The 62578-nt window shown below is 42.0% G+C and overlaps 1 protein-coding gene across 1 annotated transcript; it reads right to left on the bottom strand.

Annotated features, from left to right (window-relative positions):
- Positions 1-4136: 4136 nt before the first annotated feature.
- LOC308282420 (myosin-7-like) lies at positions 4137-49011 on the bottom strand (the record flags this gene model as incomplete). Its single annotated transcript, XM_080722765.1, has 38 exons — positions 4137-4160; positions 4706-4837; positions 6908-7003; positions 13746-13850; positions 16089-16385; positions 17222-17425; positions 18084-18392; positions 19001-19125; positions 19611-19776; positions 20503-20686; positions 21912-22108; positions 22765-22883; positions 23473-23599; positions 24362-24568; positions 24995-25177; positions 26029-26119; positions 26840-26985; positions 28130-28306; positions 28925-29167; positions 30756-31011; positions 31879-32015; positions 33353-33476; positions 35000-35205; positions 35318-35385; positions 35879-36194; positions 37142-37312; positions 37795-37944; positions 38608-38726; positions 39813-39951; positions 41547-41650; positions 41743-41841; positions 42171-42234; positions 43395-43487; positions 44604-44709; positions 44836-44863; positions 47346-47502; positions 47921-48064; positions 48811-49011. The coding sequence occupies 38 exons, from the start codon at positions 49009-49011 to the stop codon at positions 4137-4139; spliced, it is 5814 nt and encodes a 1937-aa protein (XP_080578891.1).
- Positions 49012-62578: the final 13567 nt, after the last annotated feature.

Genomic DNA, 62578 nt, shown 5'->3' with positions numbered 1-62578 from the left:
GACGTTCGGCCGGGACCCAAACTAGTGAAAATAGCAGATCTACAATCAATCAATCAATCAATCAATCAATCAATCAATCAATCAATCAATCAATCAATCAATCAATCAATCAATCAATCAATCAACTTTTATTGAAAGACTTCAAGGTCCATTAAAAACAACCACATAAAAACACAATATAAGTACACAAAGTGCAAAAAGAAGAACACCCCTAGTATAAAACAACAGCTATAACAAAAGACTCATACCAGTGTTTCTAAAACAGAGAGTGATACCTGGTAGCACTGAGGCAGGGGTTAGTCAGCAGCTTGATAATAGAGTTTTGAGACTCATCCAATCGGCCCATAAATTATCAAGTGCATGAAAAGTATTAAAGGTATATTCAGTGATTGTATTTCATTCAAATAAAAATATAATTGGTACATTTTCCATTCATTCGCCTCACTAGAATGTGTGCTGACCATATAAGGACTTCCACCATGGCCTGTGTTGCGAGCATAGCTAAATTCGGTTTTCAGAGGTGGCCAGCCAGTCCTCGAAATAATAAAGTAAAGTACAAATACAAATGTACTTATTACACCACTCTGTTGGGGGGAACTATAGTCAGAGGAATAGGAACACAATGGCTATAATAGGCCTATTTCAGACAGATTTCAGCAAATAAAAGGGAATCTTGAACCAGTCTTTACAAAATCTTTAGAGGCATCTCACATCTAACAACTGAAATCTTTTAAAAATCATCATAAGTCTTTGGGGAGTCTTTTTCAAATCTTTTAGTGTGAGAGGGTAGTCTTTTAGAAATCTTTCCAAATCTTTCCAAAATCTTTTCAAAGTTGTTAGATGTAAGAGGGCCTTTAGGGACAAGATGACCCCCGGCCACTTTCATTATCACTGAATACACCTTTAACACCCATATTACAGAACAACTCACTTGCACTGCTCCACCTTTGTTTTCTCATTAAAATGTGCATGCCATCATTGTAAGCAACCTGCAGTTTATACAGTTTACAACATGTCGCAAATGTGGATCCACTATTTTCACTACTGACTAATTCTTACTTCTGTATTATATATTTTTTAATGGAAATAGTATTTTTGTATTTGTGATTTAGTATTTTTGATTTGTGAATATATATATATATATATATATATATATATATATATATATATATATATATATTTTTTTTTTTTTTATTTTTTTTTTTTTTTTTCTTCTTTTTTGATCCCTTCAGAATGTGACAACAGGGAACAATCCTGACAAATTAAACTCTGGGAAAATATTCTTAACTTAATTAAATTTATGAATGAAGCTGCGCCTGCGGCCGGCTGTATAAAATGTGTCCTCGGAATGCATTTGTCCACCGGGCCGCACTTTGGAGCTCATGTGCAGCAAACGCGCTGATCTGAAGTGTCCCTTGACAAACATGCAGGCTACATCTAAAGAACGGGGCTATTCTTCTAATACCCAAAATAACAATGCCCTCACTTAAAACAGAAACAAGACCTGTTTTTGCAGATCTACAAGGAAGTGACATGCTATGAGCTTGTATATCTGCGACTATTTTTGAATAGCCAAAGGGCACCTGTGGGGGTCCCCGGACCCCACTTTGAGAACCAATGTGCTCTTATAATATACAGAAGGCTATTAACTTTCCAACATCCCATCGTGCATTGCGCAGAAATTGGACAGAGCTTCCGGCGCCGCAGCCAAGTGTGATCTACAAGCTCACAACGGCTGCATCTGCGACGCGACGTGAGCTTGTATGTCTGCTGTTAACCGGAAGTGTGGTGCAGTGCAAAACATTCTCCAGTAAATTCCCACAGAAAGAGGTGGATAGGGTCTGCCAATTGTAGTCCTAGAGCGGTGTAGCCTGAACGCTAGATATGGACACGACAAATTCATAACTCATATTCAACCAAATGGACCCTTTGTGTTAGGACCGGTTGAATGTACCCTTCTTCCCCCAAAAAAGATATTGACTCTCTACTCCATGGTGTCACCCAACACCACATTCCAAAGTGCCAGTATAGTGTTTTATTACCCTGCCGATCAAGATAAGGGGCATCCTGCCAGGGTCTCTTCTCTTCATGTGCACACAGTATTGAGCCTCTCAGACCACATGTAGAAGATCATGAATCATGGAATGCGGCGAATTAAAGCTTAATGAAATAACATTCCATAACATGAACATATGTGTTGTATTCTAACACGATGTACATCAACTATGCATTGATTTTAACATGTACGAATATGTATTTCTTTGGTTATTTAACTTTTTAAACCATCTGCCCTCTGAACGATATAAAACAATGATGCTTGATACCTCTACATGTCTAAAATAATGATGATTACAAATATCTGGTCAAATGTAGGAAAATCTCGTTCCTTAGAAGTTAACAGGAAAAAGTTAATTTCACTCCATCTAAGAAAGGGGGTTTGCCGAAAAGACTGTGCCTCAACCCCACCCATTCCGGGGCTTAGGAACAAGCCCCGCCTACTCACTTTATAAGTGACTTCCTGGTTTTCCCTCACGCTCTTAAAAAAAATCACTGAACAGACAACTACAGAACAGTAGGGCTAAAGACCACTCACCCACCGGGGGCTGTCATGCCCCGGTGATCACAGCTCTCTCTCTCTTGCAAAAACATCACTGAACAGACAACAACAGGACAGTAGGGCTAAAGACTACTCAGCCACCAGGGGCTGCCACGCCCTGGTGACCACGACTTGGTCTCTCAACATAGAGTCCTGCCGGACTCATCATCAGGACTGCCAGTCCGTGGGATTGAGGCACGCTATCTCTCCCACTCCGACGACGACATCAACCAGATACCCAGACAGTGAGATTTGGAGCATGCGCGCTCTCTCCCCCTCCAGCGGTGAAGACAACAGACGTGGGTGAAGACCACTCAACAGCAGCAGGGTCTCCTGCTCCTGAGCAAGCGCCTCCTCCAGCCAGCGGGGGGTGCCTCTCCATCCTGCTCTGCACACGCTACTTCCTGTGGATCTCCAAGATGGCTGCCTCCATTCAGGCCGCATGTGCAGACCGCATGGCGACGACGCCCAGCCAACATGGCCGACCTAGCGCATGCTAGCAACCAGCTAGCTCTCTCTCTTTCTCCTCCTACTCCCACACACGTGACGCCGACGGACCCTCTAAAGTAAGGCAGTGAGTGTTTACAGTGTCAATGGCAACTAAGATAGAGTAGGGTTAGATATTGAATGTTTAAAGATCCTCTATTATTTCATTTCTTTCATTTCTTTTCTTTTGGTGATTGTTTTGATTTATATGTTTTTGGGGAAACGATATGCAACACTGGATAACATGTACAGTAGCCTGCCATCTATTTTGTACAGTTTGACAGGTTTTAAAATACTATGCCTACTACTTCCCTAGGAACCCATTTATCTATCTTTTGCTTGAAGAATCAGACATAGTTATGCTAGTCTGAATGTACATTTTATGATTTTTATAATAAATCACTTTTTCATATTTTAACCTTAAGTAACCAGTGTGGACAGTGACGTTCTTTCTGTGTGTTTTGAATCAATGTGATTGGTACTGAAATCTTAAATGCTTAGGCATTCTATTAAAAGGTAATTTGTCATTTTTAGTAAATATTCATATTTTACAGTATGTATGCACAGTAATGAACATTTATTGCAACTCTGCCAAGAACTCACGCTTGTAAACAATAGCGTGATAGAGAAATTATGTTTCATAATTATTTTATGAAATATTATTTTTAATATTACGATATATATTAATACTGTATCCATATTCAGTATTGTAAATCATTAGTTATATGCCAATCAAACAATTGAAACACCTGTGTTTGACCCAAAATATGGCCGCTCTAGAACTGCAATTGCGTCACCGTTGGCACGCCCTATAGCTCAAATCTAAAATGACACTGATGATTTCCTGGATTGAATGGGGTAATGGATTTGCTTTTTGGGAACAAGTTTATGTCAAGTTATAGACTCAATTATAACATCTTTTACATTACATGTACATCAGAGAAAGTAGGCACAGGACACACTCCAAACAGAATGCTTTTAGATTGCTTTATTCATTGTTCTGCTATGTTGCATAGAGAAACACAATCCCATTAGAACGCTCTGTCAGGGAGCCTCACTCCTCATCTGCTTTACCTTTCTGTAAAGAGGAGAGAAGATTGTTATTGTATTAAAATAATAGAGAATTCACTTTCACGTTTCACAACACCCATTATTAGGCCTGAACGCAAAGCTGTGTCACTTTAGATTTGCACCACTTAAACCATTATTTTATGCTTTAACTATTACAAAATAGCAGATCTACAAGCTCACAAGCTTGTAGATCTGCTATTTTCGAAAAGTCGTGAACATTTGTGCAAGTCTTTGAATATTTTTGACCAGATTCTATGTCTTATAAATCCTTCTTCTAAATAAGTGGTTCACAAATGTTTTCATGCCAAGGACCCCCAAAATTACTTGTATTTGGCCCGTGGACCTCCCATCTCAAAACATGTTGTTCCATGGACCACCCAGAAGCAAATATTTGAATTACAAATGTTTGATTTTAAAAAGATATATTCCAAGAACTCGTTGCCGCGCTGTGAGCTTGTATAGCTGCTATTTTTCAATAGTTAAAGTATTAAATAATTCTAGGCCTAACAATAATAAATGGTCAAATAGTGACGTTTGCCTCCAGATGCCTACCTTGCCCGTGTCGCGGCTCTTGGCTCTCATCTTGTTGACCTGAGACTCAGCGATGTCGGCCCTCTCGTCTGCCTCGTCCAGCTCATGCTGCAGTTTACGGAACTTCCCCAGACTGCTGTTGGCTTGTTCCTCCTGGAATGAATATGTGTGGGGGATTATTCAAGGTGGTTAGGCTTGTCTTCACATGTTATTAAGTTACCAGTAACTGCTAGTGTCAATGACTCAATATTAGCTGATAGACTCCACACACCTCTTCGCTGCATAGAAATCACTATTTATTTAAAATGTTATGTCATTAGCTGCGTTTACATGGACAGCTTTCTTTCAATCTGATTAAAATAAACCTGATGATTAGCTGCATTTAGATGGACACTTTTAATCAGATTAAAACAAGATTTAAAAAAGATCTGATTAAAATTATCCATGTATACACCTAAATATAAATAAACCCGATTAAACCCAACCTGATTTAAATTCTAATCAGGTGCAGAGGGGTGGTCTAGGCCTTTTTACAACCTGATCAAACAACAGATCAGATTGATCACATCTAATGTAAACACTTGATCCAAAACCTTCAATTGACAGAGTGTTGTCAAAACTAATCTCTCATGAACTCCCTGCTAGCCTAAGGCCTCGAACACACTGTAGGATTTTGCGTGGTCGGCAAGTCATCAGATCATTAGAGTATTTCACACTGCACGAGTGACTTTCTTGAAATCGTCTCGTTGTGGCTTTCGCCGACAAGATTGATCACAAGACAGATCACCGACAGGGGGTCACACACTGCCAGATATTTCACCAGGATGCATCCCCGATACATAGCCAATATTACATTTGTTTTTATTCTAATTGTGCACAAGAGCGGGCGCTAATGATTTTCCTCTCGCTGTGGGTGCACACATGCACGCATGCACGCACACACACACACACACACACACACACACACACACACACACACACACACACACACACACACACACACACACACACACACCGCACCTGTTCATGTTTTCATAATGCTGCTGCTGCTGCTGCGTGGTTTTATCACATATTGTGAGATGGTTTTATATTGCTATGAAACAGCATCCTATATAATTATGATGAAAGTCATGAAACAGACTATTAGGCCTATTTAACAGCAATATTAGCCTACTAGTGATCTGTCCGCTGGACCGCTGCGTAATAATGTCCTCTCCAGCTCTCCTCATGTTAAATTCTTCAACCCGCAGCCCTGCATCGGGCCCGGTAGGTTATTTAAATACATGGCTGCAGTACGGGCGGCTAAAATAATTAAAACAGCTGCGGGACTAGGAGGAGAACCACGTATCTGTCTGTCTGTTCCCCCCCCCCCCCCCCTCCCCCCTCTCTCTCTCCTTTTCTTTCTCTCCGCGTCTCCATTAGAAACAGAGAGAGAGAGAGAGAGAGAGAGCGAGAGCGCACTAGTTTATGGATGCGCTGTGCCTGTGACAGAGACAAATATCAAAGCTGCTTGATAGAAACGCTGGGGATTCGGGAAGCTGTGCGCTGGAATCGCGCGCAGATTTTCTCACAGAGGGTTTCACACACAGTGAGTAAAACCCCGGCGAGCAAAGCCCGATCTTGTGGCAGATCACCGTTTTTGTCGGCGAGCGCCAAAATTGGTCGTCGACAGCATAATCGGCTCAAAAATTCGGGCAGTGTATTCGAGCCTTAAGGAACAAAACAGCGGAGGGCGCTGTTTATCCTTTTTTCTTTCTTTTGACAATGTCTCCCCAGATTGTGTCAAAACAAACTTCCAAGAGGCTAGATGTGTGTGTACTAATAGTAGGTGTGCAGAATGCTATTTCTGAATATTCCTATTCACCTCGTCAAGGGCTTTCCAGTTTATCAGTGTTGCCGTGCCTGCTAATCATAAGCAGCTATTGTTGTTGTTTTTTTCCTGTCAAGGACCCCCAGATTAATATCTAGGCCTATTTGTCCACTGATCCCCATCTGAACATATTTTATGCCAGGGTCCCCCCTACAAAATGTGTGTTGTTAAAATGTTTCAAATATATTCAAAACATTTCCCCCGCCAATATATTACTGAATATAGCAAATCTACAAGCTCTGTGACTGTGAGCTTGTCGTTGAACTGAGCAGCAGAGAAAAGGGGAAATGGCGCCGCCCTGGAGGAGGGCCCAGGAACAAGGTGAACAGTGGTTGAAAGGCTGAAACACTCACAGCCTCCTCTGCAGTTCTCTTGTAGGACTTGACCTTCAGCTGCAGCTTATCCACCAGGTCCTGCAGGCGGCTCAGGTTCTTACGATCCTCCTCCGTCTGCATTAAGACATTAATTCAACATGTTCGTTGATATTTTAATATCAACAAAACTAAATAATCATTTTCTTTTTGACTGGGACCCCAGTTTAGACAGTTTACAGTTTAGGCATTTAGCAGACGCTTTTAATCCAAAGCGACTTACAAAAAGCAGATAATACATCACTATAATAAACAAGATAATATGTCAGAACATCAACAACAATATAACAAATGCATATGAATATCAATCTAGAAAAACAATATAGTCAGTAAAAAAAGTTTCTAAAACACTTTACAAAAAAAGCTTCATGTATGGTCAATGAGTGTTACAGTAGTGCTATGGGTTTAGGTGGAGTCTGAAAAGGTGAGTCTTCAGTCCACGGCGGAAGCTAGGGAGTGAGTCTGTTGTTCTAAGTGCGGCAGGGAGTTTATTCCACAGTTTGGGTGCCTGGGGGGCTTTTAGCGAGGCTTCTGTCAGCATCCCTGTGTTGGCTGATCTGAACGGGTGGGGTTGTAGGGGGTTGATCAGGTTTTTGAGGTATGGAGGAGCCCCCCACCCTGACGAGCACTAAGAGTTGAGGCATTACATTTTGTATAACCTGGTTCTATTTTGAAAATAGCCGATTTACATGCTCACAACGCTCACAATGTAGATCGGCTATTTTCACAATTTCTGCCTCTATTATTTGACAATTTGGCCAATGTTTAATTTGGAATTTTAGAGGTATTAAAAAGTCCTTAAATTGTCACTTTAGCAGATACCCTCTACACATTTAAACGTTATGTTGGTTTGTTTACTGTTGAGAGAGAAAACAATGTTGCATGTTAAGCTAATCATCTGTGGGGACCCCCCAATATAATGTGGGGACCCCCCCTGGGGGTCCCGACCCACAGGTCGAGAAGCACTGCTCTACAGTACATCTCCTGTAAGGACTGTACCTGGTAGGTGAGCTCCTTGATGGGTTAGGGTTAGGGTTAGGGTTAGGGTTAGGGTTAGGGTTAGGGTTAAGGACTGTACCTGGTAGGTGAGCTCCTTGATGGGTTAGGGTTAGGGTTAGGATTTATAATGGACTGGTTGTATTTCATGCGACAGAGGACTGTTCATTTGCTCTGGCCTATGAGGGGTTTCTGTCATCCGACATCACTGCTTCAAACTAGACCCATAATATTGTTATTACTAATAATAGTCATGCTAATAATGATGATAATAATACTAATGGTAATACTAATAATAATAATAGAAGAATAAATCCTAAAGTCCCACTGATGAGTATGAGTGGTGATTCTGTGTGACTACACCTGAACCTAAGAGACTGTGCAAGGCAGGGACGTCAAACCCCCTGAGTCCACTTAACACTAGACCGCATACCCAGCAGTCATCAACCATCCCAGTAGGAAGAACAACAATTATTCTAGGAAACTAAACTTAAGTTTTTTGTCTCTCGGACTGGTTCTTTAGACCATAGTCCAGGGTCCCAACATTCCAGGAATCTGGCCCATCAAGAACCTCTACAACTGCCCTGATAAAAAGATGAACAATGTTCATAAAAAGACATTATATATATTTATATTTATGTCTCTCAGACCAGCCCTCAAGATTTAACAGAAGTCCTTTTATGTCAAGATGAGTATGTGTTAATGGCCCAACATTCCATATCCCATACTGACACTTATTCAATACGACAAATCCAACGTACCCGATCCTAAAACCAGGCACTTCATGCTTTACAGTAACTACCAGACTTGAATAGGCCCCTTCGTTAGGATTTGTAGCTGATCTTAAAATCAGACACTCCATGCTTTACAGTAACCAGCAGACTTGAGTAGACCCCTTCAAAAAGCGTCAGGATGCAAGATATCGTCTGGGCATAATGCCTTTTATAAACATCAACTCACTGCCATAAAAGGAGTAAAGGAACCCCCAAATAGTAACCAGAATAAAATACATTCTTAAAAATGCAAGCCCTCTACTCATGAAACCCCCACACTATGAGAATTACTGGTTACAATTAAAACCTTTTTAAAGGAAGGGGGCATCCCTGGGTCATACAATGGTATACCATCTTAAAAAGAACATGAAAGGAAGCCAACAAACCAAATTATAGTTTTATTAACAAATATTTTTTTTTTTTTTTTTTTTACAAAAGGCATAAGAGAATACCGGGATGGTGGATGCTACTATAGTCATGTATATTATATTTATAAAATAGAAATAGGACTAGGTTTATCCTCCATAGTGTGCACATACCTAAAAGCCAAAACATATACAGTATATCACAAATCTCTCACTATGGTTTCTCATTCAACCCATTGGGTACCACTGTTTTAAGTAGCTATCCATCTGTGCTCAAAAAGCTTTCGCTGCCCGCTGGTCCATCGAACTCCACACTCTAAACCTGTGATGATTAAATGGGAAATAGAATGCAAGCGAAAATGTGTATACAATGTTGTTTGGGCCGTTGTACCCTTGATTTGTCCCAGATGCTGCCTCAGTCGTACCTGTAAGGGATGTTTAGTTTCTCCAATATAGTGTTTTTGACACCGTGTACAGGTAATAATATAGACTATGTTTGGAGTATTAAGGGAAAGAGAATCCAAAATGGGAGCTGATGTTTGACTATATGGATTCCTAATAAATTTCCTGGCTCTAAAGTGCTCTCTCTGCAATGACCCTAAAGCCTGGACAGGAAGGGAGGAAAAAGCAGACCGTACCAAAAGGTCCCCAAGATTCTTGTTCTTTCTAAGTGCTGATATGATTCTATAAGTACCCAGTGCAGGATATGTTTGTTGTGTATTTGTAAAGTTCTGTTTAAATGCATGATGTAAAGGCTGTAGCCTATGGGAGAATGTAGTTATAAAAGGAATGAGACTAGCATTATTTGGGGATTGAGTGACTGAAGAGGAAAAGGATGCATCAGCAGCCACCTGTTGAACACTGGGAGATACAAGCAGATCGATCTCAACAGCAGGGCCAGAGAAAGGTCTCTGGTGACCTCTTGTGGACATCGAAGGACTTACAAAGGTAGGTGCCACCCGAGCCAGAGCCAAATCCTGCTGAGATGCAACATCTACCTGGCCATCAAGGGACATTTCCATAGGCCTTAAGCGAGTGGGAGAGAGAACCGCCAACGTACTATTCTTTATGGTCCGAAGGAACCTCTTACTATATCCTCTCTTACGAAGGGCTATAAATAATATGTGTACTGCCTCATTAAAGTGCTGTGTAGATGAAGATATTCTATAGAAACGAATAATCTGAGATTTAACTATACCAGGAAATGTATGCTTGGGATGATAACTATGTTTGTGTAGTAATGCATGTGTATCGGTATCCTTAAAGTACACCTTAGTATGCAATTGCTTTTGTGTCGAGTCAATGTGATTGAAGAATACTGTAGTATCCAAAAAATTGACTTCTGTTGGATGGATAACGTATTTAATCGTTATAGAAGCATGATGTGTGTTAAGAATCCGAATGAAGTTATCAAAGTGCTGTAGGCTGTATGGCCAAAGTCCAATGATATCATCCAGGTATCTATAATACATCACCGGTTTCAAGGGGCATTTTGCCAAAGCGTCTCTCTCCCATTCGCTCATGTAAATTTTGCATAGGCCGGTGCAAACTTTTTGCCCATAGCCGTGCCCTGTATCTGTAAGTAATGTTTATCGTTAAAAATGAAATCATTACAATTCAAGCTAAGCTCCAGAAGTTTCAATAAGGCTTGGTCAGGTCTAGTGTTATCCGGATGTGCCTGAAACAATCTATTAACTGTCTGCAATCCGGTGGCCGTATCTATGTTGGTATATAAACTATCAATATCAATGGTAAAAATATAGGTACAGGAGGGCACTACTATGGGTTTGATCTTAGCCAGAAAGTCATATGTATCCCTAAGATAACTAGGATGTAACATAGAAAGGGGATTAAGGAAATGATCTATAAACTGTGCTATGTTATACGACTCGCTACTACAATCCGAGACTATGGGTCTGCCCGGAGGAACTCTAGAGGGGACTGTCCAGGTCAAGGGGTCCTTATGGATCTTTGGAAGTAAATAAAATATCCTAGGTCTGGGGTCATCTGGTCCAAATAAAAAGTTTCTCTGTCGTGAGGTTATATGTTTACTCTGATAAAGTGTTGTAATGATCTCCCTTAATTTCTCCTGTGTCTGTTTCTGTATACTATCTGCAATGGGTCTATAATATCTAGCATCCGAAAGTTGTCTGTTTGCTTCAAAAACATACTGGAAAGTATCCAGTATGACAATCTTTGAACCTTTATCGGCTGATTTAATCACTATGTTTTTGTTGTTCCTCAATTCCCTAAGACTATTCCTTTCTAATGCAGTCAAGTTATCCTTTCTGTCAGATGGGCAATCATAGTTGTTAAGTACATGATTGTCCAAATGTATAAGTCGCTTTATTCTAGCATCCAGCTGGGAGCTCTGAGGTTCCCAGCTGGATGGGAGAACAAACGGCATCTGACCATCAGTTTCTGTATCCTGAAAATAATCAATTAATTTAAGTCTTCTATGATATTTATAAGTGTCCCGTCTGAGTTCCTCCCAGTCCTGTTTCTCTGGGCGCGGAACAAAAGTGAGACCTCTCTCTAATACTTGAGTCTGCATGGCCGTTAGCCGGAAAGACCTAGATAAATTCATTATGTTAGAGTGGGAATTAAACATCTCAGCAGGAGAAGGAGATAATGGAACCACAGGTTGAACAGGCTGAGAAACACCAGGAGAATTCCCCACTTCTAAAAGAGGAGGTGATACTGCATCAACAGGCTGCGTCAAATGGGACAGAACAGTGGAGGTCAAAGGCACAGAATCCGACAATACATTAGGTCGCTGATCCCGTGAAGGGGATTCGAGCAAACTAGAAGGGGCCATACCTGTGTGTCTATACAATGTAGAGTCCAAGTTATGGTGCGACTCTATTGAAAATTTAGCTGTGTGCACCAACTGTCAAATATGAACTTTCCTGTGCCCTGTGTCCAGTGCACCGAATCCCTTGTACAATTGAACTGATCAGGATGAACAGTCTTAAGATGTTTAAAATGTGCTTTAATGTAGCTGTTAATGTGATTCAAATTAGTCTTCTGCTTAGTCGTAAGAAATCTGGAAAAATTAATCAAAGGCAAAAAAATAGATGCATTCGGAAACACTTTTTGTGCCTCCCGATGCATCATGCTGAGTTGTTTGAGTGCAGTCTGAAAAACATCCAAGTCTTTACAGTTTATCCCCACCGAAATAATAACTATTTCCACCTCAGCGTGGACCTCCGACATCTCAAAGAGCTTCGACATATGATAGAAGCCCGCTCCAGGGTAGCTATCAATTTGTATGCCTTTACGATTAGATGAGGGAATACGTGCCAAATTACTGTCCCCCAGAACTACCACACGTTCCCTGATTTCGAGTTTCCAGTCCAGCAGTTTTTTGCCCTGTCTGGCCCTGTGATAAGCTGGTATACAAGAGAATGAAGGTGTTACAGTAGATCCAATGGAGGCCCCCATAGTAGGTTCTGGTGTTGGCCGAGCAGGACTAGTATGAGAGGGTTCAGAGGATAGTTTTTGATCAAGGATCAACCCTTGTAAGGATGTTACATTCATCATAACCCTAGACCGTTTCGCACCAGACCTCCCGTGGGCGCCTCCTGTTGGAGAAAGAGAAGTCAATAGAACTTTATTAAAACTCTCCAATGTTGTGGATGCATGCACATGAAGAGATGAATTAGACTGGGACTGACTAGATGTAGCCAAGGAGGACATTTGAGAATAACTTAAAGGGCCAGTAGCAGTGGACTCCTCAGTAACTTCAAACCCCAATTTCAACTGCTCAGGAAACAAAGGTGAAGTGCCCTTATGGCCCTTATGGCTTAATACTCCCGCTATCGGTGTTGATGATGAAGATGGAGGAGGAGGAGAGTAAAGCAAGTCGTCGATCTCTAACTCCTCACTAAGATCATCTCTGACCCTCGTTCCCCCCTCCGTCTGCTCCTCTGGAACAGACGGAAGAGACGGAACCAGAGGGCGAGGGGCCATTCTATTTGACAGTGGTCTCTGTTCCCGGGGGGTCAAGGGTTAGGGTTAGGGTTAGGGTTAGGGTTAAGGACTGTACCTGGTAGGTGAGCTCCTTTAGGGTTAGGGTTAGGGTTAGGGTTAAGGACTGTACCTGGTAGGTGAGCTCCTTGATGGGTTAGGGTTAGGGTTAGGGTTAGGGTTAGGGTTAGGGTTAAGGACTGTACCTGGTAGGTGAGCTCCTTTATGGTTAAGGTTAGGGTTAAGGACTGTACCTGGTAGGTGAGCTCCTTTAGGGTTAAGGTTAGGGTTAAGGACTGTACCTGGTAGGTGAGCTCCTTTAGGGTTAAGGTTAGGGTTAAGGACTGTACCTGGTAGGTGAGCTCCTTTAGGGTTAAGGTTAGGGTTAAGGACTGTACCTGGTAGGTGAGCTCCTTTAGGGTTAAGGTTAGGGTTAAGGACTGTACCTGGTAGGTGAGCTCCTTTAGGGTTAGGGTTAGGGTTAAGGACTGTACCTGGTAGGTGAGCTCCTTGATGGGTTAGGGTTAGGGTTAGGGTTAGGGTTAGGGTTAGGGTTAGGGTTAAGGACTGTACCTGGTAGGTGAGCTCCTTTAGGGTTAGGGTTAGGGTTAAGGACTGTACCTGGTAGGTGAGCTCCTTTAGGGTTAGGGTTAGGGTTAAGGACTGTACCTGGTAGGTGAGCTCCTTTAGGGTTAGGGTTAGGGTTAAGGACTGTACCTGGTAGGTGAGCTCCTTGATGCGTCTCTCGTACTTACGAACTCCCTTCACAGAATCACCGGCTTTTCTTTGCTCTGCTTCCACCTCCACTTCCAGCTCCCTCACCTGAATAGGAAAGCATTATGTCTGAGTATACAGTTTGAATAAAACTAAAACATTATGTCTGAGTATACAGTTTGAATAAAACTAAAACATTATTATCTGAATATACCGTTTGAACTAAAGGTAAGCATTATGTCTGAGTATACAGTATGATTAAACTAAAACATTATGTCTGAGTATACAGTATGATTAAACTAAAACATTATGTCTGAGTATACAGTATGATTAAACTAAAACATTATGTCTGAGTATACAGTATGATTAAACTAAAACATTATGTCTGAGTATACAGTATGAATAAAATGTAAGCATTATGCCTGAGTATACAGTATGAATAAAATGTAAGCATTATGCCTGAGTATACAGTATGAATAAAATGTAAGCATTATGCCTGAGTATACAGTATGAATAAAATGTAAGCATTATGCCTGAGTACTGTATGTAGCGTGCGTTTAGGGAAAAGAGAGTGAGTCGAATATTAAGGCAGAGATCACACTGCAAGAATGAAGCCTATAAATAGCAACACATACTGTACCACTGCAGTTGGAGGCACGTCACTTTGTGACGTGTTGTCACAGCTTGCAGATCAGCTATTTCCGATATTAGATATATATGTTTGGAAAGTATAACATGATTAAATGTGTCAGTAATTTGTATATTTAAGTTGTCATTATTTCTGCCTAAAATCTAAACAGAAATTTAAATACAACTAGAAAGATGCAATGCTAGGAAATTGTAACCTCGCCTACCAGGCTTTGATTTGGTTCCCTCTGTTTGTTTTCTCCAATCCTTATTAAAATGCTCCAGTAGCCTAGTGTAGTCTTGCCAGTCGCTAACAGTTGGACTAAAATATGCATCTACCAAACAAATTTGCATTTTCTTATTCAAGTCAATGGGTTTACTCTATGAAGTTTTTAGTTAGTTTTTATTACTTTACAGTACCTTACATTTGTGTCAAATCTTTCCCCTTAAAATACAGTATGTCACGGGGAAAGTACATTGCAGTGCAACTCAGAGGTCTGTTCTACTAAGTTTAACTGGTTAAACTGAAGTGATATTGATCGATTCCAAATATTATCAAATCCGTGGCACCCCTGGACGGCACCCACTTTGGGAAACCCTGCTATAGTGTGTTGCCCTTTATGCAACCACACTAACAATACAGTATATGAAGTAGTATTTAGAAACCCAGTGTGTGTGTGTGTGTGTGGTCAGTCCGCTCTCACCCTGGTCTCATTACTATACAGTACACCATGCAGTAAGACTCCCTAATCGGGAGATATGCGACCGTCAGGTCGCATGTATGTTGTCAGCAAAAAGCAACCTCATGGTGGCGCTAGAAGAGGTGCATGTGAGAAATCAGGGGCGGAGGTTGTGGTTTGCCAGCCAAGGAGTGTGTGTGCAAAGTTTGGCATGGATAGGGGCAACGGTGCCGGAGATAAAAGTCTGCAAAAAGCAACCTGATGGTGGCGCTAGAAGAGGGTCATGTAGGAAATCAGGGGCGGAGGTTGTGGTCTGCCAGCCAAGGAGTGTGTGTGCTCACCCTGGTCTCCAGCTTCTGGACCTGCTCCTTGCCTCCCTTCATTAACTATACAGTACATTATTCTTACATGGGGCGTCACAAGGGGTAGGAAAGTGGGACTGAGTTACCAGGGCCCAAGGTGGAGGGACCCTAGTAACTTTAGCTATTGAAAAATAGCAGATATACAAGCTCACAGCGCGGCACCGAGTGCCGCGCTGCGAGCTTGTAGATCTGCTATTTTTTTTTCTTCTTGTAGATCTGCTATATGTATTTTCAAAGCGAACGTTTGTAACTAAAATTTTGCTTCTGGGGATCCCTGGAACTAGATATTTTGAAATGGGGGTCCGTGGCCAAATAAATACAATTATCACATGAAAAGGTTTGAGAACCACTGACTCTCTCAAGAACAGACTAACTGAGCTCCAGTTAAGTGAAAAGGACCTTTTCTTTGACGATGGCTGGACAGATTGCTGACATAGAAACATAGGGTTTTTTTCAAAAATCTCAGAAGGATTCAAAAGACACTTATAGAATCGGGTCAAAATTCAAATTTTCACGATTTTTCAAAAATAGCAGATCTACAAGCTCGCACCGCGGCACTCGGTGCCGCGCTGTGAGCTTGTATATCTGCTATTTTTCAATAGTTAAAGCATAAAATAATGATACACAAAATGTGTACCCGTTCTAAATGGGTTAACTATACAGTACACTACTCTCACCCTGGTCTCCAGTTTCTGGACCTGCTTCTTGCCTCCCTTCATGGCGATCTGCTCGGCCTCGTCCAGGCGGTGCTGCAGGTCCTTGATGGTCTGCTCCATGTTCTTCTTCATGCGCTCCAGGTGGGCGCTGGTGTCCTGCTCCTTCTTCAGCTCCTCGGCCATCATGGCGGCGTCCGTGATGGCCTTCTTGGCCTTCTCCTCGGCGTTGCGGCACTCCTGCACCGCCTCGTCCACCTCGCCCTGGAGCCCCGACGTGTCTCCCTCCAGCTTCTTCTTCTGGTTCAGCAGGCTGGTGTTCTGGAAAGACATGAACATGAAAAAACATAAATGCTTGTCGATATAACATGGCAGCGTTTTATGAGAATAAATTCCTCTTAGGTTTTCTATTGAACGGTGCTAACCGCTCCTACATTTGGCTTTGTGTTTAGGTCCCTTTATGAGTGTCAATATGAGCAGGAACTCCATGTATGGAGATAACTAACGTCACGGCCAGAACGGCCCGCACAAGGACATAAGGTCCAGTAAGTGATTATTTTGGTTATGTAGCCTATTAATCCATTTAGAACATGAACCCCTTTCTTTCAATCCGGGAACATTTTCGGAGTAGTTGTTGCTATGTACAGTATATACAGTAGCAACATAATTGTTGTCATTGTAAAAAAAAATATATATAAATAAATAAATATATGATACGTAGTTTTTTCAGAAAACCTAGATTTAGAAGACATTTTTAGAATCTAAACTTATGCCTCATTCACACTACAGATATATAGTTGAACGTTTTGCTTGGTAATTCAATGTAATCTCAATGGAAACCAGCTTTAAAGATGCAGGAGATGCTCCAAACAAAGCTTTGAAAGCTTTAAAGCTGGTTTCCATTGAGATTACATTGAATTACCAAGCTAAACGTTCAACTATATATCTGTAGTGTGAATGAGGCATAAGGCTGAGAAATGGGAACTCTCTGAAATAGCCGACCAACCTGAAAATGTAAATTTCTGTTTATATCTATGGTTCTTACAGAGCTTTTCTTTTTAAACAAGAAATCGTTTGTTTTATCCAACACGTATAGTATTACCCTACCTTTAATGTTGACTAATTTGTGTTTATTCCATTGATGACTGATGGCCTACCTGTGAGTGCAGCAGCTGGACTCTCTCGCTGACGTCCAGCAGTTCCTGCTCGGCCAGCTTGCGTCCCCTCTCCGTCTGCTCCACCATGGAGCGCAGCTCGTCCAGCTCCGCCTGCATCAGGTTGTTGCGTCTCTCCACGATGGCCGTGTTCTCCTTCAGGTCGTCGATGGCACGCAGAGCGTCGTCCAGCTGCAGCTGGGAGTCCTGATAAAACATGAAACCATTCAAGAAACGTCATCTATTTATCTATCTGAGCTTGTCTATCCTGGGATCAGTACCATTTAGTAGGGGGGCGCAGAGGCGTCAGTTCAGAAAAAGCTAAGGTATGGCAACATGACTGGTGTCTTCGCGCGCGTGCAAGACACCAGTCATGTTGCCATACCTTAGCAACGGGCATGATACAGTACATTTATTTTAAGAAGTACATAAAGTTTTCCCCCCTTTCTACGGTTTCTTGGGCTGGATATGGCAGCGTGTGTGGTTCTATATGGGCTGTGTCAATAATTCTGACAAATAATAGCTTGCAGCAATGTCTAAAAAAAATACATTTAAATAGCCAAAAGTATAAAGATATTATGGTTAAAAAAAGAACGAAAAAGAACTAATTATAATTCTGACAAATAATAGCTTGCAGCAATGTCTAAAAAATACACTTGAATAGCCAAAAGTATAAAAATATTATGGTTAAAAAAATAACGAAAAAAAACTAAGTTAGTTCATTTTGGGGAACCATGAACTTTAGTTCAAAATGTATAATTATGAACTATGAAATGAACTAGTTAATTTTAGAAGTTTTGAACTTGAACTTGAACTAGTTCATTTTGAAAGTGAACTTTCCCAACACTGAACATACTAACTATACCTTCATGTGGGAGTGGACCCCCTTCAGCTGCTTCTGGGCCTCGGCCGCCTGCCTGTTGGCTTGGCTGAGCTGGATCTCCATCTCGTTGAGGTCTCCCTCCATCTTCTTCTTCAGCCTCAGGGCCTCGTTCCTGCTGCGGGTCTCTGACTCCAGGGAGCTCTGCAAGGTGTCCACCACGCGCTGCTGGTTCCTCTTGGCCATCTCCATCTCCTCGTCCTTCTCCACCAGCTTGCGCTCGATGTCTGCCTTCACCTGGTTGAACTCCAGCTGAGCCCGGAGGATCTTCCCCTCCTCGTGCTCCAGGGAGCCCTGTGGGGAGCGGACACCACCGCACGACATCGTGACAAATGTGTCTGAACGTTGCGCCGATGAACTCTGATATCTTGGTAGCAGTGTTCATTTTGTCGACTGAAACCATGACGAAACATGTTCGTTGACAGCCTTTTTTTTTTTTTTCACTGACAAAAACGTAATAAAAAGTAAGCCATATTGACAATTTCGTTAAACAAATAAAAACTGGACTAAGATGTTTTAGAGGGAATTGTGGAGAAGAGATCCAGTAGTCATTTTATGCTTGGCTGCGCTCTGGTGTTATACGCTCTGAAAATAGCAGATCTATACGCTTACAACGCGTCGTGCTGTGGCGTGTTGTGAGCTTGTAGATCAGCTATTTTCAGCATGGAACCAAGTGTAAAATCAGGCATTAAGAGGCCATCAAGGCCTGCCAAAATACATTTTAGTCGACCAAATCAACTGTAGATTTAGTTGACCAAAACCTTACTAAAACAAAAACATTTCAAATGACAAAAATATGACTCAAACTAAATGGAATTGAGTTCAAAAGACTAAGATTAAAACTAAATCAAAATTTGCTGTCAAAACAACTCTGCTTTGGAGCGTATTGTTACAGTTCTCACCTCGGCTTCCTCCAGAGCAGCCTGTATCTCAGCCTTCTCTTGCTCCAGTGTCTTTCGGGCCTTCTCCAACTCATGGATGGCCTTCCCTCCCTCACCGAGTTGCTCGGTCAGGTCAGAAATCTCCTCTGTTTTCAAAAGTATGGGATTATTATTAAGAAACACAATTTATTATGTGAAAGATTTTGTAGATATATAGAGTAGTATACAGAGTAGGCTGTTCCACATTTGTCTGCTAACGTGTGATTTCAAGTGGGGAAATGGTGGGGTTATGTGCTGATCCGTTTTCACGCACATTTGCTCATTAATAACAGGTGCAACCCTCAAGATGACTCATTTTGCCTAATCTGGCCGTGAGTGACCTGAAATGGGGTTGACGCCCCCTGCTCTATGCTCTAGGTAGATAATAGGACGATGATTTTCAGGACGGCAACACCAGGCGGAGTATGGCTGCTATGACGTTGTAGCCACTACATGGAAAGGGAGCTTCTGCCGTTGTAGGGACAGCTGCGACAGTGAGCAGGTTTATCTATCGAGCGCTGATCCATTAACCCGTTGCCGTAGCGGTCGTTGCTTAAAGTCGCTAATGTATAGATGAATGAAACCTCATTACCTTGGAGGTTCTTGTTCTCTCTCTTCATGGTCTCCAGATGGTCCAGAGACTCCTCATAAGAGTTCTTCAGCTTGAAGAGCTCAGTGCTCAGAGACCTGGCCTCCTTCTGGGTGCTCTCCAGCTCCGTCTGAGACTCCTCGTACTTCTGCTTCCACTCAGCCAGGACCTGGTTAGATAACACGTCAGGTTGGATCAGGCAATTCAACATATTGTATTGGTTCGTGTACAGAGCTGGAATCGAACGCCGGTCTCCAACTCAGCAGACTGGCAGGTAACAGGCAACACCAAGGGAGCTAGCTTGTTCTATACCGGTATACTGTATGTTTTAAGTCACTAAACCACAGTAAGCTACTTTTCACTTGATAGTTTCAGCATAGAATTTCCCCCAGGTCATATGTTTATGACATGGCTCTGTGCCATCTATAAGAGGTCTGTGTTTGTATGCACACTGCCAGTAAGCAAGTTACAGCCGGGTCTTTTGCTGGGTCGCTACACTATTGAGAAGCAACTATATGTCCTATATTGTCTTTCTAAAGTTGTACCCATAGAGTATATATATATATATAAATAGAGAGCTGACAGCCCCAGCTATTCATTTCAATGAAGTTGCTCAGTGGCATTTTGAAGCATGTGGAAGAAGCTAATCCAGGTGCATTCTGGGGGAAATTGGCACATAAGTATGTGCCAAAAATGTTGACGTCGGCGAACGTCTGACGTCACGACCGTCACGAACGTCACAAACGTCAAATGACGTCCATTGAACCCCATAGCAGACCCCAGCGGCGCGCTCTTTTGCTTGTGCATGTATTTTTCACCCCGCCTACAGTTCCAGCTTTGGCCACCATCGCTTGCGCTTCAAGTATAGCCCTGGGTTCTGGGGGCTTGGTTGTACCTTGTCAAAGTTTCTTTGCTTCTTGTCCAGAGCTGCGGCGGCAGCGTTGGATCTCTCCACGTCGGCCATGAGATCTTCGATCTCGTTCTGCAGCCGGTGCTTGGTCTTCTCCAGGGAGGAGCACTTAGCGTTGACGGCCTCCACCGCCTCCTCTGCGTCCTGCAGACGCTGGGCCAACTTCTTCCTGTTTGACAGGGTTCACACAAAAACAATACATCAGGTGTCTCTCCAGTCATCTCAGAACAATGACTTTCAGCTAAGCCGCGGTGGTTCTCCAAGTGGGGTCCAGGGACCCCCAGGGGACCCCCAGGGGGTCCCCAGCGAAAGTAATTGATACAGCATCACTATCATTTTAACCACATAATCCATTTATCTGTTGGCTATTTAAAAAATGCAGATATACAAGCTCATTGCGTGTCACTTCGTGCCGCACTGCGAGTTTGTACATCTGCTATTGTCAAACATTTTTAAACATTCAAATTATAATAATACATTTGATTTTTGACACAAATCTTCCGTTTTGGGGGTCCCTGGCACAACAAGGACCCCTAGAATTATATGTATTCGACCGCAGACCCCAATCTCAAAATATTTTTGTTCCCTAGGGACCGCGAGAAAGAAAGATTTGAGTTACAAACGTTCACTTTAAAATATGTATTCAAAGATTTCAACGCATTTTCATGATTTTTCAAAACAATAGCAGATATACAAGCTCATGGGACTATATGAGCTTGTATATCGGCTATGTTTTGAATTGACAAAGTATACATTAATGGTTAAAGTGGTTCATGTCTAACAGGGACGTATACTGGCCATTGGGAAAAGCGGGACAACTCCCGAATGGCCGGTTCATTCCCGGGCCGCTCCAGGCCGGCCATTAGGAAAAAGAAAAAAAAAAAATGTCTGGGCGGACAACAAAGTAAATCGTCACTGTCGGGCAGAAACCTTGTATCTCCAAGTTTCAAATTTGTACATTTTTTCGCAAAGCAAAGCCCTGCTTCATCATACAAGGCCGTTGCACAAAAGTAGTGAAAACAGCAGATCTACAAGCACAAAACGCCTCGCACAGCGAGGCGTTGTGTGCTTGTAGATTGGCTGTTTCCACTAGTTTAAATCATTTTTTAAAATGATAAACACAAAACAAATGGTTTTGGACATACAAGGTTTCCACCCGACAACAACGAAATATAACTCATGTACAATAATTGGCCCACTGGCTTGTCACTAACCCTAACCCTGAAATTGCAAATCTTTCAGTAGCAGCAGCGCTATAGAGAGAGATCGCTCTCTATAGCGTGCAATGAGGGCCTCTCCAACTCTTTTTCCCGGGCTGAATCAGGGGCCCAGCACGTCCCTGAAGTCTAAGGTGAAACAGATGCCAGGGATGAATGAGAAGTAGATGTTCTTACTTGGCCTCCTCCAGCTCCTCGGTCCTCTGGATGGCATCAGTCTCGTACTTGGTCCTCCACTGAGCCACCTCCCCGTTGGCCTTGGACATGCCGCGCTGCAGCTCCGCCTTGGCCTCCTGCTCCTCCTCATACTGTTCTCTCAGCAGGTCAGCATCATGGCGGGCAGACTGCACCGCGTGGGCCAGGGCGTTCTTCGCCTTTTGTGAGGGGAAAGGGTTTAGTTCACTGTTTCCCAAACAGTGGGTCCCAATTTTGGGGGGTTTGTAAGTAAGTTTTCTTTTATTAATAAAAAAAAAAACTATCTAAAGACAAATAAAAAAAAACTGAAGAAATCTCACATTTTCATCAAATAAAAACTACAACAACATTCAAAAGTATTTCACGAATAAAATAACTTCCATAGAAGTAGTGAAACTAGTAGATCCACAAGCTTGCATGCGTGGTGCGAAGTGACGTGTTGCAAGCTTGTACATCTGCTATTTTCACTAGTTTGGGCCAACGTCTAATTTATCTTTTGGGTTAGGGTTAGGGTTTAGTTAGTAGCAGAAGAATCCACACCTTATGAACTTTTATCTAAAGAAAATACATACAAAAAGGATGTGTTATCTTTTAGCCTAAAGGGTTTTACTGTACTTCCGTGCAGTATAATTTTTTGGACTAATGAAGTATTCAATCATTCAATCATTTTATGAATGATTTTATGGTAATGATGAAGCCCTACTAGGACAAAGCGCTGTTCACTTTCGGTTAAAATAAATTAAAAAAAAGACAGGAGAGTGCAGTTGTGTGCTGACTTTCCTCTAGTGTTCCCATTGTTTAACTAATACCAGGTTATTGAAGCATATGATTCTACCTTGACTTCCTCCTCCAGCTGTCTCTTGAGGTCTTCAACCTGCTGGGTGTACGACTGCTTCCCTCTGGTCAGCTGAGAGACCAGAGAGTCCTTCTCCTCCATCTGCCTGATCAGCTCACCTGTACAGAACAGTACAGTACAGTACAGTACAGTACAGTACAGTACAGTACAGTACAGTACAGTACAGTACAGTCATCAAACTTCAATTAGTTTAACTTATACAACAACATGACCTGCATTGTGTCGTACTATTCTCAGTTGCACGCTTTTCTATTACAGTGGGCCTATATGAGTTTACTGTACACCACTGCCCACTTGTGGTCAAGCTACAAAGAGGCAAGTTTCCAGAAACTGATGATGCTAGATAGTGCAGTGTGAGTGATATGTTTTTTGGCAGCAAGAAACACTTTGCCGGCTGTTCTTCTGAATGCATAGATTCATGTGTGGTTTGGGTCTGTGAAAAGATGCACTAAATATTCCTCTAGCCTTAGGGGGCATTGGCTTGAAAGCCTGAATTTACGACTGTCACAAATGCCAGGCTTTATTTAATTGTATTTATTTATTATTATTTATGTCTATTGTTGTATGTAATGTAGACTAATTGTGTTTTTCTATGGACCTTGAGTGTACAATAAGACATTCATTCATTCATTGAGTCCTACTATTCTCAGTCATGTTGAGGTCATTATGAACGGCGTCATACTGTACCATTCTCAGTCTGAAGCTTTGCTTTCTGCATGGTGAAGTCATTGATGGATCGTTGACCTTCCTCAGATTTGGTTCTGTATTCAGTCATCTGGTCCTCCAGGGTGCGACACATCTTCTCCAAGTTTGTCTGGAAAACATTTTGTTTTCTTAACATCAATGTATTATGAATCAACATGATCGTTCTTACTTGATTCTACATACTGTAATTAGCACGTTTGGCTCACTTTGGTCTCGTTGATTTGCTCCACGTTGGAGACTTTTGAATCACCTTGGTATTAAAGCGGTGGTGCCTTGTTCTGTTGTGTATGTGTCTGTGCAGTTAGCATTACTCTTATAGACCTCTGGGTGTGGTTATAATAACATGCAAATATGTCTTCCCTGTGTATTTTGAGTCAAAATGTGAGTCAAAAGGCCCAATCGAAATACACCACTTTAGTGACACACTAAAATCATCCCCTCCCCAACAGCTGTGCTGTCGTGGCTACCTTCAGGTACAGGTGAAAACCAAGTGTACTTAGGGTGCGTTCGGATATGCACACCGGGAGCACACTCACGTAGACTATTAGTTTGTATTGGCTCAGTGCTGTATGGCCAAAATAACTTTTTTTCTATTGATTACTCATCATTGATTAATCATGCAACTTCAATAATATGTTTTTTGTATTTCTCGCATTCCTAAGACAAAATTTGGATTATAGTACATTTACCCCCATTGATTCCGGATGCAATGGGGGTATACGTTTATCGTAATCAAAATATTGATTATCATTTTTGGGGGTGAACTACTCCTTTAACGATCTGCAGAATTGCCACATCTTGCTATCGCCATCTTGGGTTTGACTCACTTTGGTCTTGACGATCTGCTCCATGTTGGAGACCTCTGACTCACCTTGGTCTTGACGATCTGCTCCATGTTGGAGACCACGTCGTCCAGCTCCAGCCTCAGCTCGCTCTTCTCCTTCTCCAGCTTCTGCTTGACGCGCTGCAGGTTGTCGATCTGCTCGCCCAGGTCCGCCACGCTGTCCGCGTTCTTCTTCCTCAGCGTGGCCGTGGTGGCCTCGTGCTGCAGCGTGGACTCCTCCAGGTCCCGACGCACCTTACAATTCACAATTTATTTACAATTTAGGCATTTAGTAGATGCTCTTAAATCCCGAGCAATTTACAATAAGCAAGGTAAAACATCAAATGCATAGAAATATCAATCTAGAAAAAATTACTTGAGTAGACCAAGCACGTAATCAGTAAAAAACGTTATATACCGGTACAAAAAGACCTAAGAATGCTATCTATCTTTCATATATTGGTCATTGAGGGTAGGCGAGTGCTACGGTAAGTACTCTGGAGTCTGAAGAGGTGGGTCTTCAGACCACGGTGGAAGCTAGGGAGTGACGAGTGAGTCTGTAGTTCTAATGGAAGCTAGGGAGTCTGTTGTTTTAAGTGCGACAGGGAGTTTATTCCACAGTTTGGGGGCCAGGAGGGAGAAGAGTCTAGGATGAGAGGATTATTGTCCTGGGGTTTTTACCTTCTGGAACTCGGCCTCTCTCTTCTTGTTCATCTCGATCTGAGCAGCCGTGGCTCCGCCGGCCTCCTCCAGCCTCTCGCTGATCTCCTCCAGTTCTCTGGACAGGTCGGCTCTCTGCTTCTCCACCTTGGCCCGGGCCGCGCGCTCTGCCTCCAGCTCCTCCTCCAACTCCTCAATACGGGCCTGAAGAATGCAATTAAACGTACATTACTGTTGCTGTTGGGGCAGAAACAACACAAAGTCAAGTCTACTTGATCATTCTGCAGCGTCACACAAAAGTAGCAGATCCACAAGCTTGAAACTGATCTGCTATTTTTGAATTTGAAGTCTGAAAAGTAACTACAGTGTGAGGTTTCCACCCGACTGAGATGATTTTTAACCCAGCACTTTGCTATTACCTCTGCCATGGAGGCAACGTTTTCACCCACATCTGTCTGTCTGTCTGTCTGTCTGTCTGTCTGTCTGTCTGTCTGTCTGTCTGTCTGTCAGTTAGCAGTAACTCAAGGAGGCATGAACAGATTTGCACAAACCAGTTTTGGGGGCTTTTTCTTCCTTTTTTGATAGTCCACATTATGGAAAGAGTCATGTCATCAGGGACATGCAGCAATTGTCTAATTGATCTACAGTAACCCAGGGCTCGCTGTCAGAAACCAGAGCCTATGGTATGAGCCTTAACCATGAATAGACCTTTTGGTTACCACCGCGCTCTGACTTGACTGGTGCGGTGTCCCTTTAGATCAACATGTATTCATTGGAGGATGGATCGCACACAGTGGCAAGAGTTGCTTTTTCTTTCTTTATTATCAGTGTATCACAGAGATACACTGAAAAAGGCTGATAGCCGAAACGTTTGTTTCTCACCCATGTAATAATAAAGAAAGAAAAAGCAACTCTTGCCACTGTGTGCGATCCATCCTCCAATTAATACATGAGCCTTAACCACTCACATTTTCCCTGGTGGAGATCTGTGCTTGAATTAACAATTTTATAGCGGTGCATGCATAATTACATGTTATATTACATTCATAGTTTACCTGCAACTCCTTCAGTTTCTTCTGGAGTTGGGCACCCATAGCCTGTTCATCCTCAATCTTACTGCTTAGCTGGCTGATCTCAAAGTCCTTCCTGTTAAATTAAATATGATTATATTTTTGTACAGTACAATTAAAGAGCCTCTCCACCAAACACACACACACACACACACACACACACACATATATATATATATATATATATATATATATATTTTGTGGTGGATATGTTTTCAAAGCTTAAGTAGTAGCTTAAAGAGTAGTTCACCCCCAAAATGACTTATTTTTTGTTAACTCATGCCATGGAGACTTGAGTATTTGTCGCATTCCTAAGACAGAAAATGTATTATAGTAAATTAACCCTCATCATCAATGGGGGTATTTTTTTGTAATCAAATTATTGTCTTAGGAATGCGACAAAAAACTGAAAATATTATTGAACTTAAGTCTTCATGGCGTGAGTAATAATTAATTTTGGGGGTGAACTACTCCTTTAATAATGAAACTCCTTGGGTGTTTCTTTTTTGCACTCTTCATATACCTAAACCTATTGTATGGACTATGGTTCTTTACTATGATCTTTACTATGAAAACTACCACTAAAATCTGGCTTTCAGATTTCTACTTCCAGAAAACTGCTGTGCTGTGCATACAATTCAGACACTGTTACATTACAAATGCACTCGCCAATCAGGGCCTCAAAAATGCAGCATTATTCAATGAGCAAGTATGCAAGGACGAGTGAACTTCTGAGTATTACACACATTTAGGGCCTCTTATGTATTTCTAAAATGATTGTTTTAGATGTGTTTACTTCTTCAGCCTGTCCTCCAGTTGCTGCTTGTCATTCTCCAGGTCCATTAGGTTCTCCTGGGTCAGCTTCAGATCTCCCTCCAGCTTCCTCTTTGCTCTCTCCAGATCCATCCTGACTTTCTTCTCTTGTTCCAGAGATCCTTCAAGCTAACAAATGAAACAGCGTCAGTAAGAATACAATATGGGCCCAATCGGTGTTGATGACGAAAAATGTCTGTAACCTTTTTCTCTGAAGAAAACTAAATAAAAGCTAAGTTTATATTGACTAAAACTATGACTAAATATAATGTCTATTTCGTCAACAACATGTAAGGAAGGGACTAGTGGAGAAGAGATCCAGCAATACTTGGCACTGTAATCTATCAAACATCACACATCACACATGCTATCACACGTTTTCTGCCACATAAGACACACATACGAAATTGTCTAATCATTTCAGCTGAACAATGATGAATGAAATGCTTCTAACACGAATGGATTATTATTATCGTCCATCGGTTAATACTCTTGCTCCACATACTAGTAACTCTATGACAATAATATTGTCATAGAGTTGATATATCATCTGTTTTTTACGTTCAATCAGGCGCACCTCCTGAGGAGACTTGGCTCAGATCTGAACCCACTTGATTTGGAGTTGGGACGCCCTGGCTGGAAGGGTTTGGACCCACGACCTGGCTGACGTAGACCCCAGGCAGGGTTTGAACCCACAACCTTCCACATGAAAGGTGTACTGCAGGGTTCCCCGATAAGTTTTCCCCAAGGGCCGAATTATGTCTAGAGTACCAAGCCGAGGGCCACAACATTGCAGGGGGCGACGGTGGCGTTCCCGCTACTCCAGTGACAGGTCAGATATCGTCGTTGTCGGGTGAAAATCTTGTATGTCCAAAACCGTTTGTTTTGCATTTATCATTTTAAAAACGATTTAAACTAGTGAAAACAGACGATCTACAAGCACACAACGCCTCGCGGTGCGAGGCGTTGTGTGCTTGTAGATCTGCTGTTTTCACTACTTTTGTGCGACGGCCTCGTATGATGAAGCAGGGCTTTACTTTGTGAAAGAACGTACACATTTTGAGATATGAGGTTTCCACCCAACAATGACGATATACTAGTGTTGTTGCTGCTCTTATACCATCATTATTACTGGGGTTGGTGGGGGCCAGACAGTAGCCCCCTGCGGGCCGCAAATAGCCCGCGGGCCGCCTATTGGTGTACTGTGTGCTCTGACCGGTCCCCTAGCGTAGGGGACAGCGCTATGACAAAGAAAGTGCTTCAGAATACTCACGTCGTCGACCTGCTGTTCCAGCTTGGTCTTGGCCTTGGTCAGAGTGTTGACCTTGTCCTCCTCAGACTGCAGGTCATCCAGGGTCTGCTGGTGGGCCTCCTGCAGAGCCTTCTTCTCCTTGGTCAGCTTGGAGATGTTCTCGTCCAGGGCTGCCATCTCCTCCGTCATGTTTTTCACCTGGAATGAGGTATCCAGTCAGTGGATTCATTCACATGCTTGAGAAAATATCCGATCTACAGGCAATGTGTTGTGAGCTTGTAGATCTGATATTTTCACTACTTATTTAAAAGTTTTTTTTTTTCTCTCTAATTGCGTTTTTCTTTTATGGAATTCTTTTGAAAAAAATGTTTTTTTCTTTTTCTTTTTTTTTAACCTTTAACCTTAAATTTGGAATCATTTTGAAAATCTTTTGAAAATCTTTTGAAATAATAATAATTTAAGGGAACAAAAATAAAGGGGGTATTCACTTGCAACCCATAAAAATGTATCTGCAACCCACAGGTGCAGTATGGGCCCTAACTCACATAGGGGCTTTTTCTCACAACAGTGGTTCTCAAACTTTTTCATGTCAAGGACCCCCACTTTGACATTCGTAGGCTACTGATCCCCCCATTTAATGGCATTTCTATCTCTGGGACCCCCATTTATATTGTCAAGTCAATGTTAATTTACATCTGTGTGCAAATGGAACCAAGTGGAACTGTTAGGGTCCATTTGGTTCCTAACTACCATTTAGCCGAGGACCCCCTGGAACTCCCCCAGGACCCCACTTTGATAACCAATGTCTTACAACACCTTGTTCTCTGTGGCATGTTTCTCCTTCTCCACTTTGGCCAGGGTGAGCTCCAGGTCATCGATGTCCTTCTTCAGCTCAGAGCATTCGTCCTCCAGCTTCCTCTTCTTGGCGGTCAGCTCAGCGTTCATCTCCTCCTCGTCCTCCAGCCTCTCCGTCAGCTCCTTGGACTTGGCCTCCAGCTGGATCTTGCTCTTGATCAGACCCTCACAGCGCTCTTCTGCGTCTGAGAGGGCGTCTTGTTCCTGTTTGGAAACAACCATATCGTTGATTGGTTCACTGAATAGTTTGCAACAAAAAAATTTAATAAAAATCACACCTAGTGTGAAGTGAGCTATTTATGAGTTAATTTCATCAAGCATCCCGCTAGCCAATCACAGCGCGTACTGCAAAGCTTGGCCAATGGGACCCTGGATGTACAACAAAGTTTGAGCCCCAGAATTTGTTTTAACATGTTTTTGCCCCCGGTTGTGCCAAACGTTGTGCCATTTGTTTCAGGATGTAGGCCATATCTAGGCCTGATGTAGCCGCGGTTCAGTTTATTTTTCCCTTAGATTTTTGACCGGACAAAGTATAGCTCCTGTTCCAGGAACGCACAGGGAATTCAGTTCAATCTAAGGTCTGATGATTTTAAACCCAAGAAAGCCTATGGTGTCATTTGTACTTGATTGATCGAAACACAGACATGTTTCTTTTTGTAAATTAACGCACTAGGCTACTTGAATACACTACACCCCCACACAAAAGTATCTAAAGTAGTAGACTACTTGTGAATTTACTTTTGAACATATTTGCATATGAGATTTCCAACCGACAGAGATTATTGCGACCGTAGGTCGCATTTACTACCAAAACCTCCACCGGCTGTCCGTCCGTCCGTGAGTGAGTCAGTCACACGTCACACGTCACACTTTTGCCCTGCTCATATCTCCACAACCGTTGCCCCCATCCATGCCAAATTTTGCACACACACTCCTTACCTGCCAAACTACAACCTCCAAGGACCCCCGGAGCTCCAGGGACCCCCAGGTCCCTGGGGGACCCCCAAGTGTAAAAAAATGTCCCTCCGTGAGTCACACGTCACACGTCACACTTTTGCCCTGCTCATATCTCCACAACCGTTGCCCCCATCCATGCCACATTTTGCACACACACTCCTTACCTGGCAAACTACAACCTCCAAGGACCCCCGGAGCCCCAGGGACCCCCAGGTGTAAAAAATGACCAAATGTGCAAAAATGACCAAATGACCACCCCAACGGGGCTGCTCACGGGGAATTCCTGGGGACCACCCACTCCTGGTGCTCCAGAACGGATGCAAAAGTTGTGGCTCCCCCAGTGGAGGACCCCCTCCACTGCAGCTCACATAAAATGCCGTAACTCGGGCTAGGAGCGTCCGGGAGAGCCGGGGCCGGTACCTATTCGTCCGCCAAGGCAACACAGAGACCCCACCCCTCATTTCTCACATGGCCCTCTTCTAGCGCCACCTTCAGGCCGATTTTTAAAACACATTTTTGGACACTGCTCCTACAGTTTTTCCCCTACAATCACGCAAATCGCTACACAGTATGTCTACACTCATCCCATCAACATGAATCTGTCCCATATAGCGCCACCTTCAGGCCGATTTTTAAAAACACATTTTTGGACACTGCTCCTCCAGATTCTGCCCTAAAATCACGAAAATCACTTCACAGCATGTCTACACTCATGTCATCAACATGGATCAGGAAGATTTTGGAAAAACTAATTTTTGCCCTATGGTCGCTTATCTCCCGATTAGGGAGTCTTACTGGTATGTATGTGATTTCATTTTCTAATGTGATGACTTACAGACTGGACGGAGAGCAGCAGGTCGTTCTTCTCTTGGAGAACGGAGACCATCTTCTCCTCCAGTTCCTTCTTGCGGGCGTCGGTCTTGGCGAACAGCTCCTTGAGCTTGATGAACTCCTCCTTCATGTTGGCCATCTCCTTCTCCGTCTCCGCCGACTGCAGCAGAGGCTTGATCTTGAAGAACATCTTCATCCAGGGCCAGTTCTTCACGCCCATGAAGGCACGCACGTTCCACTGGATCACCAGCAGGCCGTCCCTGTAGACAGCAAAGGAAAAAGTACTCAAATATTATATACTGCAAAAATATCAAATACTAAATCTAAATTTACTTGAGTAAAAGAACAAAAGTATTGGTATCAAAATGTACTTAAAGGACAACTCCTCCCTAAATCACTTCTAGGCTTATTTTCCTACTTAATATTGATACAAGAAGACTGTCCATGGGGTCTATTAGGCAGAAATGCCCCTGTTGTCCAATTTCCCCCAGCAGAAGCTAACATTATTTATGAGATTGTGGTGGCTTGTGTGGGACAACCAAGGCATGGATGTGTTTGTGTTTGTAATGAGTAGTAGTAACACGTTCATGAAAAATAAAAACACTTTTGACCACAACAAATAGTGTAAAAGCGATAGGCTTATAGGCTCCACTCTATGCTATGGCAGCTGCTGGGTTCTGCTGGGGAAACTGGAAAACAGGAGCATGTGTGCCTAATAGATGGACAGTAATTTTGGATCAATATAAGTAGATAAATGATAACGCTTGTAGAGGACTTTTATTTTGTAGACAGTTTCGCTCTGACTACAAAATAAAGGTCCTCTATGAGCGTTATAATTTATGTTTTTCAAATGTATAAAAATCTTTCAAACATAGCAGATCTACAAGCTCATATTGTGAGCTTGTAGATCTGCTATTTTCAAATGACTGAAATGTATATAGGGCTGAAGTGGTTAATGTATATTTTGTCATAAGAATAAGAATCTAAGTAACAAATAATGTAAAAAAAAAAAAAAGAAAAAAAAAGAAAAAAAAAAAAAAGAAAACGTTTCACCACTGGACCCTTTTGATATGAAACAGTTTTCAACAATTCCTCTTCTATTTTAGCAAAAAACTATGATTCTGTACCTGCGCTCTACGATCTTCTTGAATTCTATCCTTGCCAGTATTCCTCTGGCTCTGGCCTGAATCCCAGTGATGATGAGACCGAGGCGGTCGTCTCTCATCTCCTCCAGAAGACCCAGGAGACCAGCTTTGAAGAACACCTAACATCGATAAGAGGACTGTGTGTAAACATATCGAATATCTCTTTGTTGTGTGCGCTCAAGACAGCGTATAGAAAGCCAAAGGACTCAAACACCAGTAAGACTCCCTAATCGGGAGATAAGCGACCGTAGGTGGCTTATCTCCACAAATAGGGCAAAAATGTGTTTTTCCCAAATGTTCCTGATCCATGTTGATGACATGAGTGTAGACATGCTACATCATGCTATCATGTGTAGTGATATGCGTGATTTTAGGGCAAAAACTGTAGGAGCAGTGTCCAAAAATGTGTTTTAAAAATTGGCCTGAAGGTGGCGCTAGAATAGGGCCATGTGAGAAATGAGGGGTGGGGTCTCCGCGTTGCCTTGGCGGACGAATAGGTACCGGCCCCGGCTCTCCCGGACGCTCCTAGCCCGAGTTACGGCATTTTATGTGCGCTGCAGTGGCAGGGGGTCCTCCACTGGGGGCGCCACCACTTTTGCATCCGTTCTGGAGCACCAGGAGTCGGTGGTCCCCGGGAATTCCCCGTGAGCAGCCCCGTTGGGGTGGTCATTTGGTCATTTTTGCACATTTGGTCATTTTTTACATCTGGGGGTCCCGGGGGTCCTTGGAGGTTGTAGTTTGGCAGGCAAAGAGTGTGTGTGTAAAATCTGGCATGGATCGGGTCAACGGGTGCGGAGATATAAGCAGGGAAAAAGTGTGACGTGTGACGTGTGAGCACATTTGGTCATTTTTTACATCTGGGGGTCCCCCAGGGACCTGGGGGTCCCTGGGGCTCCGGGGGTCCTTGGAGGTTGTAGTTTGGCAGTCAAGGAGTGTGTGTGCAAAATTTGGCATGGATGGGGGCAACGGTTGTGGAGATATGAGCAGGGCAAAAGTGTGACGGACTGACTGACTGACTGACAGACAGACAGCCCGTGGAGGTTTTGGTAGTAAATGCGACCTACGGTCGCAACCATTTGAAAAGGGGATCTACCAGTAAGACTCCCTAATCGGGAGATAAGCGACCGTTGGTCGCTTATCTCCACAAATAGGCCAAAAGTAACTGTCTGTGACATACGTCATTATTTGATTAGTGTGTGTGTGATTAGTGTGTGTGTGTGTGTGTGTGTGTGTGTGTGTGTGTGTGTGTGTGTGTGTGTGTGTGTGTGTGTGTGCGTGTGTGTGCGTGTGTGCGTGCGTGCGTGTACATTTGAGCATGTGTGAGTGTATGTGCGTTTTGATCCTCACATCTAAAACATCTATAATTGTAGGACGGTTATAGGCTAGAAAAACGAATCCTCTTTCATGTTTTGAATTGAGTGTTAATACATTATTCTGTACTATTAGAACAACCTACCTTGGTGTGTCCAAACCTATACTGCTCTTCATCCAGACTCAAGGAAGTCAGAAGTTTTTCTGAAGCTTTCTTGTTGTCCATGAACTGTCCCTCTGGGATTGAATTTGGATTGAGAATGCGGTATCTGAACAGAACATGGCAAAACACACAGTGTGAAATCACAGCACTATATTTATAGAAGCAGCCGTAAATAACCGTTGGGGTAAAAAACTGTGTAATTTCATTGACTAAAACTATGACGAAAAACTTTGTCCGACTACCTTTTTTCACTGACCAAAAACTATATAAGAACTACATAAAAACTAAGCTATGATGACAAAAACTAAGACTTGTATTATTGACAATTTTGTCAACAAATAAAAACTGGACTAAAATGTCAGGGAGGGACTAGTGGAGAAGAGACACAGTAGAACTAGAATACAAGTAACCTTTTGTTTGGTTGCACTCAGATCTACAAGCTCACACGCATTGTGAGCTTGTAGATCAGCTATATTCAGCCTGCAACCATGTGTAAAATCAGCCATTATGACGCCATCAAGGCTTGCCAAAATATCTTTTTGCCAACAAAATGAACTAGTCGACTATAAAATATTATGACATTTAATCAACTAAAACTAGATTAAACTAAAACTTTTCGGATGACTAAAATGTGACTGAAACTAAATTCTATTCTATTTATTCTATTCTATTCTATTCTATTCTATTCTATTCTATTGGGGCGTCTGTAGCTCAGGAGGTAGAGCAGTTTGGATCCATGGGTTGGTGGTGGTTCAAATCCTGGCTCCTCCTGTCTACATGTCGAAGTGTCCTTGAGCAAGACACACAGAACCCCTAATTGCTCCCGGTGAGCAGGTTGGTGCCGCGCATGGTTTCCACCGCCATCGGTGTCTGAATGTGTGTGTGAATGGGCGAATGTAATGCACATTGTAAAGCGCCTTGGACAAAGGAGCTATATAAATGTACCATTTATCAAATCTAGGCATGTGAGTTACAAATCTGGGCATGTGAGTTTGTTCATTTTGAGACTGTTCTGACTCCATATTTACCATTTATTCAAAAGACTAAGGCCGGATTTAGACTGCAGTCAAATCCAGCCCAAATCCGATTTAGTTCTCAAATCCGATCTTTTGGTCTGACTTTTCACAGTCGATTACTTTCAGGAAATGCGACATAAATTTAGACCATAGTAAACACACGTTACAATATTGTTTTTCTCCTCTTTTTTTACTCTTCTGTTTCGCTCTTCTCTCTGGTTTTATCTGTTTAGCTCGCGTGTTTTCTCTTTCTCTCTTGTTTTTCTCATTTGCTCAGCGCACTGTAATCAAATAGAGCTCGGGTCGCGCAGAAAGTGACGTTTGGTCAGTTTGATGTGACTTGCATGTGACTTGCGTATAACTCTATGGGGTGGATGTGGTTACTGCGTTCAGACTGAGACGTCCTCAGATCCGATATGGATCGGATTTGAAACCACCTCTGGATGTGGTTTTTCAAAGTCGGATTTCATGTGACCTGCATGTGACCTGGATTCCACTTTTGATGTGACTCAGATCTGATTCAGGCTAGATTTCAGTGGCAGTGTAAAGCCGGCCTAAATGAAAATGTCCTGTCAAAATCAACACTGGTATAAACTAAAGCATGGTGTCTAACCTCTGTTTGAAGTCTGCATAAAGGATCCTGTTGGGGAAGCCCTTCCTGCAGATCCTGATGCCCTCCAGCACGCCGTTGCAGCGCAGCTGGTGCATGACCAGAGGGTTCTCCATGGCGCCGGGGGTCTTGGTCTCGTTGGGGATCAGGCAGCGCACGAAGTGGGGGTGGGTGGACCTCAGGTTGGTCATGAGCTTCCCCAGGTTCTCCTGGGTGGGTTTGACAAAGAGTGTGTGTTATTGTATTGTGACAGATTCTGAAGAATATCAAAAATGATTTAGTCCTGCAATGTTTTGCCACGTTTGAGAAACGATTGCCTACCCTGTGCAAGGCAGACACGGTCTGGAACGAAGACCCTTTCTTCTTCTTTCCTCCGGCGCTTTTTTCTTCTATTAACGACATGATGAAAAGGGCAGAACGTCTGTTATTTCCAGAAACTCCATGCAGTAAAGGAGTAGTTCACCAAAACCTTTTTTCCTGTGCCAATACTCTCACCGAAATTGACGTTCGATTCAGTGAAACGAAATCACAACCCGAATCGCGATTCACTTCCGTGCATGAGAATGTCAGTTGTTATGGCATATAACCCAAGGTTTACCATCTCATTTGTTATGATTCCAATGAAAGTGACTTATTGAGAAAGTGTTTTTCCAGACAATAGCCTAAATTTATAGTCATATACTGTTGCTCTCAGTGCTGAAAAAAGGAGGTTTAAAAATAGTATATCCTATATAGTATAAAAAAAATCTAATCAGATCGAATCATGACCTTAGAATCGAAGGTTGAATCGAATCGTGGATTAGGCATATCGTGACAGCCCTATAATTTTAACTGAGGTGCAACAGTTTTACTTAGAAGTAATCTCAACTAACAGTATCATACCTGCTGCAGATTCCGCACTAGCGTAGCCAGAGAACAGCACTGGCAGAAGCTTCATGGTGGACTTCTGGAAGAGGCCGACCACCGTCTCGTTGAGCGGGTCTTTGTTCTTCACCAGCCAGTTGCCGATGTTGTAGTCCACGGTGCCGGCGTAGTGGACCAGGGAGAAGTGGGCCTCCGGCCTCCCCTTGATGATCCTGGGCTTCTGGAAGTTGGGGTTCTTGCCCAGGTGGTTGTCGTACAGCTTGGCCTTGAACGTCTCGTCGCTGGCTTTGGGGAACATGCACTCCTCCTCCAGGATGGACATGATGCCCATGGGCTGCATGGGGGAGGAGATGCCCATAACACACACAGTACTATGAAAAACTAATCAATGGATATTACTGCTGAGTAAAAATTACATCTCCTACACTCCGAAACAACTCCAAAACACAAACACGTTAAAGACGTTCACAAGCACAACACCAGGGAGTGCCACAAATCATGTCCAACTCAGATTCGGCTCAAACGAGGGGTTCAATTCGTTCTGCTATGCCACGTTCTGCTATGCCACCAAAATGTGGAATACCTTACCAACAGTCATACTGATACTAAAGTGTGAATCCTTACTCTCATTCAAAACCACTCCTAAAAGAGCACTTACAGGGTGCTGCAATTCATAACTGGCCCCTGTAAAAAAGTCCAAGCTTAACACCAGAAATGCCCCCAACCCCCCAACTGTTTACTGTACATATTCTTCTTTTGATTACTACTCATATATGATGTTTATGCATATTTTGTTGCGACCGCCAGGTCGCAAGTTACTGTGAAAAGCTCCACCGGCTGTCTGTGTCTTTCTGTCCGTCACGTCACACATTTGCCCCTACTCTTATCTCTGCCACCGTTGCCCCAACCCTTCCCAAATCACAACCTCCATCACAACCTCCACCCCTCATGTCTCACATGGCACTCTTCTAGCAGAATTTGGCCTAAAATCAACTAAAGCGGTACACAGTATCACTAAAGTCATGTCATCAACATGGATCTGTCCCATTTCCCATATTCCCTCCTGATTGGCTACGATTGCCTTCTAAAGTTTGTGTATGCAACGTGATGGTCGATCATCTCCCGATTAGAGAGTCTTACTTGTGTATTATTGTTTGTCTTTAGATGTTGCGATGAATCGTAGACAGGATGGAAACAAGCCATCCTTTGGTATGGAAACTGTGCCTCTGTGCTTTTTGCAAACTGTTAATACGGTATTTAATCAATCAATCAAAAAACAACCTTCTCAATGAGCTCGATGCAGGCAGCCAGGTCCATGCCAAAGTCGATGAACACCCAGACGATGCCCTCTTTCTTGTACTCCTCTTGTTCCAACACAAACATGTGGTGGTTGAAGAACTGCTGCAGCTTCTCATTAGTGAAGTTGATGCACAGTTGTTCAAAGGTGTTGAACTGGAAGGGAACAAGTCCAAACAGTGCGTTGAGGGAAGTAAACCATAAGGTAACATACAACGTCACATTGTATCCACATTATGCCTAATGAATGCAACAATATAAACATTCTCTGTGCAAAATAAGAGATGGACTTCAACTTAAGTTATGGAGAAAAGGTGCCAATATGGCACTGCCATAAAGTTCAAATATTATTTATTTTACATTTTGCATTTCGCTTTCAGAAATGTTCAAGTCTAACAGCAGTTGAACTGATAATAATAATAATGGAAAAACATATTATCGGACATCTTTACCACAAATCCTCCTTGAGTTTATGGACATATACCCTCTTCTTTTACTGTACATAAGTGCAGGTTGATTGAGCACAACTGTCCTCTTTCTATAGCATTCTATACTGATGTGCGTCTTGATTTAGATTGTATAGATTTAGAATATTACAACCATCTCTCATGATACCTTCAGCCTTCAGAAATACTCACATCAAAGATCTCAAAGCCAGCGATGTCCAGCACACCGATGAAGTGCTGCCGAGCGTTCTTGGTGTCCAGGGATTGGTTGATTCTCACCACCATCCAGTTGAACATCTTCTCGTACACTGACTTGGCCAGAGCACCGATAGAGTAGTAGACCTGACAAAACAATATGTTGAACATCTCTGTATCGTTCCAATTTTAGCCCAAAAACAGCTCCCCTTTGCCAATAAAGGGCATTTTGGTATTGCAGCTGAAATGGCTTGGAATTAGAGACAGAAACAACATGACATTTCAATATCCGACTGGTTGTTTAGGCTAAAACCTGTATAAGACCGTATTATGGACCAATATTTGTGACTGAGTGTGACACAGGGGCAGTCATTTCGGAAGCCACTACTTTAGACCACAGCTGAAATTACTTTTTTTTTCTTTTTTTTTCCACTAAAATGTGATTAAGCCACAAAAGCATTTCATACATATCAGGCTACATTTCACTTAAACGCCAGAGCTTAACTCTGCATGTAAATAAGACTTTTTTTTAAATTAATGTGAGAGATCATGCAGGTCATTGCAGGTTAGAAATGTATTTAGAACTTGAATATCTCAAAAGTAGTATTTCAGCATGGCATCATTCTATAAGCCATATCTTCAAAACTGTTGGGTCAATCTCCACAACCAATATATCATTTTGTAGCTATGATTCCCAGCTTTCAAATGAAATGAAAAAAATTCAATGACTAGCCGTCAGCCGTGCTGGGACACATTTATATAGAATATATAAAAGCGTGGTGTGGCCCCTTTACAATAACTGGTACTCACTTGATTGACACCCTGACCTTTGGTGACCCATTCGTTTCCTACTTTGACCCTTGGGTGGCACAGGCCCTTCAGGAGGTCAGCGGAGTTGATGCCCATCAAGTATGCCACTTTGTCAGCATCTGGAGTAGGAATGGTTTGAAAGACATGTTCAACACATGTATGCATTATTTATCTTGCGTTCTGCATCCCATTTAGACCTGGAGGAATGTGTCTGTGTCGTGCTAGATTTGACTGTCGTGCTATTTTATACTTTAGCTAATGACAAATAGCAGAGCGCTGTCGCCTCACAGCTAGAAGGTCCTGGGTTCAATTCCCGCCGGGGGACGCTGTGGGCGCTGAGGCCGTGTTCCCTCCTCTGCGTCATCAGCGCGCGTCATCAGCGCCACACCCTAGGTGGGGTTGGCCCTATCGCCAACTCCCAGTGTCTCCTAGGGGAGATACCCTCACAAAAACATGCAGTAATCATGGTCTCTATACTGCCTCCCCCTGCCTCCCCCTGCCTCCCCCTGGCCTCCCCCTGGCCCCCTGGTGCCTGATGGAGGGGAAAGGAACTGGTTGGAATGACATTTTCCTTCCACACGCTACGTCCAAACCGGGGAAATCCCCACTGTCAGGTGAAACGAAGCAACTTGGACTCCTCATGCATAGAAGGAAGCATGAGGTCAGTCCATTGTCTCCCCAGGCGCGGCAGAGGGAGAGCAGAGCCCAGGATAACATAGGCAATTGGCACTGGGTGAAAATGGGTTACAAAATCGTGGGATAAAAAATATTTTTTTTAAAAAGAAAAAAAATCTTACATTTTTTTAATCATGAATTTTTTTGCAATCTTTGAATATTATGTAAAAGCAAACATTTGTAACTCAAATCTTTCCTTCTGTGGGGTCCCTGGAACAAAATATTTTGAGATGGGGGGTCTGTGGCCAAATACATTGTGGCGGTCCTTGACTTGAAAAAGTTTGAGAAACACTCATGACAGAAACACGAATTTTCCAAAAACCTGTAGAAGGATTTAGAAGACACTTATAGAATCACGTCAAAATATTCTTGAGACTTGCACAAATGTTCACAATAAAAAGCTTGTATATCAACTATATATATAATTGTTTAAGTGTAAAATAATGGTTAAAGTGGTTAAATCTAGAATGACACAGATATGCGTTCCTGGTATAAATGGCTTACGTTTTAATGGTGACCTCTTACTGTACCTTCGGTGCCATCTGGCTCTGCCTGCTCCTCCCTCTGCTTCTGCTTGAACTTCATGTTTCCATAGTGCATGATGGCTCCTGTCAGCTTGTAGATGCCGTTCTTCTCCTCCTGGGTGAAGCCCAGCACGTCAAAGGCATCCTGAAACAGGACCAACACATTCAGGATTCAAATGCACATTCAAAAGCAATTAAAAAGCTGCATATCGCTAATTGGCTCAAAAAGCTCAAAAGCTTGGCATTCTGATACTGTTGTGTGATGCTCTGGTCTGATAAAGTAGGGAGTTAACTCTTTTACTGCCATTTATATAATTTTTATATGATTTTATAAGGATCTAAGTATGGCTCTTAATGCCATAAAAGTAGCATAACTTTGCGATTTTGTTATAACAGCATTTTTTGTAAAAGCCCAGCGTATCCCTCATCGTGTTGTGAAAAAATCACACCCGTGTGAAGTGGAGCTGTGTGTGTGTGTGTGTGTGTGTGTGTGTGTGTGTGTGTGTGTGTGTGTGTGTGTGTGTGTGTGTGTGTGTGGATCATGTGTACCGATTTTTGTGACATTTGAAGAAAATATGTAGGAAAAGGAGCAAAAAGTGTGTTTTGGAGAAAATTCAAGATGGCGGAAAATCTATCATGGCGCAAATGGGCGTGGCCTATATGGGGAGATGCGTCATGACCCAAGGAATCCAGGGAAAACATATTTTTAATTTTCCGACCTACGGTTCAAGAGTTACAGGCCAAAACGTAAAGTGGGGTGTTATAGCGCCACCATGAGGCCAAATGACACAATTATTTTTTATTTAATCCTTGAAATCATTATGAACCTCCTCTCCAAGTCTTGAAACTGTAGCCCCTGTGGTTTGCGAGAGACAAATAATTGAATGTGAGTTTTTGCGATTCCCATTCTAAGTCAATGGGGAAAATTAATTCACTAATAAATTAATATCAATTAAACTATAGAACCTTTCTCTTAGAAAAGTAATAGCCAACGATTCCCGAGTAAGCCGGTCGATTTGACATATGGCGCGAGTGTTTGGTGGCAAAACTGTGGGACTAGTGGCGTGCCGAAGTTTAGGAAGTTCAGGCTACATACACACAGACACACACACAGACACACACACAGACCCACACAGCCACGTATAGGGAGCCTGTGTTTCACACAGCTCCAAAAAGAGAAAAGAAAAAAGAAAGGTGAACGGGTGCTTCCGTTCCAATGAACAAGGCTGAAGTTTGTTCCTCAGTTGCAGTTGTAGGCATAGAAAAACAGAAACTAGAACCAGGCATAGAAATGGAGGAGAAAAGTGATCCCGCCGCCATTATTGTTTATGTGCGCTCCAGATTTGAGAATAGCGTTTACGAGAGCTGCTGCTACTGTACACACCCGCACCACCCCTCATCTGCTTACAGTACTCAGACAGGGGAAAGAACAAACGTTCGTACGGCGGCAAAAGAGATAATTTACAAAAAAAGAAAAAAAAAATGTTTCCAACATGGAGATTGTCTGCCCCACAGCAACGATATTCTGTATATTGTGATTGCGACCGTATTATGAAAACCTCCAGCTCATGTTCTGACATCACATTGATACCTCTTCCCAGCTCAGCAGAAGGATATACAGCAGCTGACCTGTTCTGACATCATGTTGCAAATTAATTCCATCCTTGTCCCTTTTATGCCCTTTCTTTCTTTCTTTCTTTCTTTCTTTCTTTCTTTCTTTCTTTCTTCAGATTCACCTACATCGGTAGCGCACAGCTCCTCAGAGTCATTGATGGACGTTACGGTGAGCTCTCCTTGGGAGATGAAGGAATAGTCGTAGGGATTGCTGGTGATGAGCAGCATCTCTGTGAAGCATCGAGAAAATATAGTTTAATTATCAGAATACACAGAGTTTGTCTCTTTTTTATGAATGGCATGACATTGTTTCAATATTCACCCAGCAGTTCTGGCTTCTGTTGAGACAGAATCTGGTAGAAGATGTGGTAGTCTCTCTCAGCTTTGAGCTGGAAGGTGACACGGGACTTCTCCAGCAGATCTGAAAGACACGCTAGTTTTAACTTTAGGACTGTCACTGTTATGGCGTTTTACGTGATGACTAATTATCGCACAAATAACTGTGATTAACGATTAAACTGTGTTTTTGTGGTTGAATACTGTATAGTTTTTTTTTTGTTTTAGGCTTTGAAGATGTACAGGGCAGACGAATAACCTAAATATATAAAGAAGTTACTGGCATATTCATTAACTTTATATGTTATACTGTGACAGGCCTGGTTTTAACTGTGATTATTTTTCTTTTCTTTCTTTTTTTTACAGTTTAAATGCATCAAATAATGATAATAAAGATCACGTGTATATACTTACAAGTCTCAATATCAGCAGAGGACAACTTGCCATTCACACCAAAGTGAATTCGGATGAATTTACCCTAAGAAATAATATTACAGGAAGATTAGTTTCCACTTTCCAGAACGTGTTGACACAAAAATCACACACTATAGTGATATAGGCTATATGTGACAGAGCAGCCTCTTACATTATTCTCATGTTCACAAATACTGTACTTCATTCATTGTGTTTGTGTCATGCTATGGTATGCTTAGTGCTCGTATTTTAACGTCAGTCCCACAGAAGGTGCACATTCTGCGGTGACTGGAAACTAATGTGATTTTGTGTATTGTTCATCAGATGCTGTATGGAGGGGGAAAGCTGCTTGAGGCCTATCTGTGTATCTTGGTGTGGTGCTGAATAGTAGATTACTAGTAATATATTACTGTTGATTGCTACACGGGGAGCATCTGGAGTGGATTGCTACTGCACTGGGGTTGGTTAATTCGAACCAGGGGGTGGAGTCTTTAGACTATATAAATGAGAAGAGCGCAGTTGAATTGGGGCTGCAATGGGGAGAGGCTGACTCCTTTGTCTCTCTGTTATGCTGCGTTCAGATGAGCTCAGGCAAGCGGTAGACGGCAAACCGGAAGTCATTTTAGTGGACGGGAGTAGAGCGGCAAACGGTACAGTAGTCCGGCAGTCGAAACCGGTGACGGTAAACGGCAGACGTGCCGTTCAAAGTTAAATTAATTTATCTTTTTACCCTGGTACAGGACGGAATCTGGAACCGGATGTTACGTAGCTCCATCTCACGGGACAAATTCGAGCAGAGCGCCAACACACACAGAACACACATCAGCCAGCAGTAGCAGAGAGAGCAGCATGGAGCCACCTCAACCACCGCAGCGCGCGTTTTCATTTTGCGCGAGCGCTTTAAATAATTAATTAATGTTGCCGTACCGTTCCGTCGGGCATATTTTGTTCTACCTTGCCGTACCGTCCAGCAGGTGGTGCCGTTTGCCGTCTACCGCTTGCCTGAGCCCATCTGAACGCAGCATTAGAGTTAAGATGCCTTATTTTGAGTTACTTTTCACTTGTGTTGTCCAGCGGTCCAGGTTTACCTGCAAGCCTGCCTCCATGTCCATATGACATTTGTATGGGTTTTCACTAACTTTTAAGCCAATCTACAATCCCACTTGGTAACAACACGCATGACCTTTATGTGTGAATGTTGGGGTGGCACTGAAGTAGACTTACAAATCTGGAAGAGTTGTCATTCCTGATGGTCTTGGCGTTCCCAAAGGCCTCCAGAGCAGGGTTCGCCTGGATGATTTGATCTTCAAGGGTTCCCTGGAGATGAAGCAGAGATAGTGTTATAAGTCATGCACCATTGCTTTTACTGTATAGAACAGGGGTTTTCAAAGTGGGTGACGGGGCACCCTGGGGTGCCGCGACGGCAGTCCAGGGGTGCCGCGAGATCATTTGATAATATTTGGAATTTATTTAGACAGTGTCATTTTAAGCTTGAAGTACACAGTTATTTTCAGTCAGTTCTAACCAAAATTACTATTATCTCAACGTTTTCCTCGCAACATAATCACTAAAATATCATTACTGTCAGGCAGAAACCTCTGTCGCACAAAACTAGTGAAAACGGCCGATCTACAAGCACACAACGCCTTGCATCGCGAGGTGTTGTGTGCTTGTAGATCTGCTGTTTTCACTAGTTTAGTACATTTTATAGATGATAAATACAAAACGAACGGTTTTGGACATACAAGGTTTCCACCCGACAACGACAATATGCTATAAATATAAGGTGCTCGGAGTGAGAATTGTAATGTAGGGGCTCGGATAAAAAAATATATTTATGGGGTGCTCTGAGACAAAAAAGTTTGGGAACCCCTGATATAGAAGACAACATACTAGGTTTTCTAACTAGCCATTAAGGCCTTGAACGCATTATTACTTTATTAACCATTATTTTATGCTTTAACTATAAAAAAAAATAGCAGATATACAAGCTCACAGCGCGGCACAGAGTGTTGCACTGCGAGCATGTACTAGCTTGTATTATTTTTGAAAAGTCTTGAAAAGTATTTGAATATTTTGACCCGATTCTATAAATGTCTTCTAAATCCTTCTTCTAAATAAGTGGTTCTCAAACCTTTTCATGTCAAGGACCCCCAAAATTACATGTATTTGGCCGTGGACCCCCCATCTCAAAATGTGTTGTTCCAGCGACTCCCCAGAACTTATATTATTATATATACTTATATATTTGAGTTAGGCTACAAATGTTCACCTTTATAAAGATGCATTCAAAGATTTGCCAAAAATGCAGATCTACAAGCTCACAGTGCGGCACCGAGTGCAGCGCTGTGCCTGTGAGCTGGTAGAACTACAATTTTTTTTTAATAGTTAAAGCATAAAAGAATGGTTAACGTGCTAGACTACAAAACAAACCTTTTTCTCCTGGGCAGCATCCTTCTTTCCAGCAACGGCTGCGATGCTGGCAAAGTACTGGATGACTCTTTTAGTGTTCACAGTCTTCCCTGCTCCGGATTCTCCACTGAGGGCAGAAGAACAAGTTTGATGTTTTTGATTGTTTTGTTTCAAGAATGTACGTGATGAGCTTTTTTCTTTTATTTCTCTATAGCAGATCAAGGTGATGACGTTACTGAAACGCTTTACTCACGTGATCAGGACAGACTGATTCTCCCTGTCTGCAAAAAAGTTAAAGATATGATAATAAAATTCAGTAGGCCTACTAATTTGGGCAGACACATTGATATATTGGTGGACAAACACAGCAGGGGACTTCAACGTTTTTTAATCTAAGGACGCCTTAGCTGAGAGAGAGGTGAAGCAGGGACCCCCACCACATATCGTATGACATTGTGTTGCAGAGTCAACTTTTCATATACACATAGCTTCATAGAAGTTTTTGACAGCACTGTCATGTTGGATTCACGTTAATGTGTATTTAACCACTTAAAGATGATACACCATGCATTTAAAAAGTATTTATGTCATATTATTGTTTATGTCCCAAAAACGTTTTTCAAAAGGTTTGAGGCTAAATTACCACTCCTGAATAGAGAGCCTCTCATTTTTGAATGGCTCTCAGAGCATTTTCAGCTGCAGTACCACCTTTGGCCTGAACTGCGCCACCCCCCCCCCCCCCCCCCAAAAAAAATCTTCTTGAAAAAAAGAATTCTTCAAAAACGGCCGTTTATAACGTCACAAACGGCAGCAAATCTGGACTGCCTGTTTTGAGAACCTGTGGGATGCTTTTAACCTCCACCTTCCCAAAACCAGAGAAAGACACAACGGTCTGAAATGGGACTTTGTGAGGATAGAAGGTGCCAGTGGGACCCCAAAAAAAGGGTTTAAAATAGGAAAAGTGAATTTTCATGTTGTATCACCTTTAAACCATCAGTAAACTTGACCTTTCACTCTGTACTTTTCCCTCCCTGCCATATGTACAATACAAGCTCTCAGTGTTGAGCTTGTAGATCTGCTATTTTCGACTGTGTCAAACACAGTTACTCTGAGGAGTCCCTGGACCCCCTGTTGAAGACCCCTGATCTACAGCAGTGGTTTTCAACCCATTTCACATCAAGGTCCATTTTTTAATCTGCATTTTAGCCACGGATCACCATTTGATGACATTTAGCCTCTATAGTCAGGGAAAATTAGCAGAATACCTGTCAAATCTGGGAATACATTCCTTACCAAACAATTTCTTCACCAATGTGTTTGTAAAGGTGTCTAGTAACATACAAAGATTGAAATTCAACATCCGTAGCAAAATGTTTGACAGCTAGGGTAATTCTGGGTCTCATTCACTTACTATACACTACTATAAGGGGAAAAAGATCACTCCCAAAAATATGCTTTAAGTGGAATGTGAGGGGTCTAACTAGGTGTTTTTAATTATTCTGAATCCATTGCAAGCATTTGTTTTGCACGAAAAGCATTCCTTGGGCTAAAAATGACTCATCACTGAATCATAATTTTTATGGGCTGTTTTTAGCCCAATTAATGTTTTTCGTGCAAAACAAATGCTTGCAATGGATTCAGAATAATTAAAAACACAGAGTTAGACCCCTCACATCCCACTTAAAGCATATTTTTGGGAGTGATTTTTTCCCTTATAGTACAGAGTATAGTAAGTGAATGAGACCCAGAATTACCCTAGCTGTCAAAGATTTTGCTAGGGATGTTGAATTTCAATCTTTGTTAGATATGTTACTAGACACCTTTAGGAACACATTGGTGAAGAAATTGTTTGGTAAGGAATTTATTGCCAGGGTTTTATTAAAATTCCCTGACTACTAGACCCAATACTTAGAATATTCTGTTGTGGTTGGATAAGATTTTGTCCACAATGCCATGTTGTATTGATGTTGTTGGTACCATAGGAGAGATAATATAGGCAAACAATTAAAATAACAATTCCTCTACATTCTCTAATTGTGTAGACTTCTTGTAAGATAAGTAATGCAGATGTTAAACAATAATTTGACTCTTGAGAACCCTCCACTGTCAATGAAACAAGCGTAAAATTAAACCGATTTAATTTGGTCCCTAAAAGAAATGAAAAATACGTTGTTCACACTTTCAGAGCTTATCCGTGGTAATCATATGGGCATTCCTAACACTAGATGCAAAAAAAAAAAAAGAATATATATATATATATATATATATATATATATATATAGAAAATAAACCATTTTTGTGTATATTTATATCAAAGGTCCCTAAATAGGCCATTCTTAATTACTTCCTGTGAACAGAAATTCAAAAAGTGATGACATCGATAGGTCAGCTTGCATATAAATGAACCTTTGATTACATTCACCTGTTTGTTTCCCATTGCTGGCTCCCATTACTCCCATTACTCAGATTTTAAATCCCATCGCCTGAAGGGCTGGTCCCCTCGGATTGGTTCAGAAACACACAGGCTTCCTTTTCAAACTGAAACTTCAAAATAAAATACCCAAAATAGTCATTTCATTGGGTCTTTAAAGATATTTTACTCTCAAGAGTCAAAGATCAATAAGGGTCCATTTGGTTACCAAACTCTCCATCATTTAGCTGGGTACCACTCGGGACCCCCTCAAGGACCACTGGTGTTAACCCGACCGACCACTGGTTGAAAATCAAAGTTACTGATCAAAGTTAGAAGGTTTCCAGCAGTACCTGATAACATGTACTGGTAGGCGTTGTCAGACACAGAGAAGACGTGAGGAGGGGCTTCGCTCCTCTTCTTGCCTCTGTAGGCGTTGACCACTGACTGGTCGTAGACCGGCAGCCACTTGTAAGGGTTGACAGTCACACAGAACAGGCCCGAGTAGGTCTGTGGAGGAAGCCATGGTCACATTAGTCATATTTGGACTGGGGAACCCCCCAAAATAATCATAATGTTTTAACTGGGGACACCCCAAAATCATTTTGGGGACCCACCCAAAATTGCCATATTTGAACTGGGGCCCTAACCAAAACAAATCATAATTCTTGAACCGGGGAACGACCCCTCTCAAAATGGTTGCCTCTTTCTTATATTATTTTGACAATCTGGCCAATGTTTGACCAGTTTTTATAGTTGATTACTTTTGATGCAGTAATGGATGGACTTTTTTTTCTTTTTTCTTTGGTCTTAAAAAGTTCTTAAAATAATGTCCTTAAATTGCCACTTTACTGTCATCTGGGTACTCCATGTCCCCCTCATGTCCCCAGATGACAGTGAAGTGATAAGAAATAAAACGTTGACTCACGTAGATCATCCATGCTGCGTAGCGCTCTTTGAGGTTGAACAGCACGGCGGGCTCGTGGAGGAAGGTGAACATCGCCATGTCTTCAATTTTATCGTACTTTGGCGGGTTCTGGGGGTGGACGTTCTCCTCCTTATGGGTGACGTCCTGGAAAGAATTAGAACACAAAAATGTTAGATGTCATAATCTTTAACCCCAACCAGTGGTATTTTTTGTTTTGAGGGAAATGTACTTCGCAGTTAGTATCAAAACCTCTGCGTCATGTCCGTCACACTATGAGTCACGCTAGAGGAAACACTCAATGCTATATTTCAGACTTGTCGCCTATAGATGGCAGCAAAGCCCCACTGAATTCACCCTTTGTCAAGTCCCGCCCGTTGTCTCGACCCTCTTCACAGCCATTGGTTGCTGTATCTTGGTGGGACAAAAGTCCTTTCTCTCCATCCACTAGCATTGAAATTCAGTTGCTTCTTATTGTTATTTAGTTTATTCAATTCTCATTTTAAACTTGGTTTCAGTAAAAAGGAGCTTCTCAGGTGCCGTACAGTGAGTGACTGGGTACATGTTTTTTAAATGTTTTTATTTCTCAAAAGATTATGTTTTATCAAATTCAACATAAAAAAGGCAGAACCGGGCGGGACAAGGCAGAATGAGCCTGCTGGTTGGTCAGTCAGGGACCAATCAGAAGGCTGACAAAGGGTGATGTGTGTGTCTGTCTGTCTGTCTCTGTGTGTGTGTGTGTGTGTGTGTGTGTGTGTGTGTGTGTGTGTGTGCGTGTGCGTGTGCGTGTGCGTGCGTGTGCGTGTGTGTGCGTGCGCGCACGCGCGTGCGCAACGTACCAACCACCACTAATGGCAACTTCTTCCTTCATTCATACATGTTGACAGACTTACTTTTCCAAACTCAGTGTGCACGGTGACTTTGTCCCCGTCCCTGCCGGTGATCTGACCCTTCACGTACTCCACCTCGGGGTCGACCACGAAGCACTCCTTCTTCATGTCGAACGGACGGGTCTGCGCCTCCAGCCGCTCCTTGTCCGACTTCCTCAGGAACATGGCCGCACCCCCGAACTCCGCCATCAGAGCGTCCCCCATCTCTACGCTCTCTGTTGTTCACCTGCAAACATTTTAATCAGGAACACTCACGTCAATGTAGATTTAACCATTTATTGCAACAAATGGAACACAGTTGAACTTGGCGTTAAAGGGGCTCCGCGTTCGAAGATGTTCCCTGAATTTTGTACATGCATGCCTCCTAAGCAAAATCAAGGAACAATTTAGGAATTGGCAAAATAGATAGATAGTTCATGTGGTTAAAGAGCTGTTCATTTGCAGTCTGCCTCACAGAATGGACCCTGCAGCTCAGCTCTAATAGCCTGGTTCCAGTAGGTTCTACTCATCATCTCCATCAACCTCTGAAACCAATTGTTTCAGTGAATCAATCAGTGGAGTTGTTTTGGAAGGCTGTTAAAGGTGGCTGACCAGAAAGTAACTACCATACGGTACATCACACAGTGACTTGCCTTGTCTTGAAATCCAGTTGGATGACAGCGGTCTGGCTGGTCTCTGTGGAGAAATATGAACACAGTATAAGCAAATGAATTGCACACTCCAGTTAAGGGGACTGCTATAGGTGGTGCTATAGTTTTGTACCTCTCTGTTGTATGTGTCTATGGAGTTAACATTACTCTAAATAGACCCACAGGTGTGGTTACAAGATTGTCTTCCCTGTGTAGTCAAAAGGCCCAATCGAAAAACACTGATATACTGTAATGACATAATAAAATCATCTCCTCCCCTTTTTACCATATAACAACAACACTGTGGGTGTGGCTAACTTCAGCTGGGTCACCACCCAACCTGACAACAAAATAGTTAATGAACGTAATTTTAAAATGACGTAATCTATCAGTCAAGTTCTCCTCAAAATGACGTAAGACGATGTCTTTGTACCAACAGTACAAAGGCAGGGCCCTTAGCCAATGAGGTGCAGCCAAAGGGTAGATCTTTGTGCCCATACTTGGTGTTACATGCAAGCCCACACTGTTTTCATAGGAACAGTATTTCTAGTTTTGTATTGTTCTTACTTCACTTTTAGTGTATGCTATTTTATGACTCCTTCCATTATATTCCAAATGAGCCTGCTGGCTTTCACCATTTCCTTGCACAATAACATGTTTTCTTTTGATATGCATTGTTTCTATTTCATATTACAATGTGCTAATACACATAATATAAACTAAATCAATTTCCTATTCATAATTAGTTTGTCATCTTGTGTTGCCCACTGTTGTTTTTGACAGCACATTTTGATTTAGTTTTAGTCTTTTGAATCAAATGTCATTTAATTTTAGTCATCATTTAGTCACATGAACAGTTTTAGTTTTAGTCAAATTTTCAATTTTCAACTAAAATGTATTTTGGTAGGCCTTGATGGCATCGTAATGACCGATCACAATTTTGTTGTGAGCTTGTAGATCTGCTAGAGCACCTGAGAGCAACCAAACATAAAATGACTCTCTTCTCCACTAGTCCCTCCCTAACGTTTCAGTCTAGTTTTTATTTTGTTGACGAAATTGTCAATAATATTTAGTCTTAGTTTTAGTCATCACAGCTTAGTTTTTATTTAGTCTTTATTTAGTTTTCGTCAGTGAAAAAAGCGCAGTCAACAAAATTTTTCTTCATAGTTTTAGTCAACGAAATCAACACTGTTGCCTATAGTCTCTCCAGTCTCATCTTCCTGTCATCTCTTACCTTCAGGTGTCCTGTGTGTCCTGGGTGTCCTCAGCTCTGCTCTGTGTCTGTCTGTATTTAAAGGCGAGCATCGCACCATGTTTGGAAGGACGCTCGTAAATCCACTCTCACTGTACAGTAGGTGATCTGTTTTGGGAGGTGGAGGTGTGTGAATGTGAACCGATATGGCCTGATACAATGAGCTGTGATTAAAGGAAGGAGGGGGGAGGGAGGGCACATATAGAGAGCCTTGGTTCACCCTTTGTTTTACCTCCTATTTTGGAGGTGATGCTATTAAAGATTCAATGGCACAAGCTTCTGCTTTTATTGTTTAGCCCCTCACTGTCAAAGGCAGACACCTTCCTCGAAATGTCATTTTAAAATATAATCTAATTTAAATTCAACACTTTTTTTCATGTCAAGGACCCCCACAATTATTTTGTATTTGGCCGTGGACCCCCATCTCAAATGTCCACTTAAAGAATACTGTATATATTTTCAAAGATTTGCACAAATGCACAAAAAAGATTGTTCAAAAGTATAAACTGATGGTTAAAGTGGTTAAAATATATCTAATATCTAAAATGACACAGATGTTTTCCCAGTCTCAAAGGGTTAAAGTGAACAAAGTAATGAATGGCTACAATATTTTTCCATGTAATAAATATATCTATAGGAATTGTATCCAGGGTTGGTAGTGTTTGTGTAGCCTACTTTATGAAATGTGTTTATTCATCACACTGATCAGATATATTAGACCACCTACAGTATGAACAGTGAACAAGGAAAGACTGCTTTCATTTAGTATGATTCACACAAATGGAACACACTTCAGGACTCTCTGAAACTGATCTGGTCTCAACAGAGACATTTAGGGTGCTTATGGGGACACACTAGAGACATTTAGGATGATTCTTGAGGACACACTACATAGAGACATGTTGGATGCTTGTATGAGGACACCCTACATAGAGACATTTTGGATGCTTGTATGAGGACACACTACATAGAGACATTTTGGATGCTTGTATGAGGACACACTACATAGAGACATTTTGGATGCTTGTATGAGGACACACTACATCGATACATTTAGGATGCTTGTATGAGGACACACTACATCGATACATTTAGGATGCTTGTATGAGGACACACTACATCGATACATTTAGGATGCTTGTATGAGGACACACTACATCGATACATTTAGGATGCTTGTATGAGGACACACTACATCGATACATTTAGGATGCTTGTATGAGGACACACTACATCGATACATTTAGGATGCTTGTATGAGGACACACTACATAGAGACATTTAGGGTGCTTATGAGGACATACAACATAGAGACATTTAGGGTGCTTATGAGGACACACTAGAGACATTTAGGATGATTCTTGAGGACAGAGACATAGTGACTGCACCTTTTTCATGTAACCCATACTGTATAATACTGTATATCCATCTGTGACGTTTGAGGTTAGAATATTCGTTTTTCATTGTATGTAGCCTATTGTGTTTCATATGTTGTGAGCGTCCCTGAAAAAGAGAGCTTGCTCTCAACAGGCTTCTCTGAACGAATAAAGGAAAAAGAACAGAATCATCACAGTGAATGAATGTTCCAAGTTGTTACAGATGCAGACAGCTGCAGCTGTGTTCCCATTGTTCACGCTATACTGTACATAATTGGCACTAAAACTCTATAACTCAACACCACACTGTGGTGTTGCTTCTGTCTAACCTCATAAAGCAGTGGTTCTCAACCTGTGGATCGGGACCCCCACGGGGGTCTCCATTCTGGGGGGTCCCCAGATGACAGTGATGTGACAATTTGAGGACTTTTAAGACCCTTTTAATACCTCAATTACCTCAACTGCGTTACGCAAGGCGGTGTGAGCTTGTGTATTTGCTACTGTCACAATATCTTTCTGTGGAACCGGGTCAAACCAACTCAGACTTTGGTAGGTCTGCTTTCAGCTTCTGTGGTCCTAGACTACATTGAAGCTGACCACTCTTGTACCCTTAAATCGTTTTAGATCTCTGGTGACCAAACCCACAATTTGTGTTTTTAGTTTGGACTTGGTTTCTATTATAACTTCTATATGCCAGAAACAGTAAAAGGCATACAAGATGCCTTTTACTGTTTCTCAGTTCCTAGATGTACTGTTTTAGTTTTGTTTGTTTTTCAACAGTGATGTTTTTGATGTTAAATTGCTTTCATAGTGTACTACTCGACGACACTGTAAATGAGTTTAACGACTTAATGTAATTTCGATAATAAATAAATCTTGAATGAATGAATGAATGAATGAATGAATGAATGAATGAATGCCTCAACTCCTACATTCCAAGTGCTTGCCAGGGTGGGGGTCCCCAGTTCACAAATAGTTATTTTGGGGGGGTTGCGGCCTGAATGCATCATACATTGATTTATGGATCTATTAACAATTACAACATATCCAGGGATGTTTAGTTTAGTTTTTATTTTATCATGCGTTTATCATTACAGCCAATCTTCTATTTTCTTAAAGGTGCAGGCATGCCGCAGGCTGCAGCTGTCTATATTGTTCACCCTATCGGTACACATTGGCACCATGTAAAAGTCAAGAACTCTATAACTCTACAAACACATGGTGTTGCTGAAGGCAGGGCCATTGTTCGCCTCGCCTCTATCCTTGAGGACAAAGATAACACTTGTGAAATAGTTTTTGGATTCCTTCTGCGACCGTGAAGCAATGAGCTCTCTCCTTTCAGTCAAGAGTTTGAATTGCCTGTGAATAATATATAGGCCACATAACACTATGGCAGGGGTCTTCAATGTTTTCAGGCCAGGGACCCCTTAGTTGAGAGAGAGATGAAGCAGGGACCCCCACAACCTTTTCATGAAATCTACAGTTTCATTGTTTGACAGCACAACCATCAGTGTATTTTGGATTCATGTAAATTTGTGTTTATTTAACCACTTGAACCATCAATACTTAATAAACCTGACCTTTCACTCTTTACTTAGTCTGCTCTTTTTCCCCTCTACACCGAAAATAGCCGATCTACAAGCTCAGCGCGAGGCGTTGTGAGCTTGTGAGCTTGTAGTTGTGAGAATATCTGCTATTCTTGGCTAAAGTTCTCAGAATTTGGACACTAGGGTTCAAGTGGTCAATATAAAAAAGGAGAAAAAGTTTCTATCACACAAACATTTGAAGGACCCCCTGTAGTAACTCTGAGGACCCCCTAAGGGTCCCGGACCCCCTTTTGAAGACCCTTGCACTATGGAATAAGGCTAGTGGTTCTCGAGCTTTTCAGTCTGCGAACCCTCAAAATAATCATGTGTGAACTGGGGACCCCTCCACCCCCACCCTGATAGGCACTTGGGATGTACGAGATGAGGCATTGCATTTAGTTTGACTTGGTTCCACAGACAGATAAATAGTCGATCTGCAAGATCTGCAAAGAGAGCTTGTAGATCGGCTATTTTTTATTTATTTATTTAGTTTCCTCTTTCTTATATTGTCTGACCAGTATGGTGGAATTCAGATCAATCAATAATCATGAGAAAATGAGGAGACAAGACAATTACAATTATATTAAGACAATTATGGTGGTGGTCAAGTTTATGTAAACATGATATCATGGACAGAAATACAGTTTAACACTCTGGGCAGTGGTAAAGTAGTTCTGCCAAGAAGAATGGTCAGACACTAGAGTTATACTGTGTGGCTTCAAGGCCTCTGGAACGAGCTGCACCATAACAAGATAGGCTTTACCAAAACAATAGTTAGAGGTCTACTGAAGGCCTCTCCTAACTATCAAGTATTACTATCAACATAAAGACCTAGATATTAATATAATCAATGAATACATTATCTACTCTATAACGTCACACATAATCAATCATGATAATCTCTAATCTACTGCACCAGTTTTTATATTATTAAGTGTGCCTGCTATGCAATAGCAAAACACTTATTGTAATCCGCCATACTTAAGTCATTAATTAAGTCTTTCGCCACGAATTTCTGCACGTAATAACTGCCGCACAATTTACGCCACCGCCGCAATATATACATCAAAACGTGCGGCTCGGCCGGGAATAGGTTGCTATTACTTTTCTTTCCGATCCGCGTTACCATTGCGACGTAATTCGCAAAAAACGACGCCAAAAAACCCCATTGACTTAGAATGGGGGAAACTTCGGCACGTAATAACTGCCGCACGATTTACGCCACCCCCGCAATATATACATCAAAATGTGCGGCTCGGCCGGGAATGGTGTGCTATTACTTTTCTTTCCGATCCGCTTTACGATTGCGATGTAATCCGCAAAAAACAACGCCCAAAAACTCCATTGACTTTGAATGGGGGACTCCGAAAAAAACCCAGAAACTTTGGCGCCACATAACTCTGCCATACTTTTGCCTAGCAACGTCATTTAAAATGTAAAATGCTCACACAACTTTGGTCTTTTTCCGACCAATAGGGATGAGCTGTAATTGATTAAGCCCCGCCCCCTCTTTAACAGGAAGTGCCCTTCACCAAACAGGAAGTGCCTCTATAACTCATGAACCGTTTGTCGTACAGACTCGCGGCTGGTGTCATACCTTTTCTTTTTTTCTCAATTTTTTTTTCTCAAATTTTTTTTTTCTCAAATTTTTTTTTTCTCAATTTTTTTTCTCAAAAATTTTTTTTTCTCAATTTTTTTTTTCTCAATTTTTTTTTTCTCCAAATTTTTTTTTCTCAAAAAATTTTTTTCTCAAAAAAATTTTTTTCTCACATTTTTTTTTCTCAAAACATTTTTTTTCTCAAATTTTTTTTCTCAAAATTTTTTTTTCTCAAAATTTTTTTTCTCAAAATTTTTTTTCTCAAAATTTTTTTTTCTCAAATTTTTTTTTCTCAATTTTTTTTTTCTCAAATTTTTTTTTTCCCAGAAACTTTGGCGCCACATAACTCTGCCATACTTTTGCCTAGCAACGTCATTTAAAATGTAAAATGCTCACACAACTTTGGTCTTTTTCCGACCAATAGGGATAAGCTGTAATTGATTAAGCCCCGCCCCCTCTTTAACAGGAAGTGCCCTTCACCAAACAGGAAGTGCCTCTATAACTCATGAACCGTTTGTCGTACAGACTCGCGGCTGGTGTCATACCTTTTCTTTTTTTCTCAATTTTTTTTTCTCAAATTTTTTTTTTTCTCAAATTTTTTTTTCTCAAATTTTTTTTTTCTCAAATTTTTTTTTTCTCAAAATTTTTTTTCTCAAATTTTTTTTTCTCAAAAATTTTTTTTTCTCAAATTTTTTTTTCTCAATTTTTTTTTTCTCCAAATTTTTTTTTTCTCAAAAAATGTTTTTCTCAAAAAAATTTTTTCCTCACATTTTTTTTTCTCAAAATTTTTTTTTCTCAATTTTTTTTTTCTCAAATTTTTTTTCTCAAAATTTTTTTTTCTCAAATTTTTTTTTCTCACATTTTTTTTTCTCAAAATTTTTTTTTCTCACATTTTTTTTTTCAAAATTTCTTTTTCTCAAAAAAGTTTTTTTCTCAAATTTTTTTTTTCTCACAAAACAATTTTTTCTCAAAAAACTGTCGTTAAAGTGCGACCCGTCATAACGGCCAAAAATGCTCCAAAACGCCACTAATTAGTCGAAATGGCTGACTTCCTGTTTGGTTTCTGATTGGCTGCTGGCCTTGTGACGTGGGTAGAGCTGCGAGGGCCCGGTCATCGCTGCTTGCAGCTTTAATTCATTAATCGTCCATGACCTTAATTGGGGCCTATTTCGCCAAACAGGAAGTGCCCCTCACCAAACAGGAAGTGACCCTTGATCTCGTGAACCGTTTGTCATACAGACACGCGGGTTGCGTCAAATGAAATAACGCTAATGCTAACACCAACCGCTACACAAGGTTGCACAGACTTAGCGAGCTGCAGGCACACTTAAAATTTCTTAGAAATTTTCTCTTCTAGTTGTCTTTAAAATCAAATCTAACCTTTGAGCCCTTTATGTGATGATAAACAAAAGGTTTCTCACCATTATTGTGAAAACAACGTGACTAAATGTCCAGTGACTTTGGGCTTGTTTTTTCATGTTTTTCTGTAAAGTTGCTTGTAAATGTGTCGTTGCAGGTTGCAGTTTTTTGGGCTTGCTTGTAAAATGTTATTGCATGTATTGAGCTTGTTTCCTAACGTGTAAACCAGTGGTTCTCGAACATTTTCATGTCAAGGAACCTCAAATGAATATGTATTTAATAGACACCACACCCCCCTCTAAACATAGTTGTGCCAGGGACCCCCAGATTTGTGTTTTTCAATTGTTTAGAAAATGATTTAAAATGTTTCACTGTTTTGCTTTTGTTTAGTTTTTTGCTTGTAGATCGGCTATTTTCAAATAGCCAATTCACATAGGTTTAAAGTGCTAATATTATGACCTATCGTCGCTTAGTTGGCCTTGTTTTGAAAGACCTGGTTGCTTATTTCTCTTGCAAAATCTGGCAACACGGTCAAGGGTGGATGTCACTAGTATAGTGCATCAGGGAGAGACAGTGCATCTAAGGTTGTGTCTCCGCGGTGATAATTCAGGCCGCCAATTCTGCTTCCTCCAACAAGGCCTTACACCATATATTAGCAGGAACCTGTTCTACTCTGGGTGGTGCTAACAGACCCCTTCAACCTTAGATTCTTCTGCGGAAACATACCAGTCCCCCCCCCCCGGTCAAGGCTTCCAAGAGGAAACATACCAGTCCTCCCCGCGGTCAAGGCTTCCGAGAGGCAGCTATCTTGAGTTTTTACAGCAGGGTTCATTTGAGTCTTCTGTTCAGTGGCGGAAAAAGTAGCCTGTACTCACATGTTTTACTTAAGTAAAAGTACCAATAGCGCAATGTAGAAATACTCTGTAGTCAGGATGTATGTCAAGTCAAGTCAATTTTATTTATATAGCACATTTTAAAAACCACCAGGGTCGACCAAAGTGCTGTACAGGCATAGAAAAATAGCAGTGTTACACAAGTAAAACATTCATAAAAACAGTTACTCAAGTACAATAGAAAAACACGGAAAACTTAAAATTGCAAACTAAGTAAACAACAAGGAATTTATAAGACTCGTTGAGGCAGTTTGACAGTGTGTTAATTAAAAAAGAATGTGCTTGAGAAAGAGTACAAAATAAATTACTTATTGTGCAGAATGTCCCATTTCAAGTTTTCAAATGTAAACAAATCTTTGGAAAATAGCAGATCTACAAGCAAGTACAGTACTTAAGTAAACGTACTTGGTTGCTTCACACCGCTGCTTCTGTTGACGTACTTGAACAAATGGACCTCCTGACGGACTCACCTGCCGTCCTTAATCTATGTCCGCTGACAGAAGGGAAGGAAAGCCCTCGTCGAGTTCCTCAGACCACCAGCTGGTTAACTCTGCTCTACCACCAATCATGACACAACACAACAGACTCGAACTTGGCAATGAATCACTAAAGCAGGGGTTCCCAAACCTTTTTGTCTCAGGGTACCCCATGAATATGTTTTTCATCCGAGGCACACCTACATTACAGTATATTGCTGTTGTCGGGTGGAAACCTTGTATGTCCAAAACCTTCTCTTTTTGTGTTATTATTTTAAAACGATTTAAAATAGTGAAAATAGCCGGTCTACAAGCATGCGAGGCGTCGTGTGCTTGTAGATCTGCTATTTTCGCTACTTGTGTGACACTTTTGTATGATGAAGTATAAGGGCTTTTATTTGACAAAAAAAAACATACATATTTGAAACTTGGAGATACGCGATTTTTGCCTGACAGTGACGATATTCATAATTTTCACTCCCAGCACCTTATATTTATAGCATATTTTAGCGATTATGTTGTGGGGAAAACATTGAGATAATCGCCATTTTGGTTAGAACTGACAATAACTTATTTGTACTTCAAGTTTTAAATGATTCTAAATTATCATTATAAAGTGTCCAAATATTATCGAATTATCTCGCGGCACCGCTGGACTGGCATCACGGCACCCCAGGGTGCCCCGTCACCCACTTTGAAAACCCCTGCACTAAAGCACTGATGCATTTGCTGGGAATGCTTTATTATGAAGAACAACTGCACTGTGAAATCTCATGTGCTCTATGTGAGCTGTAGGTGAGCTGTAGGTTCTGACCAAATGTTGTAATTGTAAGGAAGTAAAGAACACAATAAGGCAAACAATATGGGTTATCAAAGCCCTGTTTGATGGTCATTGTCAGACCCTTTGTACCTGCAGTAAGTTGGTGAAAGAAATGTTTCTGTCACAGTGACATGATTTCTGGCACCTCCCTGTGGGTGGAAGTGAAGTGGCTTTTTGTTTTGAGGCCCCTCAGTGTGTGACGGAGTAGATTGGAGCTGGAAGCTATGCGTATTACTTTTTTTGGGACAACAATAATGGCCAATCGAAATGAAATGAGAGAAATTTATATTTTCTTTACAAGATTTATAGTACTAGAAGCTGGGCCGCCCTTCGGGCGGCCCAGCGTCTAGTCGGCGACCTGGCCAACTCGGAACAATGTAAATAGGGAATGAATGCCCCGCCCTTTAATGCAAACCCCATTATACCTGTTGTCATAGGACCCGTTTTGACCATCTGTTTGCCTGTGTCCATTTATGCCCATATATGGAGATATCTGTTATCTGTCTGTCTGTCAGCGTCCATTTTATGTCCATATATGGAGATCACTGCAGATATAGTTCTGGGTCCATTTTATGCCCATATATGCCCATATATGGAGATATCTGTCTATTTGCGTCCATTTCACGCCCATATATGGAGATCTCTGAATCTGTCTGTCTGTGTCCCTTTATGCCCGTATATGGAGATCTTTGTGATTCTGCGTAAATGTTATGCCCATATATGCCATTTGCGTCCATTTTATGCCCATTTATGGAGATCTCTGTATCCGTCTGTCTGTGTGTCTGTCTGTGTCCCTTTATGCCCGTATATGGAGATCTTTGTGATTCTGCGTACATTTTATGCCCATATATGCCATTTGCGTCCATATAGTTCTGGGTCCATTTTATGCCCATATATGCCCATATATGGAGATATCTGTCTATTTGCGTCCATTTCACGCCCATCGGGCGGCCCAGCGTCTAGTCGGCGACCTGGCCAACTCGGAACAATGTAAATAGGGAATGAATGCCCCGCCCTTTAATGCAAACCCCATTATACCTGTTGTCATAGGACCCGTTTTGACCATCTGTTTGCCTGTGTCCATTTATGCCCATATATGGAGATATCTGTTATCTGTCTGTCTGTCAGCGTCCATTTTATGTCCATATATGGAGATCACTGCAGATATAGTTCTGGGTCCATTTTATGCCCATATATGCCCATATATGGAGATATCTGTCTATTTGCGTCCATTTCACGCCCATATATGGAGATCTCTGAATCTGTCTGTCTGTGTCCCTTTATGCCCGTATATGGAGATCTTTGTGATTCTGCGTAAATGTTATGCCCATATATGCCATTTGCGTCCATTTTATGCCCATTTATGGAGATCTCTGTATCCGTCTGTCTGTGTGTCTGTCTGTGTCCCTTTATGCCCGTATATGGAGATCTTTGTGATTCTGCGTACATTTTATGCCCATATATGCCATTTGCGTCCATATAGTTCTGGGTCCATTTTATGCCCATATATGCCCATATATGGAGATATCTGTCTATTTGCGTCCATTTCACGCCCATATATGGAGATCTCTGAATCTGTCTGTCTGTGTCCCTTTATCCATTTTATGCCCATATATGGGGGCATTCATTTTATGCCCATATATGGAGAACGCGCGTGCCCGTGGGACGAACGGTTCTCATATGGGGGCATTCATTTTATGCCCATATATGGAGAACGCGCGTGCCCGTGGGACGAACGGTTCTCGAGATACGCGGATTACCTACATACATACACACTCACAGAGATTTTTTGTTGACTCATGTGGCGTACGTGATGTCAGAGCCTTTTATGAAGTGATGTCACAATGAGTCAGAGCTTTCGCCGATTTCCTCAGAAACAGCCTGATGTCAACAATCAACCCCGCATAAGGAGATTCCGAACGTTTCGCGCCGGTTCGGGAAAACCGCGCGTCGGGTCGGGTCGAGACCCGGCACTGCACTCCGTGCCGCGGCGGGGAACGCGCGTGCCGAATCTGAAGCCGGTGGGACGAACGGTTCTCGAGATACGCGGATTACAAACACAAACACACACGCAGAGACTTCTCGCATTTATAGATAGATAGGAGGAATAGCAACAAAAAAAAAAGCAAAATGTTGTATATCGGTGCTGTGGCCTATTAGCCCTATTCACGGCCCGCCCTCTCAGCATCCCCCTGGTGCTGAAGTAACGTTTTGAAGGGAAAACCCTACTAAAAGCCCATAGAGTTAACACAGAAATCGCAAATTTAATGCAATTTCCGAATAGTAAAGTATAAAATACGGCTAGCATGATCAAGAACACAAGATAGTAAAAGGCACAAAGCATTATAATTTACTTTACCATTCGAAATAATGATTTGTTGGCTTTAAGTCCAGCTAGTTCTGTATTCATTTCCCCTTCTAAACTGACGTCAGCACCAGGAAGTTGCTGAGAAATTTGCTGAGTGGGCGGGCCGTGAATAGGGCTAATTGGGTGTTGTGCCAAGCATGATCCAAGGAATCTGGGGTCGTACAGGGTTCTGATTATGTGATCTACGGGGCAAGAGTTATATGGGGACAAAATGTGAACGTGTTTATTGTTTTACCTCACAACACATGTCGCAATGTGACGCACTGTGAGCTTGTAGATTGGCTATTTTCAGCAAATAGAAATGGCGTAGAGGGGGGGGGGGGGGGGGGGGGGGAAAGGACCAGGCCAAGGATAGAACCCTGGGGCACACCGGTCAACTATAGCGCAATCCAATCCAAATTTACGTTCTTCAAAATGGTGCCAAAGGATGTCATATTTTTATGGAGTTAATGAAGTAGGCCTTTAGTGTGACACAAGGTACTGTAAGTAATCATTGTGCATCAGTGAAAGTGTAAGGTTTTCTGCAAGGTGATGAATTGTGCCACAGCCAATTGGAGCTAGTGTTACTGTACCTTCAACAAGGCCTTGACATTTATCAACATAATGTTTTCCAGCTGGATAACGCTCACCAGGGACGTGCTGGCCATTGGGAAAAGCGGGACAACTCCCGAACGGCCAGTTCATTCCCGGCCGGTCTAGGCCGGCCATTAGGAAAGAAAATTAAAATAAAATGTCGGCCTTCGTTCCATTCTCATATCTCCAAGTTTCAAATTCGTGGATTTTTTTGCAAAGCAAAGCCCTGCTTCATCATACAAGGCCGTCGCACAAAAGTAGTGAAAACAGCAGATCTACAAGCACACAACGCCTCGCGGTGCGAGGCGTTGTGTGCTTGTAGATCGGCTGTTTTCACTAGTTTAAATCATTTTTAAAATGATGAATACAAAAACAAACGTTTTTGGACATACAAGGTTTCCACCCGACAACGACGAAATATAACTCATGTAATTGGCCCACTGGCTTGTCACTTGTCATGATCTGAAATGGCAAATCTTTGAGTGGCAGCAGCGCTATAGAGAGAGATCTCTCTCTATAGCGCGCAATGAGGGCCTCTACAACTCTTTTTCCCGGGCTGAACCAGGGGCCCAGCACGTCCCTGACGCTCACTTACACCTTTAACCCTGCATTCCTCTGTGGAACACATCCGTCCCTGCCAAGCTGCTAGGGCTCCAGGACTCAGCTGTCTTGAGCTACAGACAGTAAACAGTGCAGGGTTCCTCCGTGACATACTGTATGAGAGCAAAGTGACCTTAAATCACTGTTTCCCAAACAGTGGTTCGGGACCCATTTGTGGGTCATGGACACATCTAAGAAATTTCACAAATTATAACCAGTAAGACTCCCTAATCGGGAGATAA

The sequence above is a fragment of the Nannobrachium achirus genome (genome assembly GCF_963921795.1).
Source record: "Nannobrachium achirus genome assembly, chromosome: 3".
NCBI classification, from domain to species: Eukaryota; Metazoa; Chordata; class Actinopteri; order Myctophiformes; family Myctophidae; genus Nannobrachium; species Nannobrachium achirus.
This window is presented reverse-complemented; position numbering and strand designations above follow the sequence as displayed.